The sequence below is a fragment of the Calonectris borealis genome, chromosome 3 (genome assembly GCF_964195595.1).
Source record: "Calonectris borealis chromosome 3, bCalBor7.hap1.2, whole genome shotgun sequence".
Lineage (NCBI taxonomy): Eukaryota > Metazoa > Chordata > Aves > Procellariiformes > Procellariidae > Calonectris > Calonectris borealis.
In genome coordinates this window covers 40215846-40287934 of record NC_134314.1, presented here as the reverse complement: position 1 = coordinate 40287934, position 72089 = coordinate 40215846, and the positions used below count along the sequence as shown (strand labels likewise).

The 72089-nt window shown below is 44.1% G+C and overlaps 1 protein-coding gene across 1 annotated transcript; it reads left to right on the top strand.

The window, feature by feature from the left end:
• Positions 1-38808: 38808 nt before the first annotated feature.
• TBX18 (T-box transcription factor 18) lies at positions 38809-60214 on the top strand. The gene is made up of 8 exons (XM_075148041.1): positions 38809-39434; positions 40287-40470; positions 41995-42096; positions 45031-45202; positions 51678-51845; positions 53031-53095; positions 56690-56784; positions 59366-60214. Exons 1-8 carry the CDS (start codon positions 39170-39172, stop codon positions 60088-60090), a joined length of 1776 nt encoding a protein of 591 aa, XP_075004142.1. The 5' UTR covers positions 38809-39169; the 3' UTR covers positions 60091-60214.
• Positions 60215-72089: the final 11875 nt, after the last annotated feature.

Below are 72089 nucleotides of genomic sequence, written 5' to 3'. Positions count from 1 at the left end.
AGGAAAGTGTCTAAGTGTTCAAATCAAAAGAACTGAGTAATCTAGATGAGCTTATTTGTACAGTTTATGTGCACACTCACAGCGCGCAGCAAAAAAAAAGGCCAAGCAATACAGTTTAGCATCAACCACAACGAACATGAAGGTCCTACCATGAATGATGATAGGTCCAGACCTGTTAAATACTTTCCTTCATGATTTAGTGGAGTGAGATACAAATATTTTATAAGGAAGGACTGAAAAGGTTATGACTGCATGAGGCTCTCTGCAGTACGGATGTAAAGAAAACAGGAGAAGAGAGCAGATGTTTGGAGGTCAAGGAAATTTCTGGGAATCAGATATCTGTAGAGGTAGCCACCAGGCAAGGAAAACTGAGCTCCTGTTAATGACCTCCAAACATCTGCTCTGCTCACTCCCCTGTTTAGTTTCTGCTATGATTTGGGGGATGTCTTATGCAACCATGATTTGTCGTCGGCAGTTTCGGGGGTTTGGCTGACTTCCAGTCTCTGTTTCAAGTGGATGTTTCTGCTATGAAGTTTTTGCTGTATCCTTTGCAAATGATTTTCAATATCCAGTCTCATCTTTCTTGAAATAACATTGAATTGTGCTCCTGTTGAATTGTGCCTCTGTTTCCTTCTCCTTGTGTTACAACTTTTTTTCTAAAAAGGTTTTCCTAATGTGTTAATCTGGTGAAGCTGCGTAGTTCTGATGGCAGATTTTGCTGTTACAAGGTAGACAAACCTGACCCAAATCCCCAAATCTGACCCAAAGCTTGTTTCACTGTGTCGACCACCAGCCCAAATCAGAAATTACCTTGGAGTGCTCTCTTGTCCTGGTCAGTCACCTGAATGTAATGAAGTTTTACATTATAATGCTGTATAAGACTCCCTGTCCGCAGCCAATCATGTGCCTCCTGTATCTTTGTTGCAGGAAAAAGAAAAAAAACCCTCAATTTTCTCAATGTGTAAAGTTTAATTTTATACTGGTAGAGATGAGTAAACCGGTGGAAAGGAGGTGGTTTTTCTTTAGTGGTTTAGTAAAACCTCATCAGTCAAGGAATTGGCTTCGTGAAATATTGGAAGGGCTTGTTTGAATAAAATGTCCCCAGGCTGGCTGGGAATGGGTGGGCAGCTTTGGTAAACTGGTCTGGTTCTGTTGCAAGCTGGGATTTTTCCCCCCTCTCTTTTATATAAAAAAGGAAACAAAACTTCAGCCATGTCTGTTTTTAGCATAGATGACTTTATATGACTAAATAAGAGGGAAACTAAATAGCAGTCAGATGGAGAAAATGAGATGTGAGGAGAATATCATATAAAAGTAAGGAGACAGGGGTGCGCAAAGCAGCAAGTAACAGCTCTTCATAAGAGACAATTAGAGTAAACAGTTTGTTCTGTGATAATAGAGCTAAACAAATTTGATTTCCCACAGTTTTGCCCTATGCCCCTTAATATCTTTCCCTGCGTTCTCAACTCTCTGTTGTCCTCTACAGTTCAAAGCCCTTTCATATCTACCTGCTTTCCTAGTGAAGTGGCAGCATGGACTGTGGCACATCCAGTGCTGAGGGATCAGGCACCACGTGGCCACCACAGGCTGATTTCTGTTTACCTGTGTCTCAGTGGAGGTACTAAATAAGGTCTTCCTCCTCTGTTTAGGTACCTACATTTAGAATGGTTTAAGGCACTTTCTATCTCTAAGGCATCCAACCATCTCTTGAATTCCTTTGAAATTGGTCTGAGGGGGACTGACAGTTGAGGAGCCTCTATCAATTGAGAAGCACAGGTAGATGTTGAGAATGACGTGTAGGTAGGCATAACATGCCATCACATGAACATCTTAGGCAGTTCATCTAAATATGTATGTATGTTCAATAAGAGAATATACACAGACAGAATTAGAGGAGACAGAAAAGAAGGCACTGAGATCCAAATCTTGGGGAAACAAAAAGTCATTGCATTGTTGCAGAGATCAGGTAACAGCCAACAGAAAAAGATCAACTATTTCTAATGAGAAAACTAAATTAAATTTAAATCTCATCTAATTTAATGAATGATAGGCTATTTAAAACAAGAAGCTATGGAATAAGGTTCCACATGAAAATAAAAGATACCATATAATAGCTGACAACAAAGCTGTCGGTTCAATGTATGCTACAAACTGTCATAAAGCAGTTATATCTAATATCAGAACACTGATATTTAGGAGGACTTGGAAAGTAAAAGGTGAAGGACTTAGACTGAGCAGATGGAGGAAAAGAGATAGGACAACAACATGGAAAAAAGCATGGGAATTTTTTGCTGAAGGATGAGGGCTTTGGTTGCCATGTTTACAGCAGCAGATGCTCAGGGAAGAGGCACTGCAGTTCTGCAGGACTTCATGGGTCCCAAGGTTTTGACATTCAATTTAAAATACTTCAAGATATCATTAGAAAGTTGGCACATAGCTCATACTTATCAAAACAGGTGAGAAGAGGTGCAGGAACTGAATGTGGTTGAAAGCTATCTGTCTGTCCCCTTATAACTGGACTTGCCCAAGCACTATTTTCATCCCACCTTTGCTCACAGAATTGAAGTTGAAGGCTCCTTAAATTAGTCTCTTGAACTTTGTTCAGCAGGAAGTTCCTTCACAACCATGAACTGGGGGAAGTTCACCACAGTGTAATGCTCCACAGACTTTTATTTCTCCTCATATAAGTCCTTGAAAAGGAAAATTTTCTGTCTGAATTTTTATAGTTTAAGAGATTTTGTTGATTTGAATGTATATCTTTGAAAAACATGTTCTCCTAGCAATATCTTCTTTAACATGAAATTTTGAACTGTTTTCAAATTGGATTTTTCTTTTTTCAGATGCCAGTGTTGACACACATTGAAGAAATTTCAGTGCCTGCCTTCTACAGGTGTCAGCATAATGTTGTCTCTGTGTGGAATTAACAGTTCTTAGGGTTTGAAGTCAAGAAAGAAAGTTACAGCAAGAAAAGTTAGAGAAGTTATGCATTTTAGACTCTGGATAGTCCAGCTGAAATCAAATTATTGAATTATTGACTCATGGAAGAACTGCATCTTATGATGGACTTAGATGGTAATAAAACGTGATTAATCTGAACGATGAGGACATCTTTTTCTTCCTAGAATTTTAGGTTATAACTCTCATAATCTCTCAGTGAAGAGACAACCTTGAAGAGAGCCTTCTTGCAGGAACTTGGTATGGCAGTCCCTCACTTGAGTTTGGCTGTTCCATTTACTGTAGGAGGAGCTTGCGTAGACTAGACACTTAATTTTGACACAGTTAGACTTAGGCAAAATGAATCACACTGTTAAAATGTGCAACAGTTTTGCTGAGGAAGGGACCCTGTTCTATAAAATGCTGCCATTAGCTACAAGGTGTTTAGAGAATATGGCACTGAAGGCACTAGGCAGTGTTGGGTTAAATAAAACCTATAAAACATAATGAAAGGCAAAGAATTGTTTCTGAGTGAGAGATTCAGATCTCCTTGGCAGTGGGTCAGTCACCTTTCAATATAATCTTTTAGGTGAAATATCATGCTATAGATTTGTTAAGAGAAGTGCCAAATTTGATACGCTTTGAAGGCTAGATAGTATGGCCAATCTCCTCTTCTTCATTAACAATTTCAGGTCTTGCCAGAAAAAAATGCTGTGCAAAGGGAGAACACTCCTCGCTATGTTAAAATTAGCTAGAATAGGGTGTCTCCCCATCAAATTTTGCCCTGAATTGCCAAATGATGTATAGTTGTTTGTGTTGTAGATAACGCTCCAGTGGGGACTACACTAAAATCCCTGAAAACTCATATTATGCAAGACCTCTGGCTGAACTTTAACTCTGTGCTTAGAAGTGAGAGACTGGTGCTATAAGCCACCCAGACCTACATCAAATACTGTAATTTTAATTGTACACTTAGCTAACAAAGATCAACTTAGATTACATGAGCAATAAATTCCCACCTCTACAAAATGAACAAAACAACATTTCAGAATAGCGTAGTCTGCATTTGAGGCCATCCTCAGAGGTAATGATGGCAGAAAAGGGACAAAGTGACCATCTAAACATTGGTAGGATCCTAGTACTTTTTGCCTTTGCGTGCAACAGATGTTTCCGTGAGTTGGTCAGTTGTATCATATAAGCTATAAAATAAAGACAGAAGGCTTAACGAATAATTGGCACAGAACCAACACTTAAATCAGCTTCAAGTAGTATGAGAAATGATGCTGCTTTGAGGGCAACTATAAGGAAAATCTATTCTGATGGAGTGTACCTATTCAGTTTTGGCTGATTGCTGTTTGAACTCCCCCTGCTTACAAGTACATTAGGGAGTATATATTTCAAAAAAACATTGCACAGCATTGTTAAGCACTCTGCATATATTTATCCTGTCGAAATGTTTGAAGTTATAAGCCACATATGAGTTTCTAATTTCTTTCCATTTTTAATATGCCCCATTGGAAAATGTCAGTGCATCCACACATTGCACTTGTAGTGCCATTCCAAACCTCTGCAACATTTGCATTAAGTAACGGACAGTCAGAGGCTAGAGCAAACATCTCCAGAGCTGAATGCTTGTGAGAAACACCCTTTATCTTCTCTGTTCTTTTCTGAGATCTATGAAGCCCCTTTCGCCATGCTGCTGCTCAGTCCTGGCTCATTTCTATTCTTAGATTGGCCAAAGCAGACTCTCCAGACTTGAAGTTTCAGAGGATTCCTGTAATGGACACCTATAAGAAGGGTTTCACAGTTGGATCTAAGCTGACTTGTACTGATTCCCTCCAGCTGTCTGGTCATCTGGAGAGGGAGAAATACCAAGTCTCCCCATGCATTTCAAAATGTATCTTTTCCTTCTGCTGAGGAGAGGCCCTAGTACCCAGTAGTGCTTCCATCCTTGGGACTACCTAGGGGAAGCCTCTTCCTTAAGCCCCCTGATCCCACTCAGCCTGGGTTGCCTTCTGCCTTTGAAGGAGGGCAGAGCATCTGTGGTGCTGTCTGATGGAGTTATACCTCCAAAGATCGCTGCTGATCTCACAGCTTTAAATTATAAAGGTGATCTGGGGCTCAATGCTATGCACATGTTCAATCCCCCCTCACACCCCGCACTCAAACTGCTGCCATTTTTACGGTATGTTTGCATATAGCAGGCACCCCCGCAGGCCCCTCTCCATGCTCCTACCAGAGAAGAATCTTTAGACAGACAGAAAAAGAATGAATATTAGAATACAGTGTCAGAGAACCCCTATTAGATCCCATGTATATCCATATCATGATTTTTTTCTTTCAATGAGAGCCATTAGCCTTCAAATCTGGGGTTTAATACAAAAGCAATGGAGAGCTTCTAGGTCCTGAAGACTACAGCAGCTCTCTCCTGTAATAATATAAGCCATCATAAGGGCTTCCTTCCTGTGACCTGATCCTTTCATTCACTATTGCTTTTGCTATTAGCTAGTTGCTGTATTATTTGCTATCAGCTTTTACTGTTGCTAGTTTGCTTTTATTTTAATTTGTCCAAGAACCATTAAGACAACTGCACTATTATAGGTCCATACAGCTACCGAAACCCAAAACAGTGGAAGAAGTAGCCTTCATGGTCAAGAGATCCTGCTATGGAAGTAGTTTACTGCAGGAGATTAAAGTTAAGTGGAGACTGGCCACCTTTAGAACATGTTGCAAGACTTCTTCTCTTTCAAAATTTGGATGTATAAAAATTCAAGTGCATGGAGCATAAGAACAGAGGTGGGTGACAGAAAACTGTCTATTGACATTTCAGCCAAGACCTGTTCCTGCAGCAATGGAAGAAGAAGAGCAAAAGACACCATGAAGCATATTAGGCACTGTCCTTTCATCCTAGAAGACTCTGAGAGACCACAAAGGTGTATGAAGAAAGCTCTAGAGCAGATAAATGGAGTAGTGTCCTCGCTTGAATTGGCCTTAACGCATGTTAGATATTTTCTTCCTTATGAGCAAAAATAAAAAAGCCTTCACTTTTTCTTGATACACAAATATGTTTCCTTATTAAACTCCAAATGAGGAAATGCAAGCCTTCCCTGGGGGATGCCTATAACCTCACAAAACACCCCACCAGATGAAGATCTCTTTCTGAACCACTCTAATAATCATTTCTTCACCCACAAAAAACATCAAAGTCACCCTGTTTCAGCAGAGAGCCATCCGCATAAGTGGGGTTGCCACGTACTCCTGACTGTGTGAGGCACATCTGGCAATTCCTTCCAGCACATCATCCATGCGTGCACTGTAAGGTTGATGTGTGCATGACGCATTGGACGATTGTCTGTACAGAGCACATGTAGTAACGCTGGCTTTTCCAGAAACTTTGGATTTATTACGTATCTACCATGGAACTGGTCAACACTTGCACATTAGAAATGTCTGGTAATTCCTGATATTCAACAGCTTGGCCTGAGCTACTGCTACTGCTATGACTAGCTAGAGACACTTCCAAAAATCCTAGATGTATATGGAAGCTGGTCTCTTTACACTTGGATGCCACCCTGAGGGGAAAAAAAAAAAAGGAAATATGCAAGGAAACCTGGATTTCTCTACCTGCTCAATTTGAGATAAAAGCCTGATTCCACAAGAAACAGTGGCAGAGCTCCCAACACCTTTGGTAAAGTCAGGGTTTAATCTCTGGCATTACTTGCTAGTTCTCATCTCTTAGCCTTAGAATATGCTTAAAGCACTTAGAACTGGAGCAAGTGAAATTGAAAGGGACAAGGCTGGTGGGACAGCAAGAGTGAGAATTTCCTAGTCAGTCATTTACATGCACAAGGACAAAGCAGCCTTGGTTGGAAGCTCACGTGCCACTGCAGCGTGCTTCAAAAGCTCGTAGAAATGTCACAAATGTAGGGTGATAGTGAGTGCAACAGATGCTAACACCTCCATATAATTCTGTTGCTGTAATTCAAAAGGGTCATGGATGATAAGGCCAGAAGCTGCTTTATCCACAAGCCCCACATAACATCAGACACAAAGCTTCAAATTCAGCCCTGACATAAGTGACTGAGGTAACTGAGTGGGTTAGCACTGTGGCTTCTACAAATTCATTGGTGATTTCTTGTTACCACAGCAAAAGGATGGTGAGATGAAACCAGGGGTATGGTGGCAGTGTGGGTTAAGAAACCTCACTGTGTGTCCAAAGGCACATGGCAAGCCTGGCTACAGAGTGGCAACCAAGGTCACCACCACTCTTCCCTGCTCTAAATCAGTTCCTGCTCATCTGAATTGGGATATCAAAGACAGTGGCATGGGATGCTGCCATGCTAGTGCCCTGTTGGCCACAGAAGACAAGGTTTCTTATCCAGCCTGGCCTGTCAAGACAACTGGTCTCAGATGGGTCCTGGATATTGGATAGGTGAAACTGATTTCCAACATTTCCAAAGTGCCTTAAATACTAGGTACATAATACACTACAACTGCATCATAATCAGAAGAGCATCAATGCAAAACGCTCTTACTGCAGTGTCATCAAAGAGTTTTGGCTGTTCTCAAACTCCAAGTATTTATATTTATGTCCTGAAATAAACAAGAAAATATTTTTAAAAGAAAGAGTATGTGTATTTTATTACTTAAATGTAAGCTTTATCATCTCCTTATGATTCTTGCACTGATTCATTCTTCCTTTGCTCCACAAGCATATAATATTTAGTATATTATTTTCCTGCAAGTGCCTGGAAAAGGAGGAGTTAATGCATCATGGAAAATAACTTTGTGTGGAAGACATTTATTTTTATGAATCTGGCTCTAAGACTCTCTCTCTAGTTTTAAAATTACTATCATAGCCAGATTGTGCATCAAAAAGATCCCACTTAGCAGAATATATGATCTCAAAAATGAATATCTGTTAGATTGTTCATACAGCGTGCTTTGAGAAATAACTTCTCACAGATGGAAAGCTATAAAAATGGTGTTCTGCTATCTTGTAGTTTGAACCACAATCTCAACATATGAAATATTGATATTGAATCAAGCTGTACCTGGTTCCCCTTGAATGAATTCTTCCAAGTTCTTGACCTCTGTTCTAGTGCTGTTTCATTTTAGGCTGGAGTCCAATGGAAAAAAAACCACAACAAAAAACAAAAAAACCTCAACCTTTTGTCCATGAGCAGAGGCAAATCAGGAATGACATACTGTTTTCTAACCAGCCTATTTGATATTATATGCTACCTTTGAAGAGAATCGTTATAATAAAGTACAATGACATGAACGGTCACACACATGAACATTTACTTGGTGTGAAGTGTTTTCACTGCTCTCCCTACAGAATAGATATGTCTTGACAAGGAGAGATGGCATAGAAAGCACTGCTGACATTTTTAGGTGATGGAATAATGAAAATAAATGTTCGTTACTGCTGGCTTTTTCTGGAGAAGATTCTCTACTGACAGTACCATTCTCAGTGAAAAATGCCGACATCGTCGGCAGAGAAGTCTATCTCTGAATAGGGAATTTTGCTCTTGGAGTCCGTCTCTTCATGCACCAGTTCAGTCCTGGCATAATTTTCAGCGTGTACTGCAAGGATGCTTTCAAGCACATTGCCTTTAAATCACTACTGAGGCCACACCAAAAGTACCAGTATAACCATTTCCTGGAAAGTTTTCAATGCTCTCTCCAGGTGTTCCTAACTTTCTTAATAACAGTAATTCACAGTGTCAAGGTCCCATTAGTTACCAGATGGATCATTTAACCGCTCAGAGAAAGCATCCAGCATTGACCTCAGTGATCTGTGTTTCCCGATTGGAGTCTGCTGCCTCGTGCCTTTTGATCTTGAGCTGCAGTATGATTGTGACTTGTTGTGAACAACAGCACAAACGCCAGCACCTAACACTTCAAAGTCCACTCCTAAGCTAACAAAGACCCTGGAGAAACAGCTGGAGAAGCAGAGCATCAGTGGTCAGAAACTGCTGCTCTCTACCATAGACCTTACATGAGATCATTATAGCCTGCTCCTTTTTTTTTAGTTTCTTTTTTAATAAATAACTCGTATGGAGCAACTTGTCCCAGGCAAGCTCTCGTTTAGTTCAGCTCAGTATAGCAGACCATTTACAGGTATATTACTTTTATTTTCCATACCTTTCTTTTCTACATATTTATTATGCCTCACCTAATAAATCTTTTACCAAGTTATACATAAAGCTTGGATTGATTTAGAAAAGGGTCTGTGGCAGGTTTTACAGCTGAACATCTCAAAAGTGCTATTTTATCACTACCGGATTTTCCATATAACTGCTAATACCTGTTGGTCCCTTTCTGCAGCCCAGCAGCTAGCTGAACCATGCTCTTTGAGGGCACCCCGACTGCTTCTCCCACTACAGCCACTCCTTGCCCCATTCAGGACTCAGCAGCTTGAATGATGCTCACAAAACTTGACGCTAAAACTGGTGCTAAAGGCTGTTCTTCAGGAAGCATTCGTTTGACAGGTGATGCTCCTGCAGCTCCCCACAACAGCAGCAGCAGAGGTGGGAGTCGCATGTCCATGCAGCTTTGGTTGAGCTGAGGGCCATTAGGAGCAAAAGCTGGCCACCTTTCCCTGCGGGAGATGGTCATGAGAGCTGGCAGGAGGCACCAGACCCCCTCCCTATGGAGCAGCCTACCCCTCTGCTGTGAGTGAGCCCAGGGCACTCCTTTTAGGCAAAGTTCAGTGTCTAAAATCAGACAGGTTAGTATTTTCAAGGCAAAGAGCGGAGGTGCCATTCAAATGTGTGATGGGTCTCAGCCCGCGGATCCGCTGGAAGTTGTACACTACTCTGTAACTGAGACAGGCAACGTCCTGCTGCCAGAAGGCTTACGTTTGTGGTGAAGGGCACATTCCCTGAAAAATTAGAAAGGGGGCTGTGGGCTGAAAAGGGTTGACTGCTACTGCTGGATGAGAGGTACACCTGAGCCATCATGCAAGGTGTGAAGGCAAACTCCCCCAATGCTCGGATGTGCTTAGCCCTCAAACACTGTTCTATAAGCACTTGGACAGCTTTGCACAGCAGATGAGCAGTAACATTTTTTAAAAAGCTCATTGAAAAAGAATTAGACTCTCACAGGAGGTCAGCGGGATTGGACTCCTTTAGATCTACATTAACATCTTCCCTCTGTGTCCAGCCAGACATCACTGATGCATCACAGCTTTCAGCTTTAGGGGAAGCTGAATGTCCTCTGCTACAGCTTGCCCAGGGACCACAAGAAACCCCCAAACCCAGTCCTTGTGCTCTGCCACACAGCCGTGGGGTCACGCTGGAGAACCACGCACAGTGCCTGGGTACTCAGGCTGGTCGGAATCCCCTTGCTGCCTTTTATGACCATGCAAAAAGGGGAAAACAGAGGCAAAACAAAACAAAAAAGGAGGTCAAGTGCAATGATTCCCTGGGAACATTCCCCTGGCAGGGAACATTCAGTCTTGGATTCTTACTCACTTCATTCATTTTTTATATCACTGTTTGCTTCAACAAAACACCTCTTGCCGTGCTAGTGCATCTTCACATCGTAGGTTTGTTGCTTTGTTTGAGCAAGCGAGCAACCTTCGGGACTGATGGTCCGGGTTTACCCCACTGAACCTCGGGAACCCTGAGTTGCACCTGGGCTAGGAACGTACTTCCCTGTAGGCAGTGGAGAGTGAAAGATCTCTGCAGAGGTGATTCAGATCTCAGACGGGCTGACTTGCCCCCTGGAGATGCCTCACTCAATTTCCTGAGGCTACACAGAGAACAGCAGAATAATGTGCTTCGGTCAAGTGCCCAAAGTTGGCATTTGTTCCCCCAGCGGTTTTCATCAGATGCTACCCTAAAACGAATCTGTCTTTCAAAATGCTAAATAAAACCTGTGATGCGTCTTTTCTCAACAGGGGAGGCATTGAACTGGAAATAGGGAGAAAACTCCCAACCAGGAAGGTAGTGCCAACTACCTGCCAAGATCATGTCAGGACCACTGAGCAGGGAGAAGGGAGGAGGAGGAGGGAGGGAAAGAAAGGGCAATCCAGGGTGGCTCTTCTGTGGCCAATCAATGCTCAGGGGTCTGGAGGGCCTGGAAAATTAGGAAATGCATCTCCTCACTCTCCCCAGATACCTGCAGCTGCCAAGGCTGTTATCTGCTCTGGCGCTGCCGAGGGAGCTGGGGGCATGCCCCGGGGAGCCCAGAGCAGCTTTCAGCTCCCCAAGACTGCGAGCTCACATCCACTCAGCCAGAAGAGGATGTGAAATCCAGCCTCACCAAGCTGTCTGGAAACAGAGCTGTCTGGAAAAGCGTTAAGGAAGGGCCTTAAAACCTGTCCACTGCAGCAGGTTTAGATTAAAACAGGTATGTTGCAGGCAAACCCAAAGCCACTCGAATGGCTGGAGCCCCCGGCTCCCGCTCAGCTTGCTCGGATTATGTGCCTCCACTGACTGACTGCATGCTAAAAACCAACCCCGCTGCTGCCGGACTCCCAACTCCACTATAGATCCCACCAGGGCTCCTTTTAGCAGGTGGTAGCCATTTGTTCAGCAAAGCAAGATCTGTGTCAAGCCTGCTAATTGATGGACGACACAGACCCCTAGATAGTCCTTTTTTTTTCTGATTGCATACGGCGGGAGCATTGGTGTGCCCAGCTGACCTAGTGGTAGCGCTTGCAGAGAACCTCTTCCCACCCACGCATTAAAAATTGCCCTGTGTAGACACTTCCACACACTCTTGTGAACACTTTGCTTTTGTTCTTTCTTGTTTTGTTTCCCTTAATCTAAAAGAAGTTACTCAAACTGAGAACATATTGTTGCTCTTTGTGTGTGGAAAAACATAACATAGCAACTTGTCTTAGCTTTCTAATAGTTTCACGATGTGCTTTTAAACAATGTCAAACTTGTTCAAGACTCGTGACATTTGAAGTTGGCAAGTAAATCGATGTTTATTTTTTTTTCAAAAGCGAAACTTTTTAGAAATAAAATGGTTGCATTTATTTCAAAGGAAAATATTCATCCCTGTTTTTTCTGTTTTCTTTTTTTTAGACATAAAGTGCTGTGTATGCAGGATTATTTTTATTTTGTATGTATGTTGCAGTGCTCAACATTTTAATTGCCACTTCCTCAATAAAACTATTGGAAATCTTCCATCTTGCCATTAGCACTTGCAAAATAACTGTTAACAATATGTTATCCAGACACAGAAACTTTATAATTAACATTGGACTAGTCTTCAAAGTCTAGTGACTAAAATATATCCTATAAAATTACTGGACTTCATTCAATGCTATTCTGCTGTTTTAATGTTCAATAAATGTGTTGAGGGGAGATATTTGGCAACATGCATTAGTCTCTCTGGCAGAGAGAGTGACTACAATGGGGTTTGCTCTCTGCTGTATGGCAAGAGCACCAAGGCTCTACTGGGCTGCCGCGCAAACACTGAAAGGTTGCTGCTGGTGTGAAATAACGTAGCTCCCAGACAGACTGCTGTGCAATCCTTCCATGCGATGCTCCTCCCTTGTCAACTGACAAGGAATTGGACAGTTTTCACATAAGCAATAAAACACAACAGGCAGTGTATTTCTGGACCATTATAGCACAACTGGGGTAGTGTCAGAAGTCAGACGGCTGAAGGCCAAGCGTCTCAACTACAGGAGAAATACAAGATTGGCTCTGAAGCATCTTAATGCTATCCCAAAATGGAATTTCTACTGTACATTAAATAAGGAGGAACTCTTAGACCTGTGCCTTTAACACAGACATGGACATGACATCATTGGCAGCTAATTAAAACTTTTCCAGCCAGAATTGTGCTGCAGCCATAGCAGGCCATTCCACTGGTAAAGAGTTTGGAGGATGGGATGAAAAGGATTGAAATGCACTTTCTTTTGGATTAAAATATGAGAAAGGTATCATAATGGATGAAAAAAAAAAAAAAAACAAAAAACTGGTTTTGCAGGATCAAGGTCATTTAAAGCAGTATCTCCAAATAATCTGGCCATGCAAAGCCTTTCCCCATGGGAAACATCTGAAAAAACCCCTCTGCCTAGTTTTTGAGGCAAACAAGACTAATGGACCAACAGGCGTGTGGATACAGTCCTGGAAGTTATTTTTACTGGGGTATAGCTATGAGTCGAGCCAACATTATTGTTGAATTTAACACTCTAGATGCTCATAGGGAGAAGCGGACACTGTCCCAGTATACTTTCAGTCCTTTATAAATATGAAATACTTCACATGCCAGGTGGTATCTATGCCAGGAGCTGCCATAGGCAGAGTCAGGCTGCCCAGGAATCCCACCTAGCATGAAAAGTTGAGGAGTCAGAAGCAAAATCCCTGGCCTTAGGGTTGCAGGACTTCGTGAGGCACCAAGGAAAGGGTCACCAGAGGGGTGTGAGGGAGCCGCGCACAGCTCTCCCAGCCCTGCAGTTTCTGGCCTGGGTGGATCCAAATGTATAAAGAGAAAAATACATAAAAATGCAGTATAAATATTTATACAGAGTTTTGCTGTATCCGAAAAACAAAATTCCCTGATTTTCCAGACCTCTTTACTAACCCTACAGATAGATAGCAGGCAATATGAAAGATATAACTGCAGCATCTGCGGCAGACTTTTCTTCAGAAAAGAAGCCTTAGTAGAAACTATTTCTTATACTCTCACTGTTCTCTGCTCACAGGTCATCTGGTGAGGCCACAGGTCAGAGTAAGGGCTGCAGTGGAAGAAGAGCGCCAGGGAAGGGCTTTCATCTTTCGTGCTCGTTGCACGCATGAACGTTTCCTTTCTGTCAACAATTCGGACACCCGCTCAGACCAGTTATTTTCAAATTGTTTGTCATTGTCTGAGCAGGTTTGGTCTCTTTGCAAAATGTAATTTTTCAGATCTGTCACAAGCAGGAACAGACATTTGAGCATGTGGTTGGGTTGCTGAGGGGAGATGTTTAGGCTCAAAAATGTCTACTAGGACACAGTGCAAGCTCATATCATCTGGACGTTTCTCTGCACTGAGTCAGTAGGCTTGTTCTGTTCAGCAATCTGCTAATATTATAAACTAATAATACACTTGTGAAATTAAGTTACAGAGCATTGTGAGAGTGTCTGAGTTGTGCTAGTATAACATCGCTATATCACGACAGTCAGGTCTCAGATGAAAAACGCTGAAAATTTTTTAGGGAAAAAATTGATTAACTGTTGATTCACTGTCAAGCATTCAGGATTAAGAGAGCCAAAGGATTTTGGACGACATCTTTCCTGTGCATTTTTTTTGCCATCATCACATAGTTATCAATCACAAGATCTGAAAAAAGAGATCTATAAGGGACATGAAGAAGTTATCTAGTTGATTCATCTTTGCGATGGTAGGGCATATAACTACATGTACACCATTTCTACCATTTGCTTTTCTAACCTGTTCTTGGATACCTTTGATAATGGGCTTCACAGGTTCCGTAGACAATCTATTTCAACGCTTGTTTATTTTCTACAATAGAGACAATATTCTTACTGTTCTGGTACCTAAGATAATTTTTCCTTGTTTAAATTACCTCCTTTTTTATGCACAAAAGGCAGAGGAAATTTTTTTTTTCCATTCTTCCTGCCACTACCGTCATGTATCTGAAGGCTATTATCACAATTCCTTTTTATTCTTCTGCAGACTAAACAATCTAAATTCCTTCAGTCATTACCTGTAAGATGTAGTTTTAGACCTTTGACTACAGTCAGTGCTCTCCTCTGGTCTCCATCCACCGTGTCTTTTTGGTGTGCAATGCCCAGGGTTTACCCACACTGAATAGAAGGAACATGTCTTAAGTCTTACAGGTGACATCCCTGTACAACTGCTGCCTTCTCAGCTCTGCGATTGGGAGGCAGAGAGAAGAAATGTGAATCTTTCACACTGTGACAGGGGTAGACTCTTTTTTAAGACAAAACATTTCTGTGACCATTATTCAATAAAACCATTTTCATCTTAAAGTTAATTTATTTTCATGAACATTTGTTTGAATACTCACAGAAGGTGAATGCAACTGAGGACACAAAGGCAGCTGTAACAAATTCAGACAAATATTCCTAAAATAAGTGTAAGTGTAGTCTCATTCTGAATTAATAGAGATACCTTTCCCTAGGACAATCCAAGATGATAAATTATTCTGCAAGTTTGAAAGGAATAATGGTAGATACTCATTAAACTGGTAATAGATGTACATCATGTTGTAGTTTCAATGATTTAAGAAAAATGAGGCAACACATATAAAGAAAACACAGTATCTCTTATGCTCTAACTGCTCTAACTGGGGAAAAAACCAAACAAACCAACCAACCCACCAACAAACAAGCTCTCATCCACACAAGCTGTCCTCAAGACATGCTTCTATCTTGGACCCGAAAAAGTGTTTTTGACCCAAATGCTTGTCTCTTTTTTTCCAACTATATTAGTCAGCCTAATAAAAGAGACTGCCTCTGTCCATAAATCTTGTTTCTCTGGTGGTTATCACTGTACTATTTGCTGCCATAAGCCCCTAGGAATTCACAGATCACTCTCTCTGTCTGTCTCTCAAAAAGACAAAAAGGAAAAGGTCAGATGAAACCCTATCCCGCTGCAGGGCCATATTCCTGTGCAAAACAGCGATGTCGGGGATCGCCACGTTAGCCTCAGACAAGCTGACAGGTCGGTGCAGCAGAGTGCAGTGCCATGAAGAAACGCAACCTTGCGTCCCAAAGCCACGCAGCCACCAAGGCCAGGGCTGCACTGGTGTGGTTACACCAGTGCCGGCTTTGGAGGGCTCTCTCAGCTCTGTTGCAAGCTACAGACATGTCCCAAACATGCTGGTGAGACTTCAGTTCCTTGGGTGCATGGTGGCTTTGGAAAAACACAATCTCTATTCACAAGCAGGGGAAAATCACCAAGTGATTTGTTACAAATTATTCGCCATGCTCTAAGAATAACCAACTTATTTCATTTAAAAAGAGGGCAGAGAGGTTCTCTGCAAGCACGTGAGCGTTTTTCCCCAAGGAAAATTTCATAATGGTTAATATAAGCAGAACTACAGTAGTGCATATGGTTAACAGCTGCTTTAACATGATATGGCATAACAACTGTCTGGAAATCATTAGCCTAACTTTTCTTTAGTATTTGGGTAATTAACCAACAGACAGAGCTATTTCAGCTTATCAGATAAAACATAGATACATATTTTTTCTGTATTATTTACAGTACATATAGTTCTGTTTCTCAAAATAATACACAAAACGATTGCTGAGTGGATGAAAAAAAAATATCATCGGTCTCAATAGATATTTAACAGATATTTAGATCTTTCCAAAACACTGAAACATTCATGGGTTCCAAAGAAGACTTTCTTTTAAGGAAATTAAAACATAAAACTCTATTACTGTTAAGGTTGCAAAGAGACTAACAAAAGCCTGGAATATAAATATTTATATATATATAAAAATTATGCTAAATATATTAAAACATAAAGCAGAGTTCTCAGGGACTTTGATAATGTAGATCACCTTTTGGTACAAAGATTTTGTAGCAGGCCTTTATTGCTCTTCACAACTGCCACCTTCCCCCTCTTTTATCTGCCCATAATAATTTTGTTGGCAGTACCGCTATTCTTTAGCTTAAACAGTGATATCGGGAAAAGTTTTAGCTCTTGTAATACTAAGCAGAGCCAAAATTGAAGAAGAAGAGAGATCAGCACCACATATGGAGGGCAAAATAATCTTCCTGGCTTTGTGTTGATCTACAGAAAGATAGAAGCCATTGTCATCTTGCATGAAAATGTATATAAACATGTAGAGAGTCAAGCAATTACAGGAAGGCAGCTTGAAAAACAGAATAGTTTAACCAGACAACAACTGTATAATTTGTTAACATTCCTGGTCCAGAAGTTTTGTTGCATAATCCAACTTTATTCATTCTGCAGAAGAATTAAATTATAACAATAATATCACTTCCAAAAGCTTCTTTAGGAAGTAAATATGGTCAAAGGGACAACCTGATATTTAGACTGTACATAAGTAGCAGAAATAAATACTTAAGTAAGAGCTGAATTCTTGTCAACTTCCCATGAGTCCTGGTAGTAGGGAGGTAAGAAATAATGATGTGAAGTTTTCCTTTCTGCTTCCCAGAGTGCTTGCATATGTGTATTTGTGCACCTATCTTTCGAATCATAGAATCATTAAGGTTGGAAAAGACTCTAAGATCATTGTGTCCAACTGTCAACCCAACACACCATGCCCACTAAACCATGTCCCTAAGGGCCTCATCTACACGTCTTTTAAATACTTCCAGGGATGGTGACTCTACCACTTCCCTGGGCAGCCTGTTCCAAGGCTTGACCACTCTTTCAATAAAGAAATTTCTCCTAATGTCCAGTCTAAACCTCCCTTGGTGCAACTTGAGGCTATTTCCTCTCATCCTATCACTAGTTTCTTGGGAGAAGAGACCAACACCCACCTCTCTACAAGCTCCTTTCAGGTAGCTGTAGAGCGCGATAAGGTCTCCCCTCAGCCTCCTCTTCTCCAGACTAAAGAGTCCCAGTTCCCTTAGCCGCTCCTCATAAGACTTGTGCTCCAGACCCTTCACCATCTTCGTTGCCCTTTTCTGGACATGTTCCAGCACCTCCATGTCCTTCTTGTAGTGAAGGACACAGTATTCGAGGTGCGGCCTCCCCAGTGCCAAGTACAGGGGCACGATCACCTCCCTGCTCCTGCTGGCCACACTATTTCTGATACAGGCCAGATGCTGTTGGCCTTCTGGGCCACCTGGGCACACTGCTGCCTCATGTTCAGCCGGCTGTCGACCAACAGGCCCAGGTCCTTTTCCGCCGGGCAGCTTTCCAGCCACTCTTCCCCAAGCCTGTAGCGTTGCATGGGGTTGTTGTGACCCAAGTGCAGGACCCGGCACTTGGCCTTGTTGAATCTCATACAGTTGGCCTCAGCCCATCGATCCAGCCTGTCCAGGTCCCTCTGCAGAGCCTTCCCACCTTCAGGCAGATCAACACTCCCGCCCAATTTGGTGTCATCTGCAAACTTACTTTACTTCCTTGAGGATAGCTCAGGATTCAGGTTTAATACGCATAGAAAGCTAAACCTGTCCCCTCATGCAAGTGCATCCATGTTCTTTCGAATGGGGCAGTGAAACACTCTTAATAGTTTGGTTATAATGAAGCTTTGGGAGTGGGGAGGGAGACTTGACTAAAATACAAGTGGTTACTCAGCTGCTTGAGAATAAGCCAGAGAGTAGTTTGATCCAATTGACTTTTCGTTTGGATGCCACTAAATGCAGCCTTCACTCTAGCTGCTCCACAGAACACAGCTTATTTTCCCTTTTGGACCTCATACGTACCAAAGCATACATTTCTTTACAGCACACATCTGAAAACACAGTGGTAAATGCTAATCCTGCAATGGACTTTGAAGCACAGGTGTGTTCTTGCTTGATAAAGATAGATTCCTTTTCAACAGTAGTCATTTAGTAAGAAATATGTGTAATGCACTGCTGCCTGAATCTGATAGATCGCACTTCTGCTAATACACGACATCATAGAAGCCAGAGACAAAAGACGTACTAAACATCAGTAGCTTTTCCACAAACTTGCCACCGGTATTAATTAACTGCCTGTTAATGAGTGCAGCATGCTTTCTAAAGTCCAAATCTGGCGATTTGGATGGAGTTCAACAATAATCCCACCATACTTACGGGCTTTGACAAACTACCAAAATGCCTATTTGTGGTCTTCATGGGACAGTATAGTTAGTAAAGATATCTGGTGGTATTTCCACATGTATATGACTTCTGTATGATTCATGGTCCAACATGAGTAATGACTGCAGTTCCTGTAAGGTCATGGAGTAGACATATCTGATCGCTCTTTGTCAATGGAAGTTGTCACAAGACAGATCAAGAGCTCGTTTAACTCAGAAAGCTAAATTTTGGGAATAGATACAGCATTGAATCTGCTCCTAGTTTTGGTTTCATTGGAGACAAAGAACTGAAAAATTCACATTTTCTCAGAAATGTCATGAGTTGAGCTATTTCTCCTAGATCTCCATATAGCAGAGAATGCTTGTGGACTGACAGTCTTGCACAATATTTAATACTTGGCACTTAAATCTCAGGAGAACAATTAAAATACTGCTAAAGGCAGAAGAAAGTCACCCCCTGGCTGACAGGGACTTTCTGAGGTGCAGGAGTGTAAGTCCCACCATCTTTCAGCTGACCATTCCCCTCATTGCAGGGAGCACCGGGATACTTTTGGCGTACCTACCACAAACTGCGTACACAAGCACATTTCGATGACAGCATCTGAGCCAGATTCCCAGCCTCCCTGAGGAGTTTACAGGAGTGCGATGTGAACTCTCAGATATTTTACTATTTCTACCATCTTTGTGCAAATGTGGGTGTACAGCCATTCATGTACGACAGGTCACTGGAGTAAACAAGCACGTAGGGGTCTTGTGAGCATGGGTGAAAAGTAATTCTTATAAGGGAAAAGGGGTTTTACCTCACTTGCCCTTTTTTGCTCTTATAGGACAATAGCTAGAGTAAATCTGCACAACAATAGAGTCAGATTTCTAATCACAAACTAATGTCTCCATTCTCAACACATCAGATGAGGAAAAAAAATTCTGTTCCCTTTCCCATTGTTGGCCTCCAACCAAGTTCCATGTGGGTCTAATACTGCAATCTTCATTCAAATAAGAAGAGATTTATCAAAGAGATGATCGGGACTTTTGTCTATAAAATCAGCTGGTTCCTGTTAGAAGATTCATTCAATCATGATGACATTTGTGATATCTCTACCAAAATCAGCAGAACTCATTCCTTTTGCTTTGCAAGATTCGTCTCATTGTATCTTATCAAAGCCTTTTTGTTACTCAGACCAACGACTGTAAAGAATTATCAGAAAAAAAATTCTGGAACTGCTTAAGACTACTGATTTCATGAGGGGGATGGGACGGGTGCATAGAAATCCCCTCCCAAATTAATAGCATTTGAGTCCTGAAACAATTGTAACACAATAAAATTGTCTTCAATATTACAATAAATATAATGAGCCTTAGAGCAATTCAGTCACAATAATAAAACACAGAATCATGCAAATAACACTAATAGTAACAGACAAATTCTAAGAAAAAGTATTGCATCTATCTGACAATAATAATGGTAAGAAGATGAGAAATTAAATCAAATCAGAAAACAAACTTTCAATGGAAAGCTTACTGTCCAGGATTTTTATAATATAAAATATGTCTAAAATAAAAGTAGCAAGAAAATGTTATGTATCCTACCATACTATTCATATTTTGAATTTTTTTTTTTCAATTTTATATCTTCCATCTTTGTTTTCAGTGTTTAGGCAACACTTCCTGGGATTGCTCTTCATGGTTAGCTTCCCATTTATCATTTCTCTTCTGTTATCTGGTCCTAGGAGGTAAGAAATGACAGTAAAAGAAAAATAATGGGTCAGTGAAAGAAAAAGAGAGAAAAAATTATCTAGCCTTAGTCCCATTTTCTATAATATTATAGGTACTCTTCATTTGTGAAAAATGGGAAATAACACATTATGGTTCCTAGATGCTGTTAAAGCCTGAATCTACCAGTCCACATTCAAAAAGTGCCAGCAACGTTTTTGAAAGGACTGCTGCCAAAGAAAAAATAATATCTATCTACACTTCAGGAAACAGAATTTGTGTCCTAAAACTTACTCCAAGGAAAGGGAGAACATTACTCCCCATCTTTACGGGTTTCTGAAGACACGTTTAATCCATGAGCTAATTGATTTATTTTGGCAGGAGAGCTGTCCTTTTCTCTTTCTCTTTTTTCTTTTTTTTTTTCTGTGAAACAAGCAAGCTATCAGGACAATTTTTTAAAATGTGAAGATCTGCTTAATAAACTTCTTTGAGAGTAGTTGGGACATAGATGTTTCATATAATTATTAGTTATAGGTTAAGATAAAACAATGATGGCAAATTATAAGTCTGAGTTTTATACTGTGTACCTATTAAATCTCTTTTCTATTGGTGATCTTATCCAACAGTATGCAACAAATGTATTAGTGCAAAGCATGCATTAAATGTACCACACGTATGTAGCCAGATAGTTGGATGACATAAAACTAATGCAAACATTTGCATTCTTCTTCCATGGGGGAAGCATTTACTTCTGTAACGTAGAGCATTTGACCAGTTCATATCCCAAAGTTCATCTGATACGAGTAAGGATGTTCCTTTTTTTCACAGCAAATATGTAAAACTTTCCCTGTGGACGTTTTCCTATAATGCAGAGCAGCAAAGCTTATGTCGCTCAGCCCTCTCGCTACAGAAATAGGACAGCACTCACTTGCCAACTGGCCATGTTAGACCTTGACCTTTGGAAACGGGTCTTCAGTATTAGCCATCTTGCTGGTGCTTAGGGATCTCTATTAGTGATCAGGATCTGGCTCTTCCCGGCACCTCACACACATAAGAACAAAATTTTTGCTGCCCTGAAGAGTTTGAGAAAGTAATTTTCTCCTCAGCCAGCCAGTGGTGGCTGGTGCAAGCTCCTCACCGAAGGCAGGCGGACATTTCCCAGCTGTGAGCAAGGGCACGCAGCCTTCGGTTGCCCTCCAGGCTGTGTTCTTAACTGCTGCCCACAAATAAGTCGTTTTCTCCATTTTTGCCATGTCAAAGCTCTATAGCTGTTTCTCCCTGCTTTTTCTTTTTTTTTTTTCTCGTTCCCTTTCAAACCCATCGCTTTGTCCCCACAGAACTTGTTTAAGCCATCAGAGTTTTAAATTTAGCTCTGGCAGAAGTCAGAGGGTAGGTTTCCGTGCCCACCTCCGGTGATGTAAGGCTAGCTTCGGGGGTCCGTGCTTCCAACTGAGCCTGGTGCCTGGTGCAGGAAAGCTAAGCACACCGATTTTCCCATGCCCTCAGACTTTGCCTGCCGATGCCTGCAAAGCCTCTCTGGGCTGCCTGGCGGGGACCACTGCAGTGAACAAAAAGCAAATTCAGCACGGTCAGTTCTTGTTTAATCCTTATACGTGAGGAGCCCAGGCTCCAGCCAGCATGAGCCAGGGCAACCTGGTCAATCGAAGTAAGGCTGTGCCAGGTTATGTCACCTGAGGACCTGGTCCCTGGTCGCAGGAGCCTTTCTTGAAGTTCACCACGAGATTTTCAGCCAAAAAACTTTGCATTCCCTTTCAAATAATGGCTGCTTTTTCCCGTGCTGAGAGCAGAGTTCTCATAAAACGTGTACTCCTGTTATTATTATGAGACAGTAATGCTAATATTATAGTCGTACCCAGAGGCTTGGAACGAGGTCCCATCATGTTGTACACTGAACAAACATAGCCATGGGTTTTGGCCAAGGTGTCAGCCCTGCCGCAGCAGCAATCACTGCCATGTGCCTGCAGAGAAGCTGGAGGCACCAAGCGGGACGAGACCCCCGTGGCTGCCAGATAGCCACCAGCCATGTCTCTTCAAATACCCACCCTTTCGTGCCCTGAGGGTGGGGTTTCACCCTCCTTTTCACAACCTAAAGAAACCTGCCAGATAGAAAACTTATAGGATGCAACATAAGACAGAAGGTAAGATAGGAAGGCCGTCATGACCCTCACAGAAGAAATAAGAAAATACCTGATCTGTGTACCATCACAGGCTTAATCGATTTGTTTTTCAAAAGAAATATTCCAGTCATGAGCTTCCAGAGAGATTTTTAATGATTTTAAGTAACCAATAACTGGCTTACGCTCCCTCCTAGGGTGCAGAGATCATGCAAAAGGGAGCGAAAAGGTACACGCTCCCAGCTTCTGGCTCTCAGACATGCCTTTGTAAATTGTACAGTGCCCTGCAAGCCAGAGGGTGACAGGGGAGATATCATCAAACAGAGCCTGTCTGAAGGAAGCTTTCCGTGGTTCAGATACGTGATCTGCTGGAGAGACATGGGACAAACGGTTCATTTGTTTGTTCATTTATGTCAAGGATTCAAAAAAACACGTATTTCATTAGCTTTAACATATTTAGTTGAATATTTAACTATGTTAGCATGAGAAAACTCTAGTTACTGTACCAGTTGGTTTACTGGAGAAGTAATTATTGATTGATACATGCTGTTTATTAGTACTCTCTAAACACTACATGTTAACTGATGTAACATTTCTCAAGCAAAATTTCAATCCTAGTACTGCCGTTTGCTGTCTGTCCTGGGGTACCTGGAGGCTGTCCCTATGCTTTGCCATTCTGCAAGGTACTCTACAGGCGCATAATGTTTCGCAGACCCTGTTTCAAAGACTTTTAAAATTACGTTCATGGTTTCTGGGCTGGATTTTCTGTTAGTTTAGATTGGCAACCCTGCATTGACTTCAGTGGAAGTCTGGTAATTTACACCAACTGCGAATTTGGATCTTTATTTCTTCTTCTTTTTATTTCTGAGGACAGATTGGTTTATTTTAAAAGCTGGCTGTTCACTAGAAATGTGTGAAATAACTTTTTTTGCTGCATAAATATTTTTAAACAGTATTTTCAAGGATTTTGCAATGAGTTACATGAAGCTGGCAAAGCTCTGGTACCCCCTTCATCTTGTGCAAACAGAATTATGTAAAGAACAGGCCTTTGGGACACTAGCATGTTCAAGCAAAAAGAACATTAAAAAGCAACTTTTTTCCCAGAGACCCTTAACCTTTCCCCATCCTGGCCCCTGGAGTGACATTCCACCATCCAGAGATGTTACCTGATTTATCCTGACCGCCCCCACTAGATTTCTTTTATACCCCAGATAGGACCAACTGGCCGGTTTACTGCTTGCTTTTGCCATCACTGCAATGAATAATTAATCTCATGCTGTGAGTCCCTCGGTCTATAAAGCCTACTCCAAATTCAATTAAATTTCTAAGTGTAGGCACAAGGCCATCTAAAAGTTGTTTTTCCCTTGAATTTAATAGGTTTTGGCCTAGAAAGCTGGTCCTCTGGCCTGGTAGTTTTTCCCACATAAGGGAGGCCTTTCTCTTTCTTCATTATTCAGAATTACCTCGAGATCTTCTTAGCAGTAAGCACTCAGTTAACCATACACCTCTCCAAAATATTTTAATGTGATGAAGCCACTGAGCATTTCTAAACATTGACACGAATATTTATGACTGTACAGTAAATGGTTTCTGCATCCCTTTGAGCGTTGTCTAAGGCCAAAACTCATACCAAAGGAATCAAGTTTAAAACCTTGACATGAAAATCAGGGCTTGGCATCTGGTCCTTGAAGGAGGGCTGCACCCCTGCTGAGGCTGCAGGGATGCTTTGCCTTCTCCAGAGCTGCCTCTCTCCCAGCTCTCTGTACATGCCTTGGCATCCTCGCTCCCATCCAAGGTTTTTTTCCCTTTTCACCAGTGTTTTGGGGAAGCCAGTCCTACTCTGTGCAATATCCAGTCTCTCTCCTGCTGATGAAGCAGTTCACCTCCTCAATTATAACCACTCTTATTCCAGGATCCCAGTTAGTTGCACACTGGTATTGCCAAAGTAAAAAGATACTGATTTGTGCAACAGCAAGACACAGACACCGCCAGACACTACATGTATGTGGGATGTCTTTGATCCCTCTCTTTGAGCTTGAACTCCTTTCGCTTCCTCATCTCCAAAAGCTGCGCTGGGCACGGTGGTGCAAGGCTGTGTGAGGGTGGGTGTGAGCTGCCCAGCCTGCTCCAGTCCCAGCCCTGACACAGAGACCTGTCGCAGCTCCTTGTGCACTAAGGTGTTGATGGCTCCTCCTGCCTTGCATGCCTTGCATCGGTGCATCCCTCCATCTGACAGCAACGGATGTTGCTGCCTGACCCTTTCCACCCACCCCAGATCTGCCCCCTGCCTGCCCCAGCCGCTCAGCCCCATCTTGCTTTGCACTCCCAGCCCCAAGGGGCTGCTTCCCCGGCTTGCATACTGGTTCCTCACTCTTGCACTCCCATCACACACTCGCACACACGCAAACACATCTGTTTCTGCAGGGATTCCCACAGCTCTCTGCCCACCCTCCTGCTCCTAGTTCCCCTGTTCCCAGCCTGGTAGCAGGGGCTGGCCGGGAAGAGGGGTGCAGAGAGCCTAGGGATGTGCATCCACCTGAGCTGTTCCTTTCTCCTGGAGGTGGAGGGCAAAGCGCAAGGGGCCTTGCAAGGATGGCTTCCTCCCGAAGGCAGAGCTGAAATTTATAAGAGGGCTGGAGTTCTGCCTTCAGATCTTTCCTGGCTCCGCTCCTGAGAAAATCCTGTCAGTGAGAAGAGCTGGCAGCACCGCTGGCTCCCCCCGCTCCTCAGCTCTGGAAGACCTGCTCAGCGCTCGGCCCTCCGGCTTCTGAATCGCGGCTGAGCTGCACGTGGAGCTGGCCATTGCTCCCAGCCTTTGCTCTACCCCTCCGTGCGCCGCTTCTATGAATCACAGGTGTTGTGCATTTCCCTCGAAGGACTGAAAGGAGTTTTCAAGAGCTCCAAAATCACTCGAAGTTAATGGGAGCTGGGAGCCCAAAGTGCCCCTGAGGAGCTGCACTGCCCCAGCGCCGCTCAAGCCCTGATGTGCACTGGAACTGGGATTCCTAAGTCACAGGATGCTTTTAAAAATGCGTTTCACTCTCTCAAGCAAGTAGGAGCCAAGAGCTTGCGAGTTCTGGTCTTGCTTCTGCAATTAAACTGTTCTGAGGCTTTTAGGCAAGTCACAATCCTACTGAGCCTCTTTCACCATCTGTAAAACGGAGATAACAATATTTAACTTCCTTCCAAAGTAAATGTTAATAAGACTTCAGCAGCTTATGTCTGCATAGGGCCTTGAAGATACAAGGCACTGGGAGAGCATTATGTGTTGTCGTTGCTAATTGTGAATATCCTTCGCTTTAGTTTGTTGTCAATTATTATTAAAAGTGAGAATTTGTGATCCAATGTAATATTACTCTGAAAAGATTTAGTATCTTTCACAGCCTGTAAATAACTTGGTTGTATTTGTCTGATGCAGAGATGGTAATAGGAAACAGATTTCAAAAGTGGTGCAAAAAGGAATGTGTGGTTATTCTGACAATATAGTTTTCTTAAATTTAAACCTGATAAATCAGCTTTGGGCTCATATTTTCTCTGAGGAGAATATTTTTAAGTGAGGCAACATAAATGAATTCCTTAATTGGAACATAAACATTAGCACTATGTTTCTACCCTTCCGTTCATTCTAATGAATAAACAGACACATGTCGGGGCTTTAAACGACATTTGGCAAGGAAGTATAGGGAATTTGTTCACAAATTGCAGAAGGAATCTCATGAAGGTCTTCCCACTACCAACTGTTAGAGCCCAACAGGTGAAAAGTGACCCGCTAGACACACCGGTGTCACAGAGGGCATCGTGACATATCAACTGTTTATCAAAAACGTTTGTCTTCCTTACCGTGAAATGCCTATCTGAAGCCATCTAAAATTTGGTAAATGAAAGTTAATTGGGCTGCAGTGAAGAAAGTAGATCAACTGACCCCCTCGTATGGGTAGTTATTCAGGCACAGGAAAGCTCTGCTCTTCATCTTGTTCCTTTTGTTCCCTTCATTTTCTTCCTGTTTTCTTTTTTTTCTTCAGGAACCGCAGGACACTAGATACATCCACTCAGGCTCTGCATCTCCAGCATGAATGTTGTTTTTCCTCCCCCATCCTGCTCATTCCTATGGATTCACACTACCATGGGCTTCCCTTTAGTGGGGGCTAGCCCTAAAAATCAACCTTAATGTAAAGGGTGGAGTAGCTCTTGGCAGTTGTGCCATGAAGAAGTCAATTTAGGAAATGCAGAAATTTTCTCAGGCGTATGGGATTCTGGTTTTGGTTTTCCTCTTAGAGATTTCCATCCCCAGCTGACTGAGTCTCCATCCCCTAACACCAAAGGGTTCCCAACCCTTCTGGATCATGGGGCACCAGCTGAAGGATTGTTGACGTTGATATTCTCCTTTTCATAGGAGCGAGTAAGCACAGAAGAATGGGTCACTGACACGAAGCAGCCAATTTGTCTGCGGAAAATGAAGTCTGGACTCTTTCTTCCATGGTTGAGGTTTCTTTTATGCTCTCAAGCCTCATAAAGCCACTGTGTAGCTCCAGGTGTAGGTATGGTTTTGTGTGTTTTTAATGTAGCTTCTTAGATCCTTTAGATTAAAATCCATAATATTTTTCTAATAGCTGTTTTGGAAGGGTCAGCTCTAATGAGTTTTATTATAGTTGGTAGCGGCTCTCAGCATATATGGATCTTTAATGGAATCTTGACTTCTGTGAAGCAGATAGGAATTTCTCAAAAGGACAGAAAGGAGTGCGAATGCTAGTCTTTTCCATATTTCTAAGCAGCCAGTTATTTTGGAATCTATTGCAGATGTATCCCATTAACTGTCAAGTTACTTAGTAAACCCACCAAATTACTGCACACTCACTCAATAAAAGTGCTAGATATATAAAAGAGCAAGGAAGTTCTCAAGGTTTTTCTTAAACCTCACCAGGAAAAAAAGAATTGTTTGTTCTTTCTTTTTTTTTTTTTTAAACAAGGAGTACAGCCAGGGAAAATGAATGTTAAAAAACAAGCAGCACAAAATGAGGGCTTACATTTCCAAACCTCAACATACCACATGTGCCTATAAAATACAGGAAATGGGTACAAATGTGAAGCTGCACACAGGATTAGAGGCACATGAACACATTTAAAGCAGGTGGAAATAATGTCAGCTGGAGCTGTAATGTTAGGTCTGTACCAGGGGGCAAAGAGTAGATGGGGCTATATTGCTATTAAAGTACTCTTGATACAATTTTCTGAAAAGAAATCATAAACACAAACAATTTCTGGCATCCTTAAACAAATGTACAGATGTTAGTTGCATCTCTTCCCATTACTTTTAAAACAGGAAAGCCTCCAGGCCTTCGGCTCAACTGCAAAGCCTTCCAAATCCGGAGAGCTACTTTGTCAACAAAAGGAGCCTTGGGGAACATCACTAAAGTGACTTTTTTGTCAACTGGCATTACAATATCATGCAAGGCCAACACATGACATCAAGCTATTGGGAAATCTGTGGCCTGGTGCTAAGTTATCCTCAAATAAGTGTGTCATGCATAGAAACAATGATGGGATGCACACAGGACAAGTAATAAGATGGCCTCTACTGCCCCCACAGACTCAGCCCTGCAAGATCAGCATGGGCAGGCGTAATCCTCCGCAAAAACGTCTCCGTTTTTCCCTACCAATTCCCAAGTAGAACACGTTTGGGTACACTGCATCAGAAAGAGCCTGGCAGGATCAGCTTCTACAGAGAAACAAACTTTTCATTTCTTTTTGGATAATCCTGCCAGCAATGAGGGTAAAAATAATTTGCCATTAGCTATGCCCAAGGCTACAATCTCCTCTCTGAAGATCCTGGGCGCAGCTGGAGCTGACAGAGCCCGGCAGCCAGGGGAAAGGGCTCAGAGCTGGCACGGAGGCACAGCACAGGATGGTCCCGACCCTGTCTGCATCCTCTGGGATACGAGTCGCTCTGTGTGCACAGTTGGTAAAGTTTACTGCATCCTGTGCCTCTCCTGCCAAACTCGCGCTCACAGTGAGGATCCAAATCAAAGGCTCTCCTGCCTCTCCAGCCCTGCCTCCTTGTAGCAGCTTAGATTACACATTTTCCAAGGACTAGAGGAGCGCCCATGTCCTACGGCTTAAAAGCAAAAACTAAAGAATTGACCAGGTCCAAAGAAATTTTTGTTTCCAAAAAAGACAAAATGTGAATGATTTCAGAGTCTGGAATCCCTTCAATCAACGCCTTCCAAAAGCAACCCTAGCCCTGCATCCAAAATCTACTGAGCGAGGGAAAACAAGCAAACCTTTCCCACTTCTGAAGATATGGCATACTTGTTTCAGTGCCCATTAAATGAGATAGTAAGTTTTCCTCCTCTTTGCCAGGTTAAACTACAGATATTCCTTCCCATTCTCTTGTAGTGTCTTCCAGAGCACAAATAAAGCACCATCTGGCCCTTCATTAACTCTATTTGATTTCCTTTGATCTCATGTAAACGATGAGAAAAAGATCTGAGACTCCCTTCTCCTCTTTAGACATGTGCATAACTCACTTCAGTGTCAATGGGAATTAAACATGGTTATGGAGAGGAAGAAATAGAAACCACTGTGTGTTTCACGGTAGCATCTTTGCATTTGCAAAATGGAAGAAAAATGGTCCAAAAGCTAATTCTCAGATCGCATTCCTCCAAGTCTGAAAGTGGACCTTAGAGAGGATGTAGAAATACCAGGATACTGTGACAGGACACAATAGGGTAGTTGATACTTTTATTCATAAAGCAAACGGTCTCAGTTGTCTCGAATTCAAGTGTCTGCAGCTCAAAGGAAGAGAAAAAAAATAAAACTTAAAATGCATTTTTAAGTTTTCCACACCTTACTTTATCTTCTCTTTCTATACAAGAGTAAAATTGCTATAAATTAACGCCTGAGGTCACAGAGCCTTCCAAAGCCCCTCTTTTATTTGCCCCCCTCCGCTTCCCAAACAGCACCATCATTCCCCAGCTGAAAGGAGCAAGTTCAGCATTATCTTCTCTCACCGCTGGTCAAGTTTGTAAGGGCAAAAGGTGCTCTATCTGGTTGCATTGGCCAGAGAAGCAATGGATCCAGAGAGCTGGTGGTTGCCAGTTAACACCCCACAATTCCTAAAGCATGTGGAGCAGTTTGTGCCTATGTAACATCACTGGTGGTGAAGGCCAGGGACGCGTGCACCCCCAGGAGAACCACAGCCACCCAGGCAGTCGTGGTCAGGAAGGGAGGCGGGGATGCTCCATACCCCTTCACATCCTCTGGAGTGAGGTGCTTGGGGTAAGTGCCAACCGAGGCCTTCACTCCGTCCTGCACCACACCCTGGCACTGAGGTTCCTGCTTTGCCCTCTTGCCAGGGGTTTTCTCAACCCCCATCCCACCCCTCAGCATCCCCTGCTGCCCCTTTAGTGAGGCTTTTTGTGGATCAAGTGATGGATTTAGGGATGCATGAGCGTGGCGAGAGCTGACAAGCCTGCCCAAGAGCTCATTGATCTAAATACATGGCCCCTTCCGCCCAGCTGAAGTGTGTGCATATTTGTGTATGTACACTTACACATATATATAAGGTCTGTTTCTGAGTCTGTCCCGTCCAGGTGTTCCCAACCTGAGCACGGACTGTACAGCCCGGGCACGGCCACAGGGCGAGCCGGGCGCTTTGCTGCCAGACCAGGACGAAAGAAAACTGTGGGAAAGGGAGCCCCCCGCCCTGCGCACCGGCCCGCGGAGGCTGCGCGGGGCTCCGCGGGCGCGGAGGCGGGCACGGCCCCCGCCCGCCGGGCTTTAAGCCGTTTGGCGGCACCGCTGCGGACGGCTTGTCCCGCCATCCGCGGGCGCGCAGCGCTGCGCCGGGGAGCGGCGTGGCCCTGCGGAGCGCCGAGCGGCGGGGAGCCGCCAGCGGGAGCCGGGCCCTCCCAGACGGTCCGTTTCTTTTCCCTGGCGTTTAATGCGGGCTCTGATCTAGTGCAATAATCAATAACCATCCTTCAGCCTTTGAACACCAGGGGGCTGAGAGGACTTTTCAAGACAAATTCCTCGGGCGATGATGTATACTTCACACTTACTGTGCACTTTCCACTGAGAAAAGAGAGAGAAAGAGAAAGAAAGAAGAAAAAGAAAAAAAAAAAAAAAGGAAAAAAAAAAACACCAAAGGAAAGAATTGCGTTTATCTACAGAAATCAACGACTGAAAGAATCCCGACCGCAAGGCGTGCCTATATTTAGTGGCCAGACTTTAATCGATGTATATGTGTATGCGTGCATGTATGTTTATACATCCATATAGATTTATGTTATTATGTATATGTGTATGTATATACACACACGCATTTGTTTATTTTTAAAAAGGCGCCAAGGGGCTTTACACACGCAAACCTTAAAGGAAAGAGGCTTTAAAGCCCCGCTTTGCGACACGTAGCTGGAGCCTCCACAAGCGCCTCGCCCTCGCCCCGCTCCCCGGGTAATTACAAGCAGAGTGCTCGCACAGTTTTTAATAACTGTCTCCCTTTCAGCACATCGAAAAAGCAATATATTTAAAAGATATATTATGTATGCAACACTTGATAGGGAGCTCGGGGGAAATGATCTCCTGGATGTTACTCTGAAAGTATTTTGGTCTGGCTGATTGCAGAGGAATTTAATTTTGACGAGCCAAATCCCTTCTTTCAGGTGATAGGGGGGAATGGGACCGTGCTCAGGGGCTCGGCCGGCACCCTCGCTGCAGCGGGCGAGCGCCAGGGGTGGCGTGGGGAGCCGGCGTGCGTGGGCTGCGCGACAGAGAAGCCTGTTTGATGGCTTCTTCAAAAATCGCTGCCCAGATGGAGCTCAGCTCTCTCCTCGATAAATGCCTTTCTACCCTAAAACCTATCCGCCTGCCTCTTTCTCCGACGGCTTTTCCCCGACGACAGTCCCGGGATGTCCCGGCCGGGCGTCGGGGCGCGACGGCCCCGTTCCCATACGGAGTCCCCCCAAAAACGGGCAGGCGGAGCCGGGGGAGCGCGGCTGTGGGCGGTGTGGATACCCCGGCACGGATGCAGGACTGCGGGGAGCCCCGGCGACATCCCGGGGTGCGCGGTGCCCCACCACCGTCCCCCGGCGTGGGCCGCCGCCCCCGCCGCCAGCTTGGGGCTCGCCTGGGCTTCGGGGGGCTTTGCGGGGAAAAAAAGCAGAAAGAGAGGGCCTGCGCCCCCGGGTGCGTGGGTTTGCGCTCCCTCGCGAGCGATGGACGCGCGGGGCTGATCCGAAAATCCGGGCGTGAGGCTCAGAGGCGAAGCCTTCGGGCTCCCAGCCCCGCGTTCAGCTGCCGGGGTAAAAACCAGTCGGCGAAGGTGCGTTTCAGTCAGCGAGACATTTCAATTCCCCTCGCATATAAACACAGGAACGGCCTTTCAAGAAATTCAGACAACTTTGTAAAACACCATCTACTCACACGTTCACACCGAGAAGAGCAGTAAAAGGGTATGAGTGCAGGGTCTGGATTTTATATTTTCCTGTCCTCTGGGGTCTGGTTTTAGACGGAGGGAATTGTTTTTTATTTTAGGGATTCTTTTTTTTTCCTTTTTCTGTGTGGGGAAAGATTAACCTTTCGAGCCGAGAAGTACAGGTGCTCCCAGGAATTTCTCCCCCCCCAACACACCTAGGCGAGAACGGCAGAGCCGTGTTCTGCGGGACAGCGAAAGGGAGATCACAACGCTGAAAGCTAAAACAAAGGGCTCTCGTATTTCCCACCGAGCAGTACCGGGCTAGTTATGGCAGGGAAAAAGCCAAGTCCTCAGCAAGTGAGAGAAGCAGGAAGAAAGCCAGTTGAAGGCGGAGAGGCAGGGACTTTCGTTCAGAAATTGATCTGCGCTTGGAACAGGAAAAATTGACTCTTCTCTTCACATCTGTACGATTATTTCGGTTTATTTATAGCTGATGGGGAAATATCATCTTTTCCTTCCCCTCCCTGGAAAGGGGAAAAGCACTAGTAGCTCTCGCCCTAGGGGATAAGCTTTTCCGCCGCTGAGGACAAGGGCTGTCGGCGAGACCCGGCGGCGGCCGGCGGGGGCTGGGGGCGTCGCCGCGCACCTCCCGCCCCGGCCATCCCCGCCGCGGCCGGACGCGGCTCCCGCCGCCTGCCCGACAGGGCCGCCGCTCCGCTGCCCGCCTCGCCGCTATCTCTCCAGCGAAGCCTTGCACCGCCTGGCAGATCAGGGTCGTGTTTCGGGGGAGCTCTGCGAGGCGTGGAAGAGGAGGGCCCAATCCTGCGGGCAGGCTCGCGTAACGTTCAGAGGAAGTCTTAACTAAGCAGAGACCGTAAGGTCAGCTTCCAAAGCAGCCTACGGGGCTGCTTTGTGGCCATAAAGTCCTTAAGTAACCTTGCATTTAAAAAAAAAAAAAAAAAAAAAGAAAAAGAAAGAAAGAAAAAAAAGAAGCCTTCTTTGACATGGTTCAGTAATAAAACAATCGAAAAAGCTAAACCTCTCCCACTCGGGCGCTCCAAAAAGGGAGTTTGCAATTAGCTGCAAAATCCCCCTGTGAGTTAATGACCTAATTTGTGAGGTATAAATGCACTAACTGTCTTTGCTTTCTTCTTTTATTTTTTTTCTTACTTTTATTCCCCCCCCCCCCCCCGGACCTCCATGGAAATGTCTTTATTCATTCGTTTGTAATACACCAAAACTATGACTGCGACACTTTGCTGCGCAGTATTCAAAGAACGGAAAATACTCGCTTGGGTACCCTTGGCTTTGTAAATAACTGCTTTGCCAATAGATGGCATAGTGTCCTTTCCATTGTGAGGAAGCTCCGCTTCCCCGTTTATTTACCTTGCTTGTTTGTTTTGCTCGCAGCAATTTTTTTTACGCGTAAACGTCTCTTTGCATTTCCTTCCCTGGAGTACAGAAAACATAGGTATCTTTAAAAAGGTATATTGCAAAAATTAAAATTACAGATGTAATACATACTGTGAAACCTATAAAAATGCGTTTACAATGGTTACTTAAAAAAGAAATTTATAACTTTCATATGTACCTTACTCGTGCAATATGCAACTGCCATATGTTTCCTAGTTCCATAATTCAGTTTTTCCTGGACAGCTGGAGCAGGTAGTACTTCTTAAAGTACATTTCATGTAATATGAGAACTAGCCCTGACTAAAGACCGAGGGTTACCATAAAAAGACACAAGCCTTGCTTAAAAAATGTTGTTTAACTACACATCATTTCTTACAATGGTATGATATAAATGTTCCCGTAGACCCACGTTATGACAAAACGGGGATATACTGTATCTTTTTTACTGCTGAAGTCCCAACCTCGCAAACATAAATATTTCCAATTAGTTACTCTACCCTAAACTACAGTGATTTAAGGCTACCTAATTTAATTTAATTCCATACATGCTTTCATATTCTTCCTGAGACAATAGTGAAAATATGAATTAAATTTATAGGAAAGCAATAAAAAAGTAAAGCTAGAGGTTTCTTCAACCCTCATTTAGCGTTTGCAAACGTTTATTTTGTGCCTGGAGTAATGAAAAGGCTATTTTTAAAAATCGTTTGTCTGAAACGAACAATAACTGTAAGTGGGAGCGTCATATTAAAGACCGGAGATTTCCTTAAAAACGATGTATACTCGTGGCTGCGTAATTCCAAATTAAGGTAGTAATTTAAGCGCTATAAAACGCAAGCACCAGAATATTTATAATTTTAACACGGGTGCCTTTAAACTGTGTTTTCAATTCTTTAATGCGATTCCTCAGCATTTTCACCCGTCTGGAAAGCCGGTCGGTTGGCTGCGCACTTATTTCCGTACGCTGATCTTATTTATACTCCGCAGCAGGGGAGGGAATATTTTTTACCGCAGTTTTAAAACGAGACCCGAAGCTGCGGACGCACGGGCCGGTAAAGACGGCCGGGCCGAGGGGCTCGGTGGAGTGCGCGGGAAAAGGCCGGTAGCCGCCGCGCGGGGGGCGACACGCGCCTGCCGGCAGACCGGCCGCCCCGTCGGCGGGCACGCCGGGCCGGCCCCAACCCGTTCGCCTCCTCGGTGCGCGGCCGCTCCGGCGCATGGCGCCGCGGTGCTGAAGCGGGAACAAAACGTGCCACGCCGCACCGACAAGCCCTCCTCTAACTCCACTCACAGCAGCTGTTTGAGGGCTGCCGTCGCGCCGCCGTGGCCGCGCTCCTGGCAGGTTGGGCTTGGCTTCGGGGCGACTGCCGACGCCCGCAGGGAGACTCCCCGCGGTCCGGGTTAACTCTGGGTCACCGCAGGCGACACCCGGCTCTGTAAGCGGCGAGGGCGCTGGGGTTCCCCTCGCTGCCCCGGCCCCGTTCCCATTTCTCGGCTCCTGAGCTAGGAGCACCGAGCGGGATGCTGCATGCGCCCTGATCCTGGAGGCTGGGGCCGGGTGGGCTTCGACGTCCCCTTGCTTTGGGAGCCGCCAGTCGAGTTCGAGCCTGGGGAGTCTCAGGTGTCGGGGAAGCCGGTCCCGCTCCCTCCCGTCCCAACCCGGCCGCGGAGCTAAGTCCGTCGGGCGGTGTGCTCGGGACAGGCCCCGGGACGAGTACCGAGGGCTGAGCCCGGCGTCGCCGGGACTCCGCGGGCCAGGGGCCGGCGAGGCGCGGGGTGAGCCGGGGCCGCCCGCGCCCCTTGCTGTGAGCCGCGCTCGGTGCGCGCCCTGGAAGGCGACGCACACAAGCCGGGGCAGCGTCTGGGCCGCTCTAATCGGAAACCGAAGGAGAGCCCCGCCGCCGCCGCTCGGACGGCCGTTCCTGCCGGCCCCCTGATGCCGCCTCCTCCGCCGGGCTGAATCCCGCTTGGAAGCGGCGAGAGCAGCCTGGCCGGAGGGTCCCCGCCAGAGCGGGACGGGCAGGCTGTAATACCCCGCCGTGGCCAGGGGGGCTAAGGGGGGCTTTCCTGCCTCTTTTAAATTTAAGCCAGGCTTAACCTTCTCTCAAGCCTGTTTTGAAGGTGATCTGTATCTCCGGGAGAGTCGCTCCAGGCTTGCCGCGCACCCTGTTATAGGAAAACTGGAAGTGCTAATTCACCCCCAAGACCCCCCAGTCCTCCCACTCAGCCGCAACGGCGTAGAGCAAGGAAGAGCGACGGAGGCGAAGGTGCACTTGGGATGTACAGAAACAGAGTTTACATGCGATTTTCTCACCGGCGTCTATAATCTTTCTCCAAATATAATGTTTGACTGATTAGCCCCCGTCAGCTACCTGCTGTCAGTTTTATATGCCACGTCTCCTTAGGGTGAAGCGATTAGGCTCACTGGGGGAAAAAGCGGATAATGATATAAATATGTTTTCCTTAGTGACCGCTCCTATGGTCCCCTGCTGGGAAGTTACAGAAAATCGTGCCTTTAAAGAGAAAAGGACGCTGTGGATATTTTACTCTCTGATGGCACCCGGCTTTAATGTTCGAAAAGATTTGAAGAAATCACACCGTGAATGGCAAAACACGGCCATAACCATCCCCTAAATGTCACTCGAGATTTTCGAAGGGAGCGCAGGAAAATATCTTTCTGGTGGAAAACAGTTTAAACATCTTTTTTTTTTTTTTTTTTTTTTTCCCCCAGGAAGTCTAAATATGCGATTCTCCTACATCAAATAAGTAGCGCCTCACCCAACTGCCTAAAAACCCGGACTGCATTTTAAAGCCCGGAAATAAAAGTAACCCCAGAAAGGTGTTTTGAATATATATATTATTCCATTAGCAGATCACTATATATAGAGATTCTTCTCTCTTTCATCATCCCATAAAAAAATTAATCGGACAGACATATGGATCACAGGTTGTTCGATAAATTTAAATCCACCCAGTTATTTTAAAAAGTCAAGCAATGAAAACAACATGCCACATATCAACCTACAGAAATCTGGCAAGGAAAAAAAAAATCAACAACAACAACAACAAGCGCCCACCCTCTCGGAAAAAAATAATGCGGGAGATTTGTCCATCCGCCGTAGGACGGGCAGACTGCGCGCACCCCACCGTGCGGCGCGGAGCAAGGGGTCAGGGTCTCCTCCGCGGGAAAGCGCGGCTGTGGCTCTAGGGGGAGGGAAAGGAAGAAAAACTGGGCAGGACCAGCAACCCCGTGCCCAGAGGCTTCTCCGGGACCGCCGAGGCACCCCCGCCGCTCCGGCTCCGTCCCCGTCTGTGCGCCGAAGCCGCGCTGCGCCGCGGAGAGCCGGGCGGAGGCGGGGGGCAACTCGCCCCCCGGCAGGTCCCGACGGCTGCTCGGGGCCGACCCCGCTCTCCCCGCCCGCCGCCGCGCTCCGCTAGAAGCGCGGCCTCGGCCTAAAGCCCCCGCGCCCCCGCTGCTCGCACGCCGGGCCCCGCCGCCGCGGAGCGCACCCGCCTCCTCCCGCGCTCCTCCGCGCCCCCCCGCGCCGCTGCGGCGGGGGTCGGTACCTGCTCCCGCGGGCCCCGCCGGGGCCGTTGCGCCGATGGCGGTGGCGGTGGCGCGGGTGGCCCGGCGGCCGCGGGCGGAGGGAGCGCGGAGCGGGGCCGCGGAAGGTGCCGTCGGAGATGGGCAGGCGGGGAGGCTGCCGCAGCGCCCTCGGACAGATAACATCCATTTCCTTCCTTCCTCTCCCTATCGATCTCATCCCCACCGCGACGGCGTTTAAACTCTTGCAAGATCCTCTAGCTTAGCACGTTTCGACCACTCTCGCACATCTGATTTCCTTCAGATTCAATCACGGCTGGAATAGGCAGAGCAGACAGACTTTAGACCACGGAACAGTTAATATGTCCCAGATTTAATGTAAAGATAAACTAACTCCACAGCACTGTTCGTCGGTGACAGGCGTTAGGCGTTTTCTGCTCTCCTATCGATTCAGAGCGACAGCCACTGCAGGGGAATTTTTTTCGTAGTGATGAATTTTTCTCAGACAAATTGCCATCTCTTCCAATGTGGAAAGAGTTAGTGCTCCTGCGACGGTTTCGTTTTTGTTGTTTTTTTTTTTACCTTAATCAATTATCTCTCTGTCACATACCTATACTTTCACGTCTGGAAAGCACTTGTACAATTTTAACGCTGATAACCTTATTTGAAGGGATAATTTATCTCTAGGGTATATTTATTCATCAGCCCCTTCGTCAGAGTCTCTGACGAAGCAGCCATTGAAATTAGGGATAAATCTGTGTTTTAGGGATAGGTAAAATGCGATAGTGGAAATGGCTACGTCTCCTAAATGGCAGCTCTTTCCTTTTTAGATTACGATCAGAAATCTCAGCTGTGCCACTCGGCGGCCCGAACAGGACCTCCGAGGCTCTAACACAGACGAACCACACCACGAATTTCTCTCTGTTGCCCAAAACAGCGAAGTGAAGCTGAGATCCTATTCCCCGAAACCGTGAAATGTGACCCATGATTTTTTACAGAAGGAGGATTTCTATTCTGTTTCCTTCAACGGAGCATGTCACCCCACTTAGTTCTGCGGGGAAAAAAAAAGGGGGGAGGGGAAACATATCTCCCAAAAAGAGGGGAAAAAAAAAGAAAACACAACAAAAATCTCAATAGCTTTTTCATTTCCCTGGGCATGCAAAGAAAAGAATATCTGGCTCCAAATCTTTCATAGTTTTACTCACTGGAAAGATACGAAGGGATTTCCCCCGTAACTATTCTATGCACCTGAATATGATTATTATTAAAGTTGCTGCGGCTGGATGCATCGATGTTCATACAAGGTTCGGTTTAATTCTCTTTTTATTGCAGCTTCAGCGGCTAATGGGTTGGGTTTAAAGGGGGCTATGGATGCTGCGCTGAAACCCCTCTGCAGCCAGTGTTTGAATAACAACGCCATGAATCTTCGAGTGCAACAGCTGAATAATACTAATAATTACTAATCCCTAACAGCGAGAAAAGGCACAACGTCATTTTTTTAAAGTCGGAACGGTTTTCCCGAGCGAAACGCAGCGCCCCGGGAGGGCCCCCCCTTCCCTCTGCGTTTCGGAGGGAGCTGGGGCTCCCGGTCAGCCCGGTCCCCGCGGGGGGAGATGCGAAGAGGGGGGGTGGTGTCTCATTAACATTAATTGCGGGGCTCATCTGCCGCGGGCCGGGGGTGCGGGGCTGTTTCGGCTTGGGCGCGGGTGCGGGACGGCGGAGCGGCCCCCCCTCGCCCGGCCGGGGCGGCGGGGGCCCCCGGGTAGGGCGGCGGGCCGGGGCGGCGGAGCCGGGGCCGGGGCGGCGGGGCCGGGGCGGCGCTGATTGGGCTGCGGGCGGCCGGGCCGTCGCAGCCCCCGCCCCGCGGCTCCGCCCTGCCCCCGCCGCCGCAGTGACACTAATGAGCGAGTTCTTCCCACCGGTCTCCTGCCTGGAAGTGCTGACAGATCAAGGCAACAAATTTCAATTACAAGCCCTAATTTGTGTCCGCAGAGCGTTTGTTACCCATGTCAGTCCTGCCTGGCCCATCAGACGGGGCAGAACGTGGAGGAGGAGGAGGAGAAGGAGGAGGGGGAGAGAAGGAGCGCATCTGCAGAAAGGAATAGATTTTTTTTTTCCTCTTTAAAAAAAAAAACAACCCCCCCCAAAAAAAAACTTGGCTGATAACTCGGATTTAAAAAGAAAGGCGAGGAAAAGCCCCAGCCCCTTGCCTGCGCGGTCGGGAGGACGGGAGGGCGGCCGGCGCGGCGGGCCGGGCGCGGGTGCCGGTGCCGGCGGCCGCGGCGCGCCTGGATGCGCGGGCTGTAGGGGGGCGGGCATGGCCGACAAGCGGCGGTCCTCGCCCGGCACCACCATGAGCCTCAAGGCTCACGCCTTCTCCGTGGAGGCGCTCATCGGGGCCGAGAAGCAGCAGCAGCCGCCGCCGCCGCGGCAGCCCAAGCGGCGGAAGCTGGGCGGCGAGGACGAGGCGGCGGAGGACGAAGGGGGCAGCGGCTGCTGCGCCAAGAGCTCCCCCGCCGCCGCCGCCGCCGGCAGGACCTGCGGCGACATGGAGCTGGGCTGCGCCGCCCGCGCCCCCGCCGGTGAGTGCCGCCCCGCAACCCGCCGCCGCGCTGCCGCCCGCCTCTTGCCGTGACTGCCGGGCGGGAGCTCCGCTCCTCCGGCTGGGCTCCGGCTCCCCCTTCCCCAACCGCAGCCGGCATTCTGTTTCCCCCGTATTCCTTCTGTCCTTCCACGCTGCGTGGGCATCCCCCCCGCCACCGCCGGCGCTGCCCCTTAAAACTCGCGGGGCTCCCCGGGGCCCCGGCCGGCGGCGCGGCACGGGGCAGGGCGGCTGCCGGCGGGGTTGTCGGTCCCACAGCGCGGTGGAGCAGCAGCTGGGGGCTTGTTTCCGAGGAGGGGGGAAAGCGCTTATACAATACATATGTATATGTGTACTGCTAGAAGTGTATAAGCAACTATGAGTATATATATATTTAGAGCACATACATATGTATATGTGTGTCTGTAATTTATTGTGTATGGACGCGAATGCATTTTCACGCTGCGGGGGCAGGAGGCCGCGGCCGGCGGCGGTCACGCTAAAGCCGCCCAAACGAAACGCGCCGCCGGCCTCGCACCCGGACCCGCTGCCGCCCGCTTCGTCCCGCGGGCGGGGGCGCCTCACGCCCGGCACGCCTCGGCCCGGCGCGGCGCTGGGGGCGGCTCGCCGCTGGGCTCCGCGTCGGGAGCCGAGCCCGACGCCTCGGGAACCCTCTGGCCGCCCGGACCTTCTAGCGTGGCCGACCCGCACCCGGGTCGCGCCCCCGTCCCGGCGTGGAAGGCCGCGGCCCAGGCCCGGGCCCGGCGGGGCCCGGCTCGGGCGGAGGGAGCGGTCGGGAGGTCCGCGCCGCCCCGGCCCCTCTCGCTTCCTCCGCTCTCCGCTCTCTCCGCAGGCGGCTGCGAGGAGGGCTTCCTGGCGGCCTCCCCGCCCGCCTCCCCCGGCGGCTCCCCCAAGGGCTCCAGGCCCGGCTCGCCGCTGCCCACTCCGCAGGCGCCGCGGGTGGACCTGCAGGGCGCCGAGCTCTGGAAGCGCTTCCACGAGATCGGCACCGAGATGATCATCACCAAGGCGGGAAGGTAACGGGCACCCGCGGGGCCGCTCCCGGGCTCGGCGGGCCGGGGGGCGGCGGGCACCGCCCGGGGCGGGCGGGCAAGAAACGGGGGAAAACCCCCAGATTTACGAGGCAGGTAGATGGCGATAATTTTAGATGGGCACGGCAGCATGTGGCGTTTCGGGTTTCCCGTTCGTTAGGGCGAGGTCTGGGAGCGCCGTGTCCTTCCGAGGGGAAACTTTTCCCCTTCCCAGTGGATACACATGGTAAAAACCTGGGTAGTATAAAAGTATCTGAACTTATTAGAAATTACAAAACCATATTTTATTGAATCCATATGCTACCTTCTACATTTTCAGAGAGGCTCTATTAATGATTGAAACGCAGTCTTAAACAGCACAAAGCAACATTTGTCTTACGAGAGTCCAGTCGGGGAATTTCTGTTTTATCTTACAGGTGCACTGAAATAACAGCGAAAACTAGTTAACCGCAGTCAGGTTTACCCTCCCGCTTACTCAGAAATAACGGAGATAGGATCTTTCTTTCCAGTAACGACTTTTAATTGATTTATATATATGTATTTTTAAGAACAGCAGCAAATACCGAATAAACTGGAATGGCTTTCAGATTTATAAAATACAGGAAAGTACCTTTCATTAGCTTGCAGTCAGCTCGTCACTAGGACGTTAATTTTTTTTTTTTTTTTGACTTTAAGAATGAACTTTCTTGATGAAAGGCATGCCAAACGTGAGCTAAAAAATGCATTTTTATGTTAAAACCACCGTGTCAGTTAATTACTCCGTTTTCTCCCCAGAAAGATCTAAATCGTGAACGTTTGGGTTTGTGTTTTTTTTTTTTTCCTTAGAAATTACCTCGTGCATTCGTTTCTGCTTTCAATAAAGAAGTTTTACTATACCTTTCAAAGGCAGGGTAGCTCTTGCACTTCACCTTTAGTAAGTTGCAGACAGGAAGTCCCGTCTCAATAAAGACCATATTGTTGGGTTACAGCATGGCACGTTGGCTTTTATAACTGCATCCTTGCGGTGTTACAATTGTATCACCGTGGATTTAGCTTTCTGATTTGCTGCTACAGAAATGATGCACCATTTGCTGCTGTCAGTTGAAACTTCAGTGGCAATTTGCATTTCTGTAAGTATTGGTCGTCCTGGGTGGAGGTGGTGTTTGTACATCTCCAGAAGTACATTTCTAGCTAATATCTCAAACGGCTTTAAACGCGTGTACTGCTAAAGTCAAGTCTCAAAACCAAATGATTTACTGTCTAACAATAAAGTTGAAATGATGTGGTAATAGCTGTACTCCCAAAGCGTATCCCAAAACATACGAAGCATTGTTCGAGTAAATGCACTTTAGAAATCTGTTTTGACATATCGAATGGGCCATTTCATGGCTATGTAACTATAATCGTCCAAAAGGACTCTGTAGGCTAAAAGGAAGAACGAGAAAAATCCCACGAACCGGTTACTTTTCCTAAACAACCATTCCCGAGTCTGTTTCATATTAAAAATGACCTCTCTCTTTCCATGTTCAGGCGGATGTTCCCCGCAATGAGAGTGAAGATCTCAGGTTTAGACCCACATCAGCAGTATTATATTGCTATGGATATCGTGCCAGTGGATAACAAAAGATACAGGTATGGTGACTTTAAGGCAAAAAAACATACGACGCAAGCCAGAGGGAGCTTGGCTGTTGGAAGAAAATATTAACGCTATATAAATTAGCAGAAGGTCGTGTTTAACTCTCCTTCAGATTCCTATTTTCATCCCAGTGCATTTAAAAAAAAAAAATTGTGCCAAGTATGCAAAACCAACTACAATTTCTGTTGAAGCTCTTTATGTATTTGCCTTATGTGGTGTATGTACTGAGGGCAGATGCCCAGGTTTTGGCTTTCAGAGAGTGCAGCTCTAGCGTGATCAGGAAATGCTATCATATTTTATTCCTCATCATGTCGGTGGGAATTATTTCCTATTAACAAATAAATATGAAAATACACATTTTTCTAGTGCTAAATGGCATTAACATTAATTAATAACATTAATAGCATTGATGTCTGATTTAATGGCATATAGTTTTCTTGGTCACACTTCAAATTGATTATATCATTTAATTTAAAAGCTGTTTATCACTCAGATATTTGGTTGCCTAGATTCACAAAGGGTAATGTTTCTAATTACTGTTTTTTAAAGAATTGATGGCATTATTGTCTGAAGAATAATGTGAGGAACAAAAGTAGTTGTTCTTTGAACGTTTAAGAGCAGCAATTATGGGCTGAAACTCTCACTATGGCGAGGGCAGTCGTGTTTCGAGGAAGCTAGCTGGACTCTGCTGAAACCACTGGTCCTAGAGCAATGTTTGCAGGATCGGGCCCAAAGCAGTTATTGCTGTGAGTTGTAGACCTTTTTGTAGGTCTTGCTTTACAGATGCGATCCCGTGCTCTGTAGTCGCCAGGAGGAGCCTGGCCGAGTAGTTCAGTGGAGGCAGGATCAGGTCCTTACCAATTGCTGGTTTGATTGTTCCAACCCTATACTTAGTATAATGTAGGGAAAACCGCTGCAGATTTAACTGTAGAACTAGGAGTATTCAGACTAAGACTAAAAGGTTGGTTCTGCAGGAATGCTGCCTCATTTCCTAAGCACACACTGCCCTATGGTTTTTGCGTGTCCTCACTCATTGACTGCAATTTTGTCCTTTTCTCGTGCGGTATACAAGATGTTTCTTAGGGTCATTTTAGATTTTGTGTTTTTCAACAAGGTGCAGATACCAGTGCTGAGGATGTCCAGTACATACAGTTAGGGGAGGCTTTTCAGACTGTACCATGGAGAAAAAATGCTTTTTCCTTTGGACCAGTGCAGCTCAAATGAAAGAAAACCCTTTCCTTGCTTTGTGTTGCACGTGTGCATTTACTTAGCAATCTAAGCATATCGTTCCTAGAAGGTCTGAGCAATTCCTTAATTCATTGAAAAAGTGAGGTAATTATTCCAAATTGAATAAAAATGTTAATATTAAAAATTAAAAACAAGTATATTGAATATGAGTTGTTTAAACCTTCTTTCATTTAAAATAAATAGTCATACTGAGCTGCACTGTCTGCCCAGTGTGATACATGGTGCCCAGATAACTGAAGTAACTTAACAAAAGTTGCATGAAGGGCAGTATTTTCTTAATTGGCAAACTTAAATTTCTGTAATCATGTATTTGTACCACACCTTTAACCTTCCCGCTAAATATTAATGTTTTACATATTTTACTTCACTCCACTTTTCATTCTTTGCTGTGCAATCTATGATTTTTTTTTTTATTGCTGACTTTAACTTTGGCTGTTCATGTGGCTTTACAAACTGTCTTGCAGATCTTTAGATTTGAAAGATACAGCAGCAGTCACATATGGAGCCTAGTCTTTAGCTGTCATAGCAGATAGCAAAACTAAATGGAAATGAAGAAAATTACATCTAGGTCTAGATTTCTAGCAAAACTGGACCTTGTTATAAATACTTGGAAGCTGAAGCTGTTGCTCAAAATATTTTATGTGTATTTATGACTTTATTTGCTTTTGTAGGGAAAGCATGTATTTAGTATAAACCAACAAATATAAAATAAATGAAAAATGTTACAACAGTTGACTGTGTGTGATCTGGGGTTGAGAATTTGTCTCCAGGAGAGAATTTCACCACCATTCTAGATCTTAGTTTTACAGCTTCGTATGAATTGTACGGAGCGATGCATGTATTGGATCATTTTGTTTTAATTTCCGATTATGTTGTTTGTCTTTTTCTAATAAGGAACTGAATTGTACAGACAAATGAGTTGATAAAGTCTTTCTTGTTTTTATTAAAAAATATAGCTGAATTACTGGAATTTTACTGTACTTGAAAAAAATACCTTGAAGTTTTTAATTAGCGCTTTTTAAATTGCCCCGTGAAGTGTCTGCCTTCAAAATAAGTTTTCTAGCAAAGCAGGCACTATTTTTATTAGAAAATGAATTTGTCAGCATTGGCCTATCAAATGAAATATGGGCTGTGTTTTTTCATTTTTAAGCCTTTCTGCAATACTATTCCAGAAAATTAATATGGTCTTGCAGAAATAGCAAGAGCATAGTTTGACATACGTTCATTATTTTTCCCAATCATAATGTTCTTTCCCTTCAATAGCTTTATTTATAGACTCTTATATTAGACTCAACATGTTAAATCTTCCAAATATGGAATTACTGCTCGATTTGATAAATGAAGGACTAGATTCTTCCCTGTTTGCTGATGCCTATTCAGCGCAGAGCTGTAGCAATCAATGAACTGATACCAGCTTAAAGCTCGGTGTGGAGCCTAGTGTTACGACTGTCACTGATTTTAAGAAGCCTAAGGTCAGATCGGAGCGTGGTTTTTAACCTTACTTTTGCAGATACCAGAACTGTGTTTTGAAACTAAAAAAATAACTTCTATTTATTGTCCTTTCATGCTTTGTTAATTGGTGGGTTCTTGCTGTGTGTATGGGCTCTAATTTATTAATACTGAATCGGTCTGATAAACTATTCCGGGTTTTGCGGTTACAGGTATTTGTTTTCTTTTTATAGGTATGTTTATCATAGCTCCAAGTGGATGGTGGCTGGTAATGCCGACTCCCCAGTACCGCCTCGTGTCTATATTCACCCCGATTCACCCGCCTCCGGGGAGACATGGATGAGGCAAGTGATCAGCTTCGACAAACTGAAGCTTACCAATAATGAGCTGGACGATCAAGGGCATGTGAGTACTTGCTCTTCTGCAGTATTATATGTAGGCACATTGCTCAGCCCTGAAGGACTGACGTACAGCTTCAGGGTGCCAGAAATAGGCTTGACTTTTCAAAGCTGTTTTGGAACTTTACCATCCAGATCTAAAATCTGCTTGCTTTCTGCTCCGATAATTAACTGCTTATTAGAGCCTGCTGTTTTACTCCCCCCTCAAAAACAGAACTCCTTTTGCAAAGTAAGACTTTACAAGGCTAAATTGCCTAATACGTAGGGGCAGAATTGCTCTCATGTTTTCCCACCGAGTGTGTTACTCGCAACTTCTGCTCCGATCAAAAAGGACGCTTAAATTCACAAGTGGCTAGAAGAAACATTAATAGTGTGTAATAACTTCATGTGAATAAAAATACACTTAACTATTTTCTTAACCTAAACATTTGTGTGAAATCCCATGAGGTGTTAATAATTGCAGTCAAAAACGAACAACATGGGAGCTGGGTTCGCTCCGATAATGATTTATTACATACCTTATGAAGCAAGACCCTTTCACAGCTGAGGCTCATTACTTGTGAAAAAACTGGCGAAGACGTATGTAGTATGAGTGTTCTGTTTGCAAGTTCTAAATTGTTTAGTTATGACATTATCTAATGTGACAAAATGTGTTATGTTAATATTTCCTTTTCTCTTCAAAACTGTTGAAACATGACAGATGTAAGCCAGTATCTTTCCAGCAATCCCTAAAATAGTTTTACTTGACACCTTAGGAAATAATTAAAAAACGAGAATTGTTTTTAGTCAGGGTGAAGCCTTTAATTTTGCAAAATCCCGTAATAAATGGCAAATGTTGGCTTTCTTTCAGAAGGAGCATCGAGTTCCAAGTAGTAGAGTTTTAAGATGTTAGAGGCGAGTTCTGAGACAGGATGTGGATTCCATTGTCCTTAGCGTAGCCCAGTTTGTTAAGCAGGGTGCTTTCTCCTTCACGGAAGGGAGAGAAGGGAAATGTACCTGGCACAGAGTACAAAGATGCTACATGCATCTTTCAGTATAGTTGTACTCTGTGACATTAAGCCAGGTATTTTGTCAATACACAGTCCAAGTTTAAGTATTTTTTCTCCCCGTTTGTGTTTGCGAAGGAGATTAACTCGAGACTCTGGCCAAATCGTGCAGGAGCTACAACTTCAATGTTACAGAGGCAGGAATGCAGGAGACTGGCTGGACGGAGCTAGCAAAGGTGATAACGAGGATAAAAAGCCTCCCTTTCGCATAATACTGTTCATAATTTCATGGCGCTTTGCCTTAAAAGGAACGCGGGGGTATTTGCATCTCCTGAGTCAGCAGTGCCTTTGTTAAGGATGGACAGAAAGATGTTTTACATCGCTTCTTTCCAGAATTACAGTTACGGGGTCTCATTCGGCAGTTTTTGTTTGAGTAAAGGTTAGCACAGGTAGTTCCCCTCGTTTCCCCAGCATTCGTGTATTTGTGACTCTTCTCGAGTGGGAGTTGCTTTCTCCGAGTCCTGAGACTATTGTAAGGGCTTTAAAAAGTGAAGCGGATGCAAACAGATAAAATGTCGCTTTTGCAGCAGAGAGCAGGCTGGCTGGTTTTTGTACTCGGTCGTTTCAGGGGGGCGATACGTGGGTACTGTGGTCCACCTTGCACTTGCAGTCGCAAACTGCCCTGTGATAAAATCTCGGCTATGTAGAGATTGTATTGCCATATTTTTCCATCCCAGATCTTAGCTTTGTTTTTATTCTGAACTGAAACCTGTGTAGTGTACACAGCACGCCATTATTCATAATGTGGGGGGATATAAATTCTCTGGTCTTTAGTTAAGTGTTTCGATTTGGAAACTAGTGAAGCAAAGCCCTAGTACAGTGATTTGAGACACATTGAACTGATTCAGAGCTACGGCAGCGCCCCTCCTCCCCAAAATGGAAATTTAAGTATTAAAATAAAAGGACAAAAGAAGGATGACTGTAAAATAATTTCATATTTCTCAAATCTGGGAAATTGCAAACATGTCATTCATAATTACCAGAAAAGGCAAAAGCAGAAAGCAGAAAAGTGTCTCTTCCAATGGGTACATTTTTTCTTTTAAAGCTATGGTAGTGTGGAATGCTGTATTGAAAAAGCTATGTAGCCTCTGAATGCCTCCAGCAATAATGGAAAACGAATAATCATATTTTGTGATGAATATAAAAAACAATTGTTTCGCATAAGCAGGAAGGAACCATTTTTCTCAAAAGGGTACCAGGGGAGGGATGGGGGATTAGAAGAACTAGGGGTCAAGGCTGTACTGTCCCTCAAATATTTGTTTTTACATCAAGTGTTCTGCCTCTCCCAGCCCTGTATGGGAGATGGGGTATACTTTAGATTATTAGAAAGTTCTTTATTTTTGCCGTCCTGCTTAGGCAGAATGGCTCAGAGAAACCTCGGTGGGGTCTCTACACTCTGCCATCATTCCTCCAGTAGTTCAAGCAGTGTCGGGCTTTAGCTGTTGTTCTTTGGGTGTGCTTTCCATGCTGTCTAGTTCTGGGGCTTTAATCCTTGTCGAAATCGTTCCTTTATTCTTCCCGTGCTCCTCAGAGGTGTCAGCTTTTGCAGAGTTTTTGTGTAAAAGCCCAGGGCTAGGTTTTGATCTTGCAGGCGTTGAGGTAGGGAGCTCGCATGAGATCAACCCAGAGCCCTTTACCCTATTCCAGAGTATTAACTCTCAGAATCAGTGAGAGAAGTGACCCACGTCCGTGGGAATGGGGACCGTATTTGCAAACAGACGCTAAGGTAGTGTTCCTGTGCAGTATTTATATTGTGGTAGTAGTTCATGGCAGCCAGCTCCCCTTGCATTGCGTTGGCCTGGGATTAGCTTCTTGTGAAAGGAGATCAGCCATCTTTAAGACGACTTGCTTCGCTGCTCGAACGCTTTCCGGGCTCCTTGCTGCCTGCTGCTATTTTCATCAGTATTTTGAGTGGGAGTTTGTGACGACGTAATTTTATAGCGCTGTTCTGCGGAGAGATTTTGAAGTACATCTGCACGTAGGACACCCTCTGATACATGGGTTCCACTTGAAGACTGAGGAGATCAAGCAAAATTTGTAAGGATATGTTTTCCTTGTGTGTTTTTGATCTCAAAAGGGAGTCCCGGGGTGAATTCCCTACTTTGGAAAGATTGTGTGCTTATAGAGGCAGTAAGGGCCGATGGCATCATTAAGACACATACTGCAGCATTTGTGTCTTCCATCTGAGTTGTGACCGTAGGGAAAAGTAAACCTGCATTTTGCAGTTGACACCGAGAAGTGCGTGGTCTGGGTGCTCTTTGTTAATGCCTCTCATCCCCCTCGCATCTGTGGAGTAAGTGCGGCATTGTAAAAGCAGTCTGTCCCTCCGGCTGGTTCGAGCTGGCTGATTGTTCTATTCTGAGGCAGTTTTTAATCTGAATTTCAGTAGAGGGGAAAAGTCAATATTTTTGATGCTATTTTCCATGCTTTTCAACTGAGTATTTTTTGATGCAGAGGAACATCTTTTAGTGAAAATGAGGCTGTTAGCGTGTTAATTGTTCCTTGGTGGTTGGGGTTTTTTTTTCCCCATTTGAAAGTGGGGTGAGGCTGGAAGCAGAGACGGACTGTTGCTCTGCCCAGACTTGGCTCCAAGTAGCGAGCTCTGCTTGCAGTCAATGGGTAGTTACATGTTCTTGTCACAATGAAAAGCTGGGAAACATCAGCATTTGCACTTGCAGTTTTTGTCTTTGTGAAGAGGGAATCCATGCTCCTCGGCCCCACACGCTTCCCTGACTGCAGAAAGCCTGAATACATGGGCTTTGCAGGGAGGACAAAGGAGGATTTTTGGTGAAAACAACACCCAAGTGACGACAGTGGTGGGGAGGTGGCTGTGTAATCTGTGCACCGCCGAGCTGCCGGAGGATCGGCATGTCCCCCGCGAAAGATGATCGGGCTCGCGTGTGCTGGCCAAGGCGTTTGTGCCCAAGCTCAGGGTCAGCGCTGAGGCTTCGTCACAGCAGCATCTCTCAAAAGTCTATGGCAAAGGTAACCCCAGCTTTGTGTGTCTGCCGGTGCCTTGGCCGCCTTTGCTCTGCCAGGCTGTTGCCTTGCCCTGCTGCCTACCTGTGGGCTCCCATCCGATAATGATGTCTTGTCAGCTGCGGTGGTCAAAGTGTGATTTTACCTCTGGCAGGAGAGGTTTATTCCCCCCTGAAGTGTTTTGGTCTTGCCTTGCAAGAGATTTGTAGAGGGAGGCAGGCTCTTCAACTGTGAGTTGAAAGCAATGCCAGCTCGTGCTTGGCGTTTGGTGGGGTTTGTTCTGGTTGGGGTTTTTTATTGTTGGCTTTTAACGGTCTGAAGGGAAAGTTGCTGGTTCTGCAGATAAACTGTTAGATCTGGTTTGTGCTGTTAAATGTGCAAGCAATGCAAAATGAAAAGCATTTTCCTCCTCCTTTTCCTTAGCTTTTTTATCACAGTAGCTTTCAGTGATGCTTAGAATAATAGAGCTAAAAGATTTTCAGAGTGGGCATTGCATCTCCCTCTCCTTTTATGTCCTATCTACATAGTGTTGCTCTTTAATTCACCAGGGCTCTGCAGTTATGTGTTTGTTATTTAGAATTCAGAGTCCTGATCATTAACAAAGATCCCATTGTACAAGGCACAGTACAAAATCAAGAAAAAAAAATTTCTTGCTATGGATTTGCTAATCGTCTAATAGTGTGTCAGTGCAGGAAATTTCAGTATAGCACTGAGCCAAGCCAGGTGGCTCTTAAGAGATGACAAGGATCAGTTTAGCTGTAATAGCTACCCAGATAAGGAGTGGGAGGTGTTCATCTCCATGCTGCTGTGACTTCACTTGTCCTGATACGTGAGCAGAGCAGAACCCAGTTCGTAGCTGCCTGGGTTATCATTGCGTACGGTCAAGCCCACCGTGTGGGCAAGCGGTAGTTTGCACCACAGAGTGATGGGGTGAAGTAATCGGGGTGGGAGCAGAACGCGGCACGCTCAGTGGCACCCGGGCAAATGGCGAGGCACAGAATAGCGATGGGTTTGAACAGTGGAACAGAGCTTTCCTTGATCATTTTTTTCTGTTGCACCAGTACCTCCCGTGGTATCACTGGGTGTTCACAGGAAAACAGGGTCAGGAATGTGCCGTCCTCTCTGCATTTTCATTTTGTAGGTCTTTGCCAGCGGAGAACTGAAAGGAATGCTGTAAAAGAGAATACACATTTGCATGATAAAAATCTTGCTCTGCGCAAGATTTCAGAAACTGGGAAAAGGCTTCATACGAGAACATCCATAGGGCAGTCCCTGAGCAAATTAATTGGAGCCTGTGATGTCATTGTCAAAACCTTACTTACAGGCTAATAAAACCCTTGATTATCCAGAAACTTGGCTTACCCAAAAGGGGGTCATGTGATCTGGCCAGGACCAAGTGTATTAAACTAGCCAAACTCTAGCTTATCCAAATGAATGTAATGTGCTCTATGTCGTTTGGATGAATGAACTTCCACGGTGTCTGGCATAGGGGCTCTGTGGAGTGCCTGAGCACATGCACATTCTGAGGCTACTCAAGGAGCAGGAAATTAAAAAGCTTCCCCTGAATGTTGATTAGTGGTTCCACAGGCCAATAGCCATAGGACTATTTATTTATCGGGTTACTAAATTCTTAGGCCTTCCAACAATAATAGTTGAGCTTCCAATTATTTTTTTTCTTGAAATCATCTATTTCAGTAGTGGTTAGCTGAAGTGGAGTAAAATAGAGGAAAAATTCTATATTTTAAATCTCCTCTAAAATTTGGGAGCAATATCAAGAGGTATTTTTGTGTTTAATTTTATGCACTGTGAGTTCATATACTTCTTGTTTATCATTTATTCTTAATTTGCACTTTGGTATGCTGGGAGGGGTTTGTGTATTGATATTCATTGTCCGTATTATAAATCTAGGGTTATTAACACTTTAGAGTTTTGGATTTTGGTGTTATTTTACCCTAAGTTTCTGCTTCTTCAGAGTGTGAGAGTCTCAGCTTATGTTCAAAACAAGGTGTGTTTCCAGCCTTTGGGATATCAGGAAAAAAAATAGTTCCAAGCATATCCCGAAGGTTCCAAAAACAAAAGGCAAATGCTGCTGCTGTTAATCGTGTTAGATCAAATCTAGGCTCCAGTGGAAAAAAGTGACAAAAATTTTCTAATTCCAGTGGGACCAGGACTTCACTCCTGTTTTTTTTTTTCTTTTTGAGCCAGTCTCAATTGAGCCAGTCTCTGAATTTGTAGCTCCTGAGTCGTAATTTTTAAATGCTTAGGGTTGGCAATAACATAAATGCATGGGGATTAGACTACTGTAATAAGAACCTTCAGAGGTTAAAGAAAACATTTGATTTCCAGTAAGTGGCATGGTAAACACATACCATAATCTGTTCCAAAAAGCTATTAGTCCTGAAACAGCAGGGTGTCCTTTCTAATAAACGTTATCTTTTTCCTTTCATGACTGCATAGATAATCCTTCACTCTATGCATAAATATCAGCCTCGTGTCCACGTCATCCGAAAAGACTGTGGAGATGATCTGTCCCCCGTCAAGCCTATCCCTTCAGGAGAAGGGGTGAAAGCCTTCTCCTTTCCAGAGACAGTTTTCACTACTGTCACAGCATACCAAAATCAACAGGTAACGTGGGCTTTCTGCTTAGGACTTCACAGGTTTTTCAGAGTAGACCAGGGAAGTCAGAGATAGGAGAAAAGCAAATACTTTTATTATACCACTTATTAAAAAGCATTGTCTAAACCCTTTTTGTATTACAAGTAGCTTTCACTAATGTTATTGCAGCAGCGCCTGGAGGCTATAGCTGAGACTTCAGCCCGTGTGGGCTAGATGCTGCGCATAAGAAGTCATGCTTATTATGGAGATCACACAGTCTAATTAGCATAGTTAATGGTGTCTTAATTATAAATACAACATTGAAGCACAAGGCAAAGAGCGGTCTAATTTTTTTAAAGGTGTTTTTGTACCTTTAAGTGTAGATACATGTCTGGATAGAATTTTTAAAGCACTTTTGTTCCTGACTCCAGTGATTTCAAAACTCCCTGGACCTTAACAGAGAAGCTGAGGTCTGAAGAAAGTTGCAGTCATTTTCATGAACTGCATTCAGCATATGTTATTAACTGCAATTTATTTGGGTCCGCACAGAGTCAAAGTCAAAAGTAAACTGCAGGTTGCGTGACTCCGGTGTTTAGCTCTTATTATCACTTGTTTAAGTATTAACATACACAGTGACACCATAGTTAGTGTTGTCACATTTTATTAATTCCACGTAAGTTATTGCAGCTATATTTTGGCAAATTATATATGGCTTGCTATCTTACAAAGAGAAGAGCAGGATAGCCATGTAAATACTGAAATATAATTATTTTGTGCCTATCCTATTTATTTAAATAAACTACAAGTATTTGGGCGGGGAGGTTGCTGGTTTTGTATGCAGGATAATAGCCTAGAGATAATCTCTCTTTTCACATTTCCTTCTTGACCTGTACAGAAATAAAATTTAATTTAAATTTTATTGCAGTTAGGCAGTGTACTTTCTTAGGTGAAGAATGACATTTGCCAGAAGATTTTTCTCAAGAATTCCAACCTGCCATTTGGTAGCATTAAATACCTATTAGCTTCCCTGGGGATTTGCAAAAATAATGATCAGAAGGCTGGCCCTTATTTCGCTGTGTTTCAGGACAACCATCTTAAACCATGCAAATGTGAAGATGTTTCTGCTCCACTGTCAGCTTAATTCTGTCAGGAGAGTCATTTTGTGTGTTACTTAGCTGAATTTGCAGGTAATAATTTCTCTACTCATATTCACAGATAACTCGTCTGAAGATTGATAGGAATCCATTCGCCAAAGGGTTTAGAGATTCGGGACGTAACAGGTAGGTGTTGGGGAAGGAGGTGGGCTTGCTGCTGCTGACAGATTTGGTTTGTGAAGGCTGGTCGAGGGGAATACCTGTATTTACAAACAAATCAGTCTGAGGACTCAGACTCCTTGAGGGAGCACTTAGGCTTCCCAGTAATGTTCTCTGTGGTGGGCTCCCGTTCTTACTCCTCTGACCATCTAGGTCAAGAACGGGTTGGCACTCGGCTTGACTCATGTACTCAGGTTTCCTTTCGGTGGAAGCGGTGGCATACCGTGAAGGCTGCAAATGGAATTAATGCATACTCAGGTCTGTGATTTCAGGCTGCTCCTGAAATCTCCTCTTTCTTCTGGCTGGAGACACAAATTGCAGTGTCAAACTATAAGCCTTGTTGTCACTTACTCTTGCATGTAAGTGACATTTAGTATGGATGAATGGCTCATTGCTTTCTCTTGAAAAGGAAGAAACTAAGTCGCCTTTTGCAGTAACCTTATGTTTACTACACTTGCCTAGGAGGTGGGAGACCTGTGTTCAAGTGTCTCTTTAGCCTAAGGAGTTTTAAATCCACTTCCTACGTGAATGCTTTTCTTACTAGGCTATAGATGACCTTGAAATGAGCCTGGTTTCTACCTACTCTGTTGCGGTTGGGCTGATTAATTGCTTGTTCTCTCTTGATCCATGAATCTTTCAAAATAGCAATGGGGAATCTGAGTAGTGCAAAGTGGAGACTTGGGTCTAGTCCCTGCTGCCAGTACTGATGAGGTATTTTATCCAAAGACTGTTTAATGCAAAATACTTAAGCCTGTTATGAATTGTATGTTAAACCATTTCAGCTAAAAAAAGCAGCATTTAATTATGGTACATATTATACATCAGTTCCAGTGACCACATTGCGTTTGGTGTCTACAGCTGCTATATTTATGATCTAGCCTTGCAGAGAAGGGAGCAGACGCTGTGCTGGTAGGAATGCTCGGAGAGTATCTTTTGGTAGCTGCTTTATTAGGCTTCTCTTTTAGCAGAGGCTACAGCATTAAAACCTCTTTTGTGCTTCCACCTGAGTTACATAAATGCTTACATAAAACTTTTCAGTTTGCACTCTGCATTTGTTGCTCTCTAAGATTTTTGTCTTCTAGCAAGAAACAATTGGCCATGCTCTGTCCTGGGGCCTGGAAGGGATGCCCCAGGCACCGGAATAAATTGAGTTTTGTCCTCCTTTGTAGCCTTCTAGTTTGAAATTAAGTGAACAGTAACTTCCAGATAAATGCAGTGACTGAAGAAGCAAAACATGCTGTGTGTACTTGGGGAAGAAAAGAGTTGCCATACGTGCCCTATTTGACAGCTCTCCGTAGCCAGTGTCTGTGCTATGCATGCTTTATGCAGAGCTATAAAATGAGTACTGAGGAACCTCCTAAGAAGCGTGAAACCCTGACTCCTCCGAAATTTCTGAGTTTATGAAACAAGAGAAGATGCCCTTGAAAATAGAGAGGAAAGAATCGTTCAGAAATCAGTTTTGAACTGGATGTAACGTGGCGGGACAGCCCTGGTATTACCCGAGGACGATGTAGGTGCAGTAAGAGTACTGCATCTGCAACCATGCAAATCCAGTTGTAGGACTGGGGATATCCAGAGAGGGGTTTTTTTTGTTTGGCTGCTAGGAATACGTTTGGTTTGGGCATTAGGAAAAAAGCAGGATATTTTAACTGAAAGGCAGTTACAGTTTATGGAAATGGATTAGGAGGCCAGTCCTGTAGTAAGGGCCAGCCTCTGTATAAATGTTTCCGAACTGACTTTAGATGATGCCTGAATGCTTTTACTGTAACAAACATGCTCGTTACAGAAGTGACTCTGCAAACTCTTGTCCATTGCAAATTGACATTGGTTTACTGAAGTCAGTATTGCTGTTCTCTTTGATAGGCTCTGTGGTACTGAATAAGTGTGTTTGGGAATGCAGCTCAGATTTTTAATTGTCGAGGAAAATTTCCTATTTTATTTTAAATTACTGGTCTACTCAGTTGATTATTATTTTAATCTGTTGCTGAACATTGAAATTAAATGTTAAGATTCGGTTGTCTTCATTGTTCTAGCTGGTATACTTATCACCTAGGCATTTTAATCTCCAACAAAAGTGTAAAAAAAATACGGTGGTACCATTATCTCCAACTTTTCGATGTGGCTTTAATTATTGCAGCTATCTTACTCTGCACTGCTTCATACAATGATTCTGTTTAATTAAAAATATTCCCTTTCAGGTCATTCCCGTTCAGTCCCACAGGCTATTTGACAGAAATCAGTAGCTTCACCTTTTAAAAGCATTCCCTGTGCATTTGCAAAGTGCAACAGAATTTATGTGCTGAGAATAGTTTCATTCTTCAGTTAGGCCTTAAGTTTGACCCTATAAAAACTTTTACTCAGGAAAGGACCAGAATTTCTCCCTTTAAATACTTCAGGAAAAGCATAACTGTTTTGTTAAATAAACTTGGCCATTTGATAGCGTAAATTAGGGTGGTGATAAAATGTGGAAATTGTTCGAAGGCATCTTGTATAAATTATCGCCTTGGCTGCACTCCTCCAGGAGGTGGCTTTTATCTCCGCTTTAACTAGAAATGAAAATTCACCATTGCTGCAGAAAATGAAGGCTATCTTTTTAGTCCAGGTTCAGCTAATAAATACTTTATTACTGTTTCCTGAAATACATTTGTGATCCTGTTGGAAATGCAACGGGGAAGAAGCAGTATCAGAAGAACATGTCGGTAGCTTCAAATTGGGCTATTTGCATAATTCGAGTTTACAGAGTGCTGCTGCTCAAAGGCAAGCACTTGTATTTGGTGTGTGCCTGATGCTGACACTTAACAGGCCTTTGGGGCCCAGCAGCCAAAAATAACAGCAAAGTGATACCTCTGAGGTGCGTTATTCATAAAATTCTGTCAGAAAACAAAGGAGCCTTTACCTTCAGGAAGTATTTTTGTAAATATTGTCTGCCACGATTGTCTACCGGGTTATTTCTGCTTTGTCATGACACTGTTGAAAGAAAATCATTGCCTTTAGAAACTGAAAATCTTCATTTTGCTCAGCACATAATAACCAAGACACAACATTGCTTTGTACGTTTTAGTACCCGAAGAGCTGTACACCCAGGGCTTGCTCAAGTTGTAAGTGTGATTTTCCTTCTCATTGGTAATGACTGGGAATCCTGTTTTAAAGGAAGTTGTCAGTGGATCACCTTTGTTCTAGACAGAAATAGGACATCATCCCTCTGGCAGTTAGAGCATTACTTTTAAGGAAGTGTCATACTAGGAAAACATTTAACGTCATTTTAGCCAAGTTGTGTCATCCCCCACGCCCCCGCAAAAAAAAAAAAAACAAAAGCCAAAACTGACGTCGAGAGCCAGATTGTGGAAATAGGAAACTCTGTGCACGCTGCCAGCCTGGTGACTGCAGATCACAGCGATCTCATGGGTTAGGATGTAAGGCTCTTTTCTAAAAAGCAAAACGAAACTCAAAATAATCCTGAAATGTGACTAATTTTTATATGTTTTTGAGGTAAACTATGCAGAGAAATGTGGCAAAATACAGCTTTCTTTCATGACACTGTGATGTTTTTGTTCTAAATAGAATGGGACTGGAAGCTTTGGTGGAGTCTTATGCCTTCTGGAGACCTTCACTGAGGACACTTACGTTTGAAGATATACCTGGGATACCCAAGCAAGGTAACAGTCATCTTTGTGTTCTTTCAAAACAAAAATGCGTGAAGATAAAGCTTCGCCTATCATTCTTTACAAAAATCTAGATGAGTGTGTCGTTTGCAGAGAAAAAACAACGAACCAACCCCAGCCCAGGCCATCACCTCTCATCAGAACTATTCTAAGTTAGAAAACTAATGCTAACTTAACCACTGTGGCAGTAAAAATGTTAGGTTGTAAAGATAAATTGGATCACATGTGGAAGATGACAGTTACTTAAGGATGGAATAACCTCTTCCTTGGTGTTATGCTCTGGCTAGATACACGAGGCAGAGTTCATTTATAGATGACTTCCGTTGTACACATCCAGAGTCCAGTACAGGAATTACTCGTGTGTTTAAGAGGAAAAAAAAGGAATGCGAGAAGAAATGTCCTCTAAGTAACGAATCAGTAGTGGCAAGCTTAATTGGGTTTCCTCCTTGGAAAGCCTCCTTGATTCTTAAAGACCTAAAAATTGTTCAGTAAAAGTCCCGACAGACTTTATCTGCATCCTAGAGCTTGAAAAAATGGACTTCCTCTCCATTTTGTTTTTTCCTGCTCCCTGGTCCATAACCTTTTGGCTCCCACTTTCTCCATCCTAGAGGTGGTACTGTGGGGGAGGGAGGGATATTTAAATGGCCTGTTTGGACAGGGAGGGGAATCTCTGTACTCTTTTCTGAGTTCCTTTATTTCCAAAGTACCCCAATGCATATAGAAAACCTCTCAGATGTTTCCCAACTAAGTCAGACCTATTGCTCTTGATTCTTTGCATTTCCTGCTACCAAATTTACAAACATCCTTCCTGCCTTCTTGATAATGTATTCCAAAGCCATTAAGCGTCTTCAGAGCAAAAACCCAGAAAATACGGAAATGCACAGAAACCACTTTTGTCAACTTCTCCCAACTTAGCGCATCCCTTTGAGAAATCTTGAGCATCCATGCCTGATGTGTGCAATTAAAAAGGAGTTTTTGTGCCAAGTCACAGATACGTTGGACGAGGGTTGGCAGGGTTTTGGGTGGAGGATGGGGATGGGGGGACTGTCCTCGTAAAAAAGGCCTGTAATGAGAAGCCAGCATCAGAGCTGATATACCTTGTCAGACTGTGTAAGATTGAAAGGCTTGAAGTTAAAATGTCTAGGAGACAGGCCAGCTGTATTGCCCTGTTTGTAGACAGCAGCACTGTGTGAGAGCAGGGGAATTGCTGCCATGAACTTCCCGCTTCCTTTTCTGCTGTTGCAGGTTAAGGAGCTTGTTGAAGTTACTGTTGATGTTCATAGAATGGGAACTGGGATCCTTGGAAAATCTTTAGTCGACTGTACCTTGGCCAGTAGGGTGATTTAGAGACTTGCTGAAAGACCCCATTAGAAATTTGCCCTGGTTGGTAATGCTGGAAGTGGCCACCTTCGGGTAGCGGAGGCATTGACATAGATTGGAAGAAAAATAAGTATGCCTTACACTAGGATTTCTTGAACGTGGCAGTGTCTCACGGTGCTTTGTGCCTGTTGTGGCCTGTCAACAGAGCAAGAAGAAGCAGGCCGAGTTCACTGATAATGTATTTTTCTTTTTAGAAGCTCACCTATCATGAAAACTTGTTAACTTATTGACAGCATGTATCTCTTTGCAGCATCAAACTGTTTGATAGTTAATGTCATTCACAAACAGGAGAGTCTTCTGTGTTAAGTACCTTCCACCTGGGAGACTCTGAAAAGCCCAAATCAATTTTTCTACACTCATTTTTTGGGGAGATACAATCTCTAAGAAAAAGCTGTTTCTTACAGCTGGGAAACTTTCAGTCCTGAGAAAAGGTTTCACCTGTAGCAAGCAGTGCATGTCAGGAGCATTCAGCACTGGTATTTGTCATGTAAAAAGTTCTGATATCAGTAAATGAACAGTTTGTGAACAGTTTGCAGCAAACCTAAACCTCCACCTACCCGTTCAAGAAATGAAGCAGTCGTGCACAGTACTCAGCCTACACTTTTCCTGAAGTTGTTCTGAAGTTTTGTTCTCGTGTTTTTTGGTTTGAAGTTGGAAGTTTTTTGTTCTCAAGTTTTGTTCTGAAGTTGTGAACTTTCCTGAAGCTGTTGAACTGTGGGAGTCTCTATCATTTGAGCTAAGGAGCCGGTTCCTTAGCTGGTGCTCTGACGGCGAGTCAGGCACAGAGTGCTTGAAACGCATTCTGGGGTGTAGCAACAGCAAAGACAATACGAAATTCGTAACTTTGAAGAAGGCTTCCTGTGATGTGGCACTCGCCTGGCTACATCTTAGCTGCCATGCAGCTTGCTTCCCGTGTCAAATAAAGAGTAGTTAACCTTTCGGGAGCTTTAAGTATTGAGTGATGGTTGCAAAAGCATAACTTACGTTCTCTTTCTTGGACAGGTTGTTTCTTTAAGAATACGCATGTGCCACACACGCACACACCCCCCTACACATGTATGTACATGTCATTTTTTGAATGAATTTGCGTCGTGTTTCATGTCAAGGGTTACTATAAAAGACAAAGGTCTTGATCTGTCACCTAGGAAGTGAACCTTTTCCAACATGCGTCTTACACTGTAATATTCTCTTGCAGGAAATGCAGGTTCCTCTACTTTACTCCAGGGATCTGGCAGTGGAGTGCCATCTACCCACCCTCACCTTTTACCGGGTTCCCCTTGCTCATCTCCAGCCTTCCACCTCAGTCCCAACACTAGCCAGCTCTGTAGCCTTGCTCCAGCTGACTACACAGCTTGTGCCCGCTCAGGCTTGACCCTGAACAGATACAGCACTTCTTTGGCTGAAACCTACAACAGGCTCACAAACCAAACCAGTGAGACGTTTGCGCCCCCGAGGACTCCCTCCTATGTCGGTGTGTCGAGTAGCACAACTGTGAATATGTCTATGAGTGGCAATGATGGGGATGCGTTCAGCTGCCCGCAGACTGGCTTATCTATGCAGATTTCAGGGATGTCTCCACAGCTCCAGTACATCATGCCATCCCCCTCCAGCAATGCCTTTACCACTAATCAAACCCACCAAGGCTCCTACAACACGTTTAGACTGCACAGTCCCTGTGCGCTCTATGGATATAACTTTTCCACATCCCCTAAACTGGCTGCCAGTCCTGAGAAAATCGTTTCTTCCCAAGGAAGTTTCTTGGGGTCCTCGCCAAGCGGAACCATGACGGATCGGCAGATGTTGCCCCCCGTGGAAGGAGTGCACTTACTTAGCAGTGGGGGGCAGCAGAATTTCTTTGACTCTAGGACCCTAGGAAGCTTAACACTCTCATCTTCTCAAGTGTCTGCACATATGGTTTGATGAAGCCTTTAAGTAAAAGTACAGTATGTTTGGTGTCTACAATGTATTTCTTTCGGAATATGAAAGGACACTCGATGTAGCTTGTAAAGTGTGTGTATATATAATATGAGAGGAAGTTTCACTGAATTTTTGACTTGCTCGTGGCCAGATTATTCTCCTATTTTGAGTTACACAGAGTTTGTTGCGGCGCAGACTGCTTTAGTTTTCTGGTATAATACACTTAGTTGTATAACACGTTGGGACATATGCAACAAATTAAGTAAGACTTCCTCCCCTTTCCCCCTCCTCTGTTCTAACCCCTTTAAAGAATGAAATGACACTTGGAGTATTAAACAACACAAACAAGCCCACTTACATTTCCTATAGTACTAGTGAGTTTCTTTAAAACATTCGTACAATGATAAGCTGATGCACCAAAGGCATTTACAAGTTTCTTCTCTGTTATAAGGGATATGAAGGGTATTTGGACTTTTAAGTGTTAAGCATCAAGCCTAAAATAGACGTTTAGCTAATGGATTATTTACAAAGTAAACGGAAAGATTAGTTTGCCTTCTCATGATATGCTGTTTTTAGCTTATCAACGGCACAGCATTCTTACTAGGATTTATTTTTTTCAGCATTAGTTCTAGATTTATGTTTAGGTATTTGAAGACAAATAATGCATATTCAAATTGTGGTGATAGGAGTAATTTAAACCAACAGCAGAAGAAGCAGCATTCCTTGGTACAGAATGAACTTTGGGGTGCTTAATTTTTGTCAAAGGAAGGGCTTGATGCATTTTTTTCTCCATAAATATTGCCTATAAGACATTTACTGGACAGTAGGATATTCTAATGTATCTTTGTTTTTGTATTTTTACTTTTTTAAAGGAAAACGCAGGTTGGATTTAGGAAAAAAAAAAGTGAGCAGGATGAGAAATTCCATTATTGGTTTTACCCTTTTGTGTGTGTGTTGTGTTTTGGGTTTGGTTGGTTTTTTTTTAATAAGGGCAAAAAGTCCTCCATCCTCAGTATCTCATAAATACATTGCCTCTAGCAATTAGTCAGATGACCCAGTTTGCCCACAAGTGTTGCTGGAAACGGAACTTTGTCGTAGCTGCCTCCCTGTAACGCGGCCAGACTGGGACCAGGATTACAATAGCAAAATTCCTTTAATAGTTTACTTTGAATGCTCCAGCATGACACCTACAGCCTGTGTCCCCCCCTCCAGGGAGCCATCTGTCTGTCTCTTATTCCTTTCTGTCATGAGGTTACTGCTGCTCTGTTTCTCAGTCAGTTTTTGCCCTGGAATTGGAGAGGTTCCCTTCCTTCCCAGCTGGTTTTAACTGGTGCTTGTAAGAACGCTGACCACAACCTGCTCCTGACCAGGCTTCTCCAGAGTGACAAGGACACGGGGAGACACTTGTCGTGGCGAAATTTCTGCCCTCACCTGCACCTGCACAGCCCCAGTGCGCATCAGTCCTGCTGCGAAAGCTGCCTTTCAGCTGCCCGCCTGTCGGAGCTGAACCGTGGAGGTTGTAGAACAGATTTTAATGCTTGAGAGAATGGGTTGTTTTCAACAGTACACTTTATATTGTGTACAGCCTCCTTTATATTGTGCGGGTGATGTGAAGGCATTGTAAAGTGGGTACAAATGTTGTTGAAAATGCTTCCCTGGTCAGCACTGAAGGAGAATAAGGCCTTTCAGATTTTACGTTTTTCTCTGTTAGATTTTTGGGTGAAGGTGGATTGTTGTGTTTCTCAAGAGTTCCTGCGTCTCTTCTGGCAAACAGTGGGCTTAACTGCTCCCACTTCAAGAAGGCCTCATTGCAGCTAGTATTTCTTCAGTGGGTTGGAGATAATGCATGCAGAAACAGCCCTCTCGCTTATTATTTGGGAATAGAAGAGAAACCACAGCAGTCTTTAAGCCCGTGCCTGGAGAAAGCTTTGTTTCTGTTAGTTACATATTTGTTTGTGTTAAAGAACACACGTAGAAAGTTCTCATTCAAAGCTGGAAAGACAAGAGGATGAGCCTGCAGTTGAGGAGATGTGGGTTTGCTTCTTTGCTGTCACAAACTTCCCAAGTGACCTTGGGCAATTCACTCAGCCTTTCTATATCTAATTTTTTTTCTTCTGTAAAATGTGATAATAGCACTTCTCTGCCTCACAGGAAATGGTGACAGTACATTAAAGGTGAAGATGATCTTTACATCTACTGTACTGTGGACACTACATTACAGATGAATGGCTAGGTAGTGTTCATATATGAGGATAACAAAGAGCATTCGTGTACTTCAGGTCTGTCACTAGTTTTGGCATTGCAGTGTCCTTTGAGGCAGACGTCCTAGCAAAGACCTGCAATGCTAAAAACACTGTTCAAAAACCTCACACTAAGAATTTGTGAAATGGTTCTAAGTCATGTAGAAGATGGGCAAATTTTCAGTTATGTAAATTGTCGTAGCTCTGTTGGTTTAAATTAACAAGAAACTGTGTATAGTAATTCCTGCTCTAGCCAAAACTTCGAAATATTGCGGTTGGACAAATCTTTAAATGGGAAGAATGATACAATTAATCTGTACTTGAAAAAGGTTAAAGATAATTATCCATGTCATCTGAAGGGCTGTGACTAGGTAGAAATGTGGAAGAGCTAAATCGTGCATGTTCCTATAAGGGAAAAAAAAAAAGGTTGTGCATGGATGTTCGTGGAGGTGCTCCTGGCAAGAGTATGTACTTTATCGTCTGGGAATTTTTTAGAACTGGTCTCTTACTTTTCCTCAGATTATTCTTATCATATAACCACACAATATTGTTTGAAACATTTGTTCCTTAAAATTTGAATCATACTGTAAATACTTACTGGTGTGTCATTGTGAAAAGACTAGCTTTTTATCAACATAGTAAATGCTATATATGCATTATATCTATAATTATATATCTGTATTTTACAAAAATGCCACAGAAAATATATTAAAGTGTGTATTCAAACACTTTTTACTACATTTGGAAATTGAGGGGCTTGGGCCTTTTTTTTTTCTCTACAACTTCAGCAAGACCAAAGGAAGTGACTCTAAGGTAAGCTCTGAATTCAAAGACTTAATACAACAAGCTGCAATGATCCAACTAGTCCACGGTTCTTACATGGTTCAGTTTAACCATCTGCTGTTGAACCTCTTTGTGTTTGTATGCAGAGGTTACGACAGATGTCAGGTACAAGGAAATGCTGGGGCTGATAGCAAGCTGTGAGGTTTTTACGTGGGAAGAAGGGACGGAGCAGCTTGCCGGGCTCATTAGCCAGTGATGGAGCCTTGCTGGTTCCTCACAGCCCAGCTCATCCCAGCTGCCAAGACCTTCAACTGCCCCGTATCAGCCAGATCTGGGAAGTTAGCACTTCATGTGACCAGGTGCTTGAGCAGGAGCTGCATATTTTCTCTCTGTTCAGCTCTTACGTTCGTCATTCCCTCTCTGTTTTGCTTATTCTAAATGCAAAAATCCATCGATTCCTAAGGCACGATTTACAACCTATAATCAGCTGGGTATACTGTTACTCAGCAATGAGCAACATTTCTCCCCCCAGAAACACTGTTATGCGTAGTGGCCTTATTTCCTATTGTACTGCAGTAAATGATTCCATGTGACATAGGGCACAGGGCCTGAAAATCTGATTACTTTAGAGACCAGGGTTTCATAGTCACTTAACACCAGCATTGTTGCAAATGACCAGAATTAGGGCAAGAGAAGTAGGCATGAAATGCTTGATCATAAATATCAGGCCTCGAGAGAGAATGAAAGCTTCTGTTTTTAATAAGAGCCTTTTTTGGAATGGCACAATCAGATTCTGAGAGGGCTCATTTCTGCTTCGACAGAGAACAACAGGAGACAACTCTAAAATCACAGACGGTGTCAGCATTAATGCTAGCATTCTATACCATGAGCAGTTCAACAGAAGGAACGTAAGTCATCATCAGAAGTAGCTCACAGGTTCTGTGGGTATATTTTTCCTGTAAAGATCTAATTAGTAATGTGTCAAAGTGTGTTTAAACAGTCTGAAGAGTAGCTACTTTCAGAGGTCCTCTGAAGTCCAAGTTTTAATATCAATAACTGCAATTTATCATAATGAGGTAATGGTTAGTCTTTGTGGGCTGCCTTTCCACTTCTGCGGACAAAATATATTTTCCTGGAGGTAACGCCCAGGTTTCAAGACAAGCGCTGGGGCTCCAGTTCTGTGGCAGGGAATGGCAGGAGAAGTGGATATAGCACAAATGGACCCTGCAATCCCACCAGACACGTTTGAAATGTCACTGTGACGGCACCCACGGTGTATAGTTCTGTCCAAATATATCTCAGTGCACCTCTCACAGGAGCCTGTAGCCTAAAACGAGAACTGACATTAAAGGCTAGTCTAGAGCATGATGTGAAAATACTTGTGCTACCCGAAAGCTGGGCTATTGCAGTGAACGTTAAGTGTAGCCCCAGCACAGACTCAACCTATATCAGCACTGCAGCCACTTGGACTATGCTGTGCCCTTATGTTCATTTGCACACCACTGGGTTTTATTTGGATGCTATAATACAGAGCCAAGAGTAAATTTAGAGCACATTGGAGGAAACCTGGACTCCACTGTGGCCAGTGGTAATGTTGCCATTGACTTGAGCTTTATGGATACCACATTTTCAGACACTAAGCCATCCCCCTTTCCGTTGCTGAGTACTTTACCCACGCAGCAGCTGTAGTTACACTGTTTTCAGGGATGGTCTTCCGGCCCGTTGTGGTGTTTTGCGGGTGGATAACTGACTTTTTGCGTTTCACATGCTCATATTTTGTTTTTAAATTTTTCCTTCTGCAGTTTTTAAGCCACAGTCTGTCTCACACTGAAAGATAAGACAAGCCTGGAACTCAGTGCTCCCTCCCCCAGAAGCCTTGCCGATGGATGGTGTATTCCCTTCCACTGCAGATAATTGACTATATATTTCCCACAATGTTTTTATTGTACTTTACAGAGAAAAGTAATAAAAATAGAGGCTGTATCACAATCAAAGCAGTGTTTCCATTCCTCAGGCAATATTTTTCACTAACCCAAAGGAAAACGCCTCCCCACCCTTTCCTGGTTGCTATGCTTGGTATATGGTTCTCAGTAAGAAGAAAACCAGATACCATATTTAAATGTAAGATGGCAGAAACCAGAAAACCAGAAAAATGGGTCCCAATTCAAGGAAATGTTCCCGGATAGTCTTTGTATTCTTTGAAGTGCAATATGGACACTAATGTTTCCAAAGACATCCTCAAAGACCCTTTGATATATCACCAAGCAGATAGCTGTTTGTGTATGATAAATGCCTTGTTGACACAGTGTGCGCTACAGATTACCTGCCCCATACTCAGGCAGGGCCTTGTCAGTGCCACACAAAGACGTGCGAGCAAATGCCATTTATGTGGTTCTAGTAATCCTACACAGAAGTGTAGCTTCACAAGTGTTAAACAGACCCCCAAACTATGTTTAGAGACCAGTTCTCAGGGAGAACTAGTTACGTGCCAAGCCCATGCAATCCAGTCATCCTCATGGTGGTAATTAAATAGCATCTTACAATGAATATAAAAGCAATTAATCTAGGCAGGCATTTATTTCGCTTTGCTATAACTGAAAAGGATATATTAATTTCCTCAACATTTTGGGAGGGGAAGGGGACTGAATGTCTGGCGGCTGTAGTAGTGAATGTTTTAGCCCCATAGGAATTTTTTTTGTGGAAAATAAAATTTAAATCAAGAGGAGGCAAATGAAGGCTGGTCTATGAGCAAGGAACCTTTAGACATCAAAATATCCCATCGCAAATGTCTAAAAATGGTCTGTCTGGTGTCACGTCCTTGCATTCAGCAGAGGACAGAACTGTTACATTAAAGAGTGAAGTGATCCGTGATACCTTTAGCTTATGAAGTATTGGGTAGAATGAAGGCCTTTGTTTGGTAAGTTAAAGGCTGAACTACTTAAAATAATCTAAGGTTGAGTGTCTGCCATTTTAAGTCTTTAACACTCTGTTCGGGTTTGGTTTTTTTTTTTTGAAAGATACTATTAGCAAAAATGAGATGATGCTTAAAAATTTCCAACCAGATGTGTCTCCAAACTTTCCCAGAGATGAAGGATATTCAAATGTAGTTTGGATTCAACCCATTATATAGATAAGTTTGTTTTATAGCTGGCCGCAGCTGTGAAGTTTGGATTCAGATCTGTAACTCCCCTAAACTTTGAAGACTGTAGTCAAATCTGTGGTTTTGGATTTGAATCTCCAGTTGCTTGTTGCATCAGGCTTGTCATTCACATCTGTTACACCGACAGCTCAGTGCAAAACTCTGATAGCAGTTTCAGACTCTGCAAAGCTGAACCTCAGAAAGGCCACTTCTCAAGCACACTGTTACATATGAGCAGCGACAGGAGCATATTGCAGGTCTGTAGGTTAACAGCTCTCTACATGCCATCTAATGGCCATCGGTGACCCACCACAGAGCACTGGCTGGTGGGTCACAGGTTGTTGGCTCCCGCCCTGCAAAGTATGCTTTACATACTTCCTTCATATTATGTTTCTGTGTAAGCCAACGCTGTAGCTTCCCACAGGGATATTACATGATCCTGTGTGGAAGGAGAGAAGGTTGGCGTAATTGCAAATAGGATGAAAGCTGGTCCTTGAGGCACTCTCTGAGGGCTTATCTATACAGAGTGGTTGTTGAGAAATAAACTAGGAGGTGAATTTACACCACCTCAGCTCCACAGGTGGGCACTCTTAACATGTAGTAAGCAAGAGGGAGAAGGTACTCCATGTGGAAAATAAGAGAGAAAATACTCCACACAAGTGATGTTCCCATGAGGATACAGTGCTGTGAGGCTGAGGTCCCGCAGTTTCCCTCTCATTTGCTCTACAGGCAGACCTTAAGACTTCAGCCACAGTGTAAAAAATAACAACCCACAAATGTCTATCATCTGGGAGGGTGTCCCTGGTTGTCACCATGGCATAGACGGCCTCACCAACTGCAGTGAAGGAGCCGCCCATGGTAAATGCTGGACAACTCTTCTGACCTGTTAATAGTTGGCAGAGTATTTGATGACAGTTGCAAGAATCTGATGCACAGCAGTATCCTTTACAGCAGTTTAATCTTTGTCATCAAATCCCCCAGCAGCCATGATTAATAGCAGCACTTGAGCTTGTTTTGAAAGTTGTATATTTGGCAGCTATGAACTTTGATCTATGGTTTCGCTTTAAAGAATCATTATGACACAAACTTTTCCTGTAACCCTTCCATCTAATTAAACCACACACAAATACTATGTGGGGAAATATGATGCTATTGATATAAGCTGTGTGTTTATTACAATATTTTCGGCATTTTATTAAAGTGGATAGTTGTTCCCAGCAAGATAGTAGATAAGCTCCCGAAAAACAGTAACATCACCCAGGAAGAATATATAAGACAATTTCCCAAGGCCAAATTCGATTAGAAACTTTCTTTGTTGATTAATACTGTGCCCTTGAACTCATTAAGGGCTCAGATGTTTTAACCTGAGCTAAAATTACTAGCATTTAATAAATCCAGTTGACTAATGTGTACTTTTCCACAAAAAATTTGCCTTTGTTCCAGATAGTCTAAGGACTTCAGTGTCTAACATGACAGTATCTGTCTTCCTGTAGTAGGTTGTTCAGTATTTGGGTACAATTTAATGGAGAAGTTTTCAAAGATCCAAGAAAATTTATTTTCATATAAATATTTTAAACCATGAAACATCTGTCTTTTTGTAGCTGAATCAACCGTAAACCAGACATTTCTTGCTGGTCTCTATCCTGCCGTACACTGTGTAGTGAAATTCCCACCAGGTAGATAAAGCTCATGTTTTCAAGCCTAAAATATGAACTGTGAATCAGAGTCTGAGCAGCGTTTTTTCTAGGGCTGAGGTGCAGGGCTGCATAGTCTCAACTGAGTCGACTCGCTTGTGTATTGCATCTTCGTGACCCCAGCATTTGTGCGGAAGAGGGTTCCTTCCTCTCGAGCAGGCTACCCAGGTTGTGAGCAGCAGTTTTCTGGAGCTGCCTGGAAGCTTTGGAGATTCTCCCAACTGGCCTGAAGCGTGATCTGGGTGCCACAAAGCTGACAGATAACAGGGATGTAAATCACCATCTTGAGGTTCCTGCTGCTGCCAGGTCCACCAGTGTTTGTATTTGCCAATCACCATCTTTTCCATATTTTCTGGGTAGACTTTCAGCCAGCTGGCTCTTGCCTAAAACATAACTCCTGTCAGTACTGGTTAAGCCCAGTGACCATGGTTTCTGAGTCAGTTGGAAAGCAGGCAAAGTACCGAGTGTAATAATTTTCCCAAATTGTCTCACAAATTTCCAGAGACTTCATATAAATGTAGAACAGCTGAAGCAACATGAGCAATCCCTTAGGGAATTCACAGCTGAGCGCCCTCAAGCAGGGGGAATAGCTGCCCATCACCACTCTCTGGGCTTGATCAAAAAGGAGTGAAACAGAACTGCTCTAATGCAGCTCTATCTCCTCGTGCCAGGTTCTCCAGTCTTGGTATTAATCCCCTGTGACAAGCTGTGTCCAAGGCTACCACAAGACTGAGCAGAATTAGCAGGGACATTTGTCATGTGTCCGTTGTCATGAGGGAGGCTGGAGCAGTGGCCAGAAATGGCCTTGACCTAACCTGCTCCTAAATAGCTGGGCGCAAGTTACTTGAGCTGTCATCCTCTCCTTAGTGGCTCTTCTGTGAAAAGCAAAACTTGCTCAGGTATCCTGGAATCCCTCCTACATCTGCACAACCAGGGCTTTGAGGGACAGTCGCTGGCTGGGCAGAGTGGAGGTGTCACATTATTCTCAACCAGCCACAGTGTCTTGTGGGTGGATATAGGGTCAAAATGTATTTCATATACAAGCGGAATAAAGTTTTGTATAAAGAGCTTATAAAACCTCATAAGGACTTTTTACTAGATCAAGGGCCGCCTCTTGTTCTTATTGAACTCAATGGGAATTTTGCTACTGACTTCAAAGGAAGTTGAAAGGAGCCATGAGGGGTTGATTTCCACTACTACATGTGTGCTTCTGCACACCAAATTTGCATCTGGAAGAACTGTGTTTTAGTTGTTTTTTGTTGCTGTAGTTGTTGGATTTTTTGCTACTTGAGAGTTTGTGTAAGCACAAGATTTGCTACATGCAGATTGTCTACACGCATGAGCAAATAGCTTATTTCTGTCGTGCAAAACTGTCCTTACACTACATATCGCATACACGCCTTTAGAAAAAAGGATGCACTCAACTAACTCATCCGACTGGCATCATTCTCCTGGGTGGTCAAAATCTCTCCTAAACACATGACTGGTGAAGCAAGTTCTGCATTTATCACTGTTAGCTGCATAAAAACAAATCAAACATAAATGCATTCTTTGCAGGTCTTTTCCCAGGCTGCAAAATGGAAAACTTCAGCTCTTCAGCTTCTATTCTATAAGCAGGTATAGAGCAGCCTTAAGACCAGACTCAAGAATCCAAACACTTGTCAAGATGGTTTGGAACTTACTTTAACTTCAACCACTTCTGCGTGCATGCTTTTCCATTCCTTCTCTGCAGCACTTTGCAGAGGATGAGATTTATCAAATACACCCAAATACACTACGTTAGGCAAGAGGGCTGCTTACACAGGAGTACGAGTTAAAACTTTGATGGTCCAGAAACAGGCATGAAGTTGTTAGAATGCGGGCACAATTTAAAAAATAGTGATTCAGTGTGAATAGGGGAGTGACGAGCAAACCTGGCAGTTCTGTACAAACCTTGTGTGCACTAGAGGCTCCTGGGCGCCTAAGCAAAATCAGATTGAACTCATTTCTATGTCAGTAATAACATACTCTCTCTGCTTTACAGTTGATTGAGACCTTGCTGCTGATAACTTCCTTTTAGAGATGATTTCATAAGCTGTAGGTCTTCATGTTAGGAAACGCTCCTGCATTGCGTCCTTCGATAATTACCATCCCATTCTTGATAGTTATACATTGTCTGTAAGTCTAAATAATTCCACTATTTCATAGATTCTTATGTACTTCAGATACTAGAAAGCATTATCATAGCCTTCCTCAGTGATCCGGTAGCCAAGGCACGTGTATTTAATTCCTTTAACCTTCCCTTGTGAGAAGATGCCAGGGAGACCAGAAGAAAAGGTGAGACAGCATCTGCATCTCTGAGTAAGGATGTAACAGAAAGCAGAGCGATTGGGCCCTCTCAGTCTCTCAAAAGAAAGGCTGTGGAGAAAACTTCTCTGCTTGCTTCTCCCCTCCTGCATGACTCTTTTTCTGGATTACTCAAACCATGGGCATGGTGTAGAAGATTGCTGAAGCTTCAGAGAAGATGACTCCTGCTAAATTGGAGAGAGTTCAGGGACCAATATGATGCGTGTACGAGGAGACTGACTGTGTGGAAATGGAGAGTAGGAAGTAGGGAGGCTTGGTGAAAGCCTACACAACCTTGGGGTAAAGAGTTTGGGTAGCCCCATAAAGTATCAGCACCTGGTTGCTGATGAGAACAAATCCAGTTTTCTGAGCTGACTGATGTTTCTTTCCTCTTCATGAAAAATCTACACTTAAGATCTCACACTCTGAAGCTAACCCAGTCAACTTTTCAGAATAGGTTTAATATATTTCGTTGTATTTGAGGTCAAAGGGCTTTGCTGCAGCTGCAGCTCAGCCAAATAATCTGGACCTGTTGCAGGAGTTACTAGTCAGAACTCTGATTTGTGTCAGGTGTAGGCTCAAACCAGATGTGACAGGGATACTTTCTGGTGTTGAAAGCTAGGGAAGGTGTCCCACACTTCCTGGGAGCTTAGCCTTGGGCAGTATATACTGAAGAAAATAGATTTAAAAGGCAGACAATAAAAAAGTGACATTAGAAGCTGAGTTATAATTCATCTAATAAACAGAAACATCCTATACCATGGTTGTGGTTGTGCCTAGTGTTGATTTTTTTATGCTTTCTGTAAGGCTTGCTTTATGTTCAGGATTAGCTGTTCAACATCCAGCAGTGATAAGAGCTTTTGAAGGGATGTAGGTAGCTAGCCATAAGATAAAGGCACAGAGCAGCTACTAGATTTCTTTTCATTAAAGCAAACGTAGCTACCAAATCTGAGGAATCTGTGTGCAGGACACTGACACAGTAAGCCTGATTTGGAGATCCATACCTTTTAAAAGGTAGAGTTTGGGCCAAGAAGCCTTCATGGTTGAGAGGGAAGGAGTAGACTGAAGGGAAATCTGCACATATAAATCATTGATACACGCAAATCGAAGCTGATGGTATCACAACTCTGCTAGGCTTGCCTGTCATCTCTGGCAGCCCTCAGTGCGGAATGAACAGGTAAGGACATAGCACAGATCCTCATCACCCGTTTTGACCTGATAGGCAGATGTTTCAAACAGCATTTCATGCCATTTTGTCATAGGGATTTATGCCCGTAGGTCCTGGTGGGACCTCATAGATCCTCACTTTGCATTGACAACAGTGTTTCAGTGTAAAATAATCAGTGACTGAGAATACTCTGATGGACAGTTTCATTGAGACAATTAACAGGAATTTTCTCACACTGATATGTTAGACTTTTTTTAAAAGCTGTTCAGGCCACGTGCTGTTCACTAAGGGTCCAGTACTGCATCCTGTTCCCCTAAACGTCAACAAAAAGGAGGAAATGTGTCAAATACCTATACGTTACTGCCTGCTCCTTAGAAACCCAGAATACACTCTGCATATGTAAAAGCACAGCACAGCTCTCTTCAATAAGCAAAACGACAACACATGTATTTAAATATCAGAGCCTGAATGGAGTCTGCTTCTTTTCCCACACCTCTGTAAAATCAAAGTTTGAAACCCTGTAGGAGCTCTTTTAAAATATCCTGGCTTCCTTGCTGCAGACCATATGTTGTTTCAAAAACCAGGACTGCAAACTCGAATAATTGCATGACTTGCATTCTATCACTGTAGACTGTGCTCCACTGGCTTCAACT

Bases quoted from the DNA above. Each gene is read 5' to 3' on its own strand.
- TBX18 (XM_075148041.1), top strand. From the start codon at position 39,170: ATGGCCGACAAGCGGCGGTCCTCGCCCGGCACCACCATGAGCCTCAAG. The intron at 42,097-45,030 runs GTATGGTGACTT...TTCTTTTTATAG, and splicing joins GTGGATAACAAAAGATACAG to GTATGTTTATCATAGCTCCA. The intron at 56,785-59,365 runs GTAACAGTCATC...ATTCTCTTGCAG, and splicing joins ACCTGGGATACCCAAGCAAG to GAAATGCAGGTTCCTCTACT.